General features: G+C 40.6%; 10 protein-coding genes across 10 annotated transcripts; 1 reads left to right on the forward strand and 9 right to left on the reverse strand.

The window, feature by feature from the left end:
- Positions 1-2,496: 2,496 nt before the first annotated feature.
- On the reverse strand, positions 2,497-12,635 carry LOC119732626 (C-type mannose receptor 2-like). The gene is made up of 3 exons (XM_038206239.1): positions 12,135-12,635; positions 9,823-10,104; positions 2,497-3,027 (listed from the first exon to the last, which is right to left on the reverse strand). The coding sequence occupies exons 1-3, from the start codon at positions 12,633-12,635 to the stop codon at positions 2,497-2,499; spliced, it is 1,314 nt and encodes a 437-aa protein (XP_038062167.1).
- A 2,784-nt stretch (positions 12,636-15,419) lies between these two features.
- On the reverse strand, positions 15,420-15,926 carry LOC119732631 (alpha-N-acetylgalactosamine-specific lectin-like). Its single transcript, XM_038206253.1, has one exon. It carries the CDS (start codon positions 15,924-15,926, stop codon positions 15,420-15,422), a length of 507 nt encoding a protein of 168 aa, XP_038062181.1.
- A 1,385-nt stretch (positions 15,927-17,311) lies between these two features.
- Positions 17,312-17,818, reverse strand: LOC119732639 (alpha-N-acetylgalactosamine-specific lectin-like). Its single transcript, XM_038206265.1, has one exon. The coding sequence runs from the start codon at positions 17,816-17,818 to the stop codon at positions 17,312-17,314; it is 507 nt and encodes a 168-aa protein (XP_038062193.1).
- A 1,369-nt stretch (positions 17,819-19,187) lies between these two features.
- LOC119732648 (alpha-N-acetylgalactosamine-specific lectin-like) lies at positions 19,188-19,694 on the reverse strand. Its single transcript, XM_038206274.1, has one exon. It carries the CDS (start codon positions 19,692-19,694, stop codon positions 19,188-19,190), a length of 507 nt encoding a protein of 168 aa, XP_038062202.1.
- Positions 19,695-21,060: 1,366 nt separating this feature from the next.
- On the reverse strand, positions 21,061-21,588 carry LOC119732657 (alpha-N-acetylgalactosamine-specific lectin-like). The gene has a single exon (XM_038206287.1). It carries the CDS (start codon positions 21,586-21,588, stop codon positions 21,061-21,063), a length of 528 nt encoding a protein of 175 aa, XP_038062215.1.
- Positions 21,589-22,982: 1,394 nt separating this feature from the next.
- LOC119732663 (alpha-N-acetylgalactosamine-specific lectin-like) lies at positions 22,983-23,504 on the reverse strand. Its single transcript, XM_038206298.1, has one exon. It carries the CDS (start codon positions 23,502-23,504, stop codon positions 22,983-22,985), a length of 522 nt encoding a protein of 173 aa, XP_038062226.1.
- Positions 23,505-25,507: 2,003 nt separating this feature from the next.
- Positions 25,508-26,288, reverse strand: LOC119728041 (alpha-N-acetylgalactosamine-specific lectin-like). Its single transcript, XM_038200120.1, has one exon. It carries the CDS (start codon positions 26,038-26,040, stop codon positions 25,525-25,527), a length of 516 nt encoding a protein of 171 aa, XP_038056048.1. The 5' UTR covers positions 26,041-26,288; the 3' UTR covers positions 25,508-25,524.
- Positions 26,289-32,963: 6,675 nt separating this feature from the next.
- LOC119722227 (alpha-N-acetylgalactosamine-specific lectin-like) lies at positions 32,964-33,507 on the reverse strand. Its single transcript, XM_038192301.1, has one exon. It carries the CDS (start codon positions 33,505-33,507, stop codon positions 32,992-32,994), a length of 516 nt encoding a protein of 171 aa, XP_038048229.1. The 3' UTR covers positions 32,964-32,991.
- A 285-nt stretch (positions 33,508-33,792) lies between these two features.
- Positions 33,793-45,385, forward strand: LOC119732672 (zinc finger CCHC domain-containing protein 8-like). The gene is made up of 9 exons (XM_038206309.1): positions 33,793-33,802; positions 36,040-36,244; positions 37,613-37,678; positions 38,525-38,591; positions 39,546-39,694; positions 40,419-40,561; positions 41,489-41,607; positions 43,344-43,530; positions 44,387-45,385. The coding sequence occupies exons 1-9, from the start codon at positions 33,793-33,795 to the stop codon at positions 45,202-45,204; spliced, it is 1,764 nt and encodes a 587-aa protein (XP_038062237.1). The 3' UTR covers positions 45,205-45,385.
- Positions 45,386-48,948: 3,563 nt separating this feature from the next.
- LOC119728046 (argininosuccinate lyase-like) lies at positions 48,949-63,888 on the reverse strand. Its single transcript, XM_038200127.1, has 14 exons — positions 63,697-63,888; positions 61,675-61,869; positions 60,909-61,052; positions 59,915-60,012; positions 58,682-58,721; positions 57,632-57,669; positions 56,903-56,980; positions 56,192-56,244; positions 54,620-54,797; positions 53,673-53,757; positions 52,684-52,786; positions 51,179-51,300; positions 49,947-50,053; positions 48,949-49,154 (listed from the first exon to the last, which is right to left on the reverse strand). Exons 1-14 carry the CDS (start codon positions 63,703-63,705, stop codon positions 49,013-49,015), a joined length of 1,392 nt encoding a protein of 463 aa, XP_038056055.1. The 5' UTR covers positions 63,706-63,888; the 3' UTR covers positions 48,949-49,012.
- Between the last annotated feature and the right edge of the window lie 6,229 nt (positions 63,889-70,117).

Below are 70,117 nucleotides of genomic sequence, written 5' to 3' on the forward strand. Positions count from 1 at the left end.
GCAGAATATGCGACAAACTCCTTTGCTTTGTCCGTGACTACAAACAGTTTACGTGAAAAAAACAAACATCCATGATTAGTTTTTGAGAAAGATTTCCCGAGGGAAGGAAATCAGTCAGTCTGTGAGTAGTACCTCCAGGGGTGTGAAATCTCAGCTTTATAGCTGATTTCAGCTTTTTTTGTTTTGGATTTCAGCTATTTTCCCTCACTTGCTGTGTACAAAAGTATAGGAGATTTCCAAAGTTCAGTTTTTTTTACACCTTTTTCAGCTGTTTCCAGCTATTTTCAGCTATTTTTGTCAGAGGTCACTCACACCCCTGACCTCCAAGTAATTACCGGTGTTTACGAAACAATACAGACTTCCAATACCGAGAGTTCGCTTTGTCATTTGCTAGAATCCCCCCCCCCCAAGGTTTTGCTTCAGCTTGAGATTATCTCCTATCAAATATGTGCTTTATTCATCTCCCACCCCAATTTTCTCCACGTATACAATTGTCTTAAAATTACCACAGCTCTGGAAGAACTTTAAAGTAATTGATGCCGCTTTACGTTTTTCATTTCCTTTCTCCATGTGGAAAACAACGGAGATGAGATTGGTTGTGAACTTTTTTTAGCACGTATGAGAAACCACAACTCTGGGGACTCTCTTGAGAATCGTGTTACGGAGCTTGTCAGAAAGGCGTCACCCAAGATGCTGATTGGAATTTAAATTCCGAGCGTCCTTATACGAATAAAGATGTGAGGTGTGCAGCTTGTGTGCTGTATACATGTACTTTAGCTTAAGGCCCAAACAAAAACGAATTGCTGTGTTGTCCTCACATGAAAAATATCAAGAGGTTGGAATTTGAGATCCTAGAATATTATTTTCTCGGAATATATGACATTCACTGAGCTAAAACTTCATCAGGTTAGTTGTTAAGCACCCTTCTTTAGATTGTGAGCACTTTTGTTGCTTCAAACGAAAAAAAGAAACGGGAACAGATTTTTGGTCATGATTGAGTGGTCGGGCACAACCCGACCACTGTCTGGATTTGTTACGATTAATCTTTTTTTTTTTTTTTTCCGGACAATACTTCTCCGCGGGTTTTCTCCTAAATGGTATACTGTATACTATGAACTTGTAACTTTCAATATATATTGACCCCGATCCGAAGTGGTGCATGTTACTCTGACGTCATGATTACGTCATCAGGTGTCAAATTACAAGTGATTTTATCTGAAAAAGTGCGCAATTACTTTCACCTATTACTCTTGAACTAAATAATCAATGATGTTTGTATTCTGTAATCAGATAGACCATTCATTGCTTAACATTTTTTTGTCGTGTACGTGAACTCGCTTGACCTTTACTTCCAAGTCTACCGGAAGGTCAAAGTTAGGTAAATTGAATGAAGAAAGTAGCCTGGTATGATCATAAAACCTTGTGTGAACTTGTACCATGTTACGAAGATGTTATAAATTTTGTTACATCATCATGACGTCATCAGGTATCAAATAACAAGCGATTTAAGGGTAAATTTTGACAAACTAGTTTGCGTTATTATATCTTTTGAACTAACTAGAGTATCGTGGTCGTTTTTTTCGTGAGGTTGTAGACTATGCCGTGAGAAACATTTTGTGTTCCCAGACACAAAACCGCTAGACCTTTACTTCCAGTGTTACCGGAAGTGCAATAAAAAGTGAATATAACTCAAAAAGCGGAAGCATTTTACTACAAACATATATATTATGAAAGTGTTTAGTAAGGAATGCCAGACACAAAAAAACAGTGTGATGACGTCATCATCTGAAAGGCCGCCCCCTAGCGGCACATAAAATAGTGTGTCTTTTCTTTAAGTTTAAAACTATCTGTTCAAATTTTACCAAATCGCCCCTTGATATTCTTTGATTTGCATCGCATCGCATCGCATTCTTTGATTAACCACAGACAACTTGGCAAGGTTTCAAATTGATGACGTCATCAGAGCGGAAGTTACTTCTATGAGAATTTTCCAACGATCATATTTTAAATTTAATTCTATCATTTGATCCATGTCGTATATCTTAGCCCACATAACGATACCATTACAATGTTCACCTTTTGCTTCCAAATATTGTGACGTCATCAAACCTGAAGTTTGGTGTTATGAATACATCATGATGAACATCCACTCTGAACTAAATCAGTATTCACTTCCCGTGTTTGACTTATGATGTTATCATGCCAGAATAACTTGTATGTGTACATAAAATGTTCTAACTGAAATTTATCACACTGTTAAAGACACATTTTTTAAACAAAACAATTGATTGTCCAGGAAAGGATTGAATTTCCTGATCCTTTGTTCTTACATAAACATATTCATAACCTAACTGGCCAGTGTTTCATAAACTAGTCATCTACCCGACCACTCTGCGTTTGTAACAACAAGCGCGAATCTCTGGTTAATTTTGTGCCTGATTAATTTTGCGTCTGTTAAACTCACCTCCGGTAACGCCATATATCTTAACTGTTTGTCTACATGTTGCATCTTGACCCAGCTTCTTGATTTTGTATGTAGCTTGGCGTCTTGCACACTGAGCGCATAGCTTGACTGCAGTAGTATTCTTTCCATTGTTTATCCAGAAACATAAGGATGCAGTCTTGATTTCCATAAGCACCACCAATAGGAAAACCAGGACGCCAATTCTGGTACGAAACGGGGCTGCCATCCAACCAAGAATAATTGCCCTCAACTTCCAAGTCATTGTATCCGAACCATGTGTCAATTTTAGGATAATCAGGGAAAACCGAAAGAACATATTGACCCACAAAATCATTCTCTTCCTGATTGAGTATGGATGCAAGGTGAGATGGTCTCCCTTGCTTGGAGTAACTCTGGCAGTGTTTCTCAGCATCATTGTAGTTTTTTGTCTCTGTCACCAAAAGATAACAGCTGTCTTGAAATGCAAGCCAGGGTGGATCACACTGTATTTTCCTCATGAATTGATCAGAGCATGCATCGACATGCTTCACAAGTTGCAGCGATATGCAAATCAGAAGTAACAACTCAGACATGATGATATCGGAATTGGGATTTGATAATGATCAAACTTGGCCAAGCTTTCACTTTTGAACAGATCTATCTCAAATGCGCTGTACAATCAGACTGGTGTTTCTACAGACATGAGCAGTACTTGTTCTTCAACAACATAAACCATGTAAAAACGTATGAATACTGTTTGGAGTTGCCAATACGATCACTTTCACTGGAGCAGTCCAGTAATGTCATCCCATGATTGGCTGTTCAATAAAATCACTGCTTTTCACTAAGGTACCTGTATAATTGTTTTGCCCCTCCTCTTTAATTACCATTGATCCGTCTCCATTGATTATTACCAAGGAAACTAAGTGGCGTCTTGCTTGGGCTAAAAAAGAATTGATCTGCGTCCGGTTTCCCTACTGGTACCTACCCTATTCTGACAGCCCTTACCCTAATTTTTTTTTTATGGGGAAAAAGGAGGGGAAAAACACCCAAAACCATCAATTGCTACCTTTTACCCTCGACTACATGCAGACACCTCCATATAACCGTAAACCAAAAAAAATGCCCCCCCCCAAAAAAAATCCCCTACCTACCTACCCTATTTGCGAATGCCATGTAATTGGAAGCAGAACTCTTTGTTTCGGCCTTATTGTGAACCAAAAGTGATACCAAACAGCACCCTCTCCCTTTACACGAACCTTGGCGCTAAATGTTTAAGAATTGATTTTTCCTTTGCATGTCTGGAGTACCAATTAGTGGTATAAGTGTGGCTGCTTGGCATGTTTTAACTATTCGATTTCCCCTTGGAACTGTTTAGCAACTGACTTTGACTGAACTGACTCTAAATGGCAGTGAGACCTTCCTTTTTTTCTTAGCAAATCAATATATTGAAAAAAGAAATGGACTTTCTCAAACACAGAGTGCCGATGCTGTCTTGACTTGATTTATCCAGCCTTCGGCACATATACAGGGTGAGTAAGAAAAGGGGGACCCAAACCTCAAAAAAATGTGTCATTATTTAGAAATATGTAGCACCAAAAACAATAATGACTAGAAAGCCAATTTCAAAAACTACTTTTAGATGAACAAATTACCGAAATTGCTCAATCCGTTCAAAGTATATCACGATTTAAACACAATGACCCTAAAACCTCTTTCACCAAAAAAATGTGATTTCAAGAATCGTCATCACAATTGTCTTCAAACATCATCAGTGATAAAACCGCAGTTTAAAAGTTAAAAATATTCAACAAAATCCTTTTGAAGGCCCGTCTTTTGGGAAAAAAAATGGATTTTATAAATCATATTTTTTGCCTAATATTTCATACATGTACATGTACCTGGAAATGCAATTATTGAGTTGGTTGGCCTGCTATTTAAAAATGGAGATGATTGACAGACTGGCTTGCTTTGTGTGCCAGGGACGTAAACAGCATAGAAATGAACTGGATTGATGATGTTGATAATGCAAACAGGACTCAGGAAACAGTTATTTATTTTGACCTGCCCTTCAAAGCAGACTCCATATTAAAAATTTGCAGTGCGGCGACCAGACAATGCTTGTGGAATATTGAGAATATTGGTTTGAAAATACACTTAGGTCTGCAGAGAAAAAAACAAACGGGCCATTAAAAATGCACATTATGCCTTTAGCCAGAAAATTGAAACTTGGATATTTTGAGATATTTTACCCAATAAACATGTATGCCAGTCCATCCAGTGGTTAGTCCTTCCTCGGTTAGAAGTAGCGAAAAGTATCAAGTCTGTATTCATGAACTACATGTATGCATTTTGCTTTATTTTTATGCCCCGCGGCGAAGCCGAAGGGGCATACTGTTTCCGCCTTGTCCTTCCGTGGGTGGGTGGGTGGGTGTGTTCCTGCATGGCATTACGCCTGAGGACAGACAACAAAAGGAGCACAAAGGGGCCATTGATCCTCGAAGGAAGGTGCCTATTGTCCTCGAACGCAGGTTTGTGTGCTTAATCTATGGGAGAGTGTTATATTACAGGGACAAAGGAAAACACAAAGCCAATCCTCGGAAGCATAGCAAAAAACGACTGTGAGTCTGTCTTACATACGCAGTGTGGACTTCCGAACAAAAGACGTCCACATAATGTAGGTAGCACCGACGTTGTGTGGACTTACCCCACGTCCACACAGTGTTTCCCCATTTCTGGAAAACAGGTTTAGAGGCATTTTTGGGTTAGGTTTATCTGTAGCAGAATGAAGAGAAACACTAAAGGGAATCATAGAAAAAAAATTGGGTTGAAAGAGTTTTCACAGTTTTAGAAAAATGAGTTTTTTCACTGGTTTTTCTTAACTACACGAAAGCAATGGAAAGTCCACACTAGTCATGTGAAACATGTGTGGGTGGGTGGGTGAGTTTGTCTTACATACGCAGTGTGGACTTCCGAACAAAAGACGTCCACATAATGTAGGTAGCACCGACGTTGTGTGGACTTACCCCACGTCCACACAGTGTTTCCCCATTTCTGGAAAACAGGTTTAGAGGCATTTTTGGGTTAGGTTTATCTGTAGCAGAATGAAGAGAAACACTAAAGGGAATCATAGAAAAAAAATTGGGTTGAAAGAGTTTTCACAGTTTGAGAAAAATGAGTTTTTTCACTGGTTTTTCTTAACTACACGAAAGCAATGGAAAGTCCACACTAGTCATGTGAAACATGTGTGGGTGGGTGGGTGAGTTTGTCTTACATACGCAGTGTGGACTTCCGAACAAAAGACGTCCACATAATGTAGGTAGCACCGACGTTGTGTGGACTTACCCCACGTCCACACAGTGTTTCCCCATTTCTGGAAAACAGGTTTAGAGGCATTTTTGGGTTAGGTTTATCTGTAGCAGAATGAAGAGAAACACTAAAGGGAATCATAGAAAAAAAATTGGGTTGAAAGAGTTTTCACAGTTTGAGAAAAATGAGTTTTTTCACTGGTTTTTCTTAACTACACGAAAGCAATGGAAAGTCCACACTAGTCATGTGAAACAAGTAGGTGTGTGTGGGTGTGTGTGTCCGGACAAATCTTGTCAGCGCGATAACTTGAGAAATACTTTACATATGAACTTCAAATTTGGTTTGTGGATTGTCCTTGGTAATCCTAAGAAGCCTTTTGCATTTGGGGCCGAAAGGTCAAGGGTCAAGGTCACAGTGGCTGAAACAATAGAAATTTTGTCAGCGCGATAACTTGAGAAATACTTTACATATGAATTTCAAATTTGGTTTGTGGATTGTCGTTGGCAATTCTAAGAAGCCTTTTGCATTTGGGGCCAAAAGGTCAAGGGTCAAGGTCACAGTGGCTGAAACAATAGAAATTTTGTCAGCGCGATAACTTGAGAAATACTTTACATATGAATTTCAAATTTGGTTTGTGGATTGTCTTTGGTAATCCTAAGAAGCTTTTGCATTTGGGGCCGAAAGGTCAAGGGTCAAAGTCACAGTGGCTGAAACAATAGAAATTTTGTCAGCGCGATAACTTGAGAAATACTTTACATATGAACTTCAAATTTGGTTTGTGGATTGTCCTTGGCAATTCTAAGAAGCCTTTTGCATTTGGGGCCAAAAGGTCAAGGGTCAAGGTCACAGTGGCTGAAACAATAGAAATTTTGTCAGCGCGATAACTTGAGAAATACTTTACATATGAACTTCAAATTTGGTTTGTGGATTGTCCTTGGTAATCCTAAGAAGCTTTTTGCATTTGGGGCCAAAAGGTCAAGGGTCAAGGTCACAGTGGCTGAAACAATAGAAATTTTGTCAGCGCAATAACTTGAGAAATACTTTACATATGAACTTCAAATTTGGTTTGTGGATTGTCCTTGGCAATTCTAAGAAGCCTTTTGCATTTGGGGCCAAAAGGTCGAGGGTCAAGGTCACAGTGGCTGAAACAATAGAAATTTTGTCAGCGCGATAACTTGAGAAATACTTTACATATGAATTTCAAATTTGGTTTGTGGATTGTCCTTGGCAATCCTAAGAAGCCTATCGCATTGGGGGTCAAAAGGTCAAGGGTCAAGGTCACAGTGGCTAAAACAATAGAAATCTTGTATTTATTCTGAGATCATAGGGATTAGGGATTAATTCATATAAAACCTACAGAAGACACTAATGCTGTCAATGAACGTTCCATTTGACCAAGGTACATGTAAGTTGATGTTAGAGTGGTGTTATGTCATGGAAACAGTCACGGTTGCGGGGCATTTGTGTTTGTAAACACACCTGACTTGTTTTTTTATAATTTCTTAATCTTGATTGAACCAAGCAGTACACATACATGTACAGTAAATCAAGATTGCCTCAATAACCAACTCAAGTAGACAAAAGAGATCTCTTGTTTTAATACTTCAGCTTTGTATTGTGTTTGTTCAAGTCACGTCAGGTAATCATAAATACATGTAAACATAACATGCAACACCTTCCCCTGCATGTTGCATCTTGATCCAGCATGGCTAGATTTGTTCCTACAAAGCTTGGCATCTTGCACACTGAGCAAAAAACTTGATTGTGATAGAATTCTGAAGGAAAACAAGCTCTCAGTGGACTGTTTAGCTACTTTGAAATTTCAACTGCAATTTTCCAGTCTAATTCATAATTATTCAATGATTATTTTATTTACAGCTTTAGACACATTGCCTTGGTATTATAATCTTGTTTATGAAATGTTTATGGCATTATACTGGCTAAAAAAGGGACTATTCTTATTTTGCGATGACCACTAGACACGTCGTAACTTGCAACGTGTTTTAAGCTGTTGTCAAGGAACTTACGACACGTTCAACACATCGCAACTTTCGTGAAATGGATGATACTACGCGTCACGAGTTGCGACGTGTTACGTGTTGTAACTCGAGTTGCGACGCGTTGCAGCGCTTCGTGAAATCGGGTGCAGTCCATCCAACCAAAAATTGGCACCCTCAACCTCAAAATCGTATCCAATCATGCGTTGACAGCAGGATAATCAGGAATTTCAAACAGTACATATTGACGCATGAAATTATTCTCTTCCTGGCTGAGTAGATGGTCTCCCTTGCTTTGAGAAGCTCTGGTAGTGTTTTTCAGCAGCATTTTAGTTCTTATTTATTATGTGATAATGAACAATCTAATGAAATGTTGTTATTTATCATAAACTGATCCTACACGACAAGGATGAACGACTGTTCTGAGCTCTAGTACAAAATGCACAGAACAGACTTGCCTTACTTGGTTGGACGTGTGATAATGGGCCTTAATACCCGTTGAGATGTTAATTGCGAATGTTCCAGGTGTGCCATTTTGTCGGTTTTTGCATGACATCAAAACGTAAATATTCATAAAACTTGCCATCAAAACGTAAATATTCATAAAACTTGAAGCAAAACCACTCCTTATGTAAGATATACTTGCAGTTTTTGTCGTCATAGATGAAGTGCATGTAAACCCGGGAAATAAACGTCAATCGTGACATCTTTTCCGAGGAGAACACCGTTTACCCAAATCTCTTTTTTAATTAGGCTTTCATTAAAAAGTTTTAGAGAGATGTTGTCTCGATCCGATAAAAAAAATACAACATTTCATAGTTCATTTGAAAGCTACAGATATTGTGCTTGGCATTAACATGTAGTTATCACTTATCAGAATTCAATAATAAAGGCCAATAACATATAGGATCATGAATATTCAAAAATTAGCTGGCTTGACTGACTTCGACACCGGCAGATCGGGCGCAGAGAGGGATCTTTGTTGACAAGTGTTCGTGATATTCCCACCTGTACAGATTGTTATCACGCGTCTAACCAGGAGTTTGGCTAAGTCGTTAATCCTTGTGTGTAGGATCTTTGGTTAACATGGAACTGCAAGCTCGTTGAAGTCTTTGATTTTCAAATCTGATACCCAAGTTACACTTTTATGTGCTGGCAAAGTGGTGTTGGAATGTTGGTGTGTTAATTTCATACTGGAAGTTGCCATGATTGATTGCCAGCATTAATAAAGTGGAAAAGATTGGCAGCCATGTTAGCTTAATTTGCAGGGGATATATCAAATATAATATATTGTATTGTTTGTGTTGCCAGATCCCCCTTAAAGAGCACTCAAGCCAGTGCTGTATTCATGATTTGAAATTGAAGGCCTGTTTAAAGGTCGGGGGAAATGATAATTGGACCTGCCTTTCAAGGCAGACCGCATATTAAAAATATCGGGTTTGGCAGCCATACATCATTTTGCTCATACCGAGGGTGTTTCCAGGGTATGAAAATATGTCTGCAGAGAAAAATGCCACATTACAATGTTCATGTAGGACATTTACCAGAAAAATTGAAACTTCACTATTTTGATGTTATTCCATCCTTGTTTGGAAGCAGATATGTGCAACTACATGTATTCCATGTGTGCATAACAATTTCTTATCATATTTTTTCATTTACATACATTTCCTTTTATTTCTGATTCCTAATAGAAATAAAAAAAGGGAATAAAATATTTCCTATAGATATATTCCAACTGAAGCAAACATAAAGATTTGTGGATCGTCATTTTTTTGTTTTAAAAATTAGCTTCGTTTTATGTCAGTTAAACTCACCTTTAGTAATCATGAATGCCATATTCCTCTACATGTTGCATATTGAATCAGTTGCTGGATTTGTTGCAGCAAAACATGGCATCTTGCACACTGATCGCATGACTTTATCGCACGCGCAATAATATTCCTTCCATTCTTTATCCATCCAAATATGGATGCAGTCCTGATTCCCAAAGGCATCGCCAACAGGAAAACCAGGACGCCAATTCTGGTACGAAATGGGGCTGCCATCCAACCAAGAATAAGTACCCTCTACCTCCAGGTCGTTGTATCCGATCCACGTGTTGATTCCAGGATAATCAGGGAGTACAGACAGTACATATTGACCCACAAAATCATTCTCTTCCTGACTGAGTATGGATGCAAGGTGAGATGGTCTCCCTTGCTTGGAGTAACTCTGGCAGTGTTTCTCAGCATCAGTGTAGTTTTTTGTTTCGGTCACCAAAAGATAACAGCTGCCTTTGAATGCCAACCAGGGTGGCTCACACTGCATTTTCCTGGGGACTTGATAAGAGCAATTGTCGACAAATTTTGGGAACTGCAAGATTGTGCAGAACAGGAACAACCGGAGGGACATGGCGTGCAAATAGTCTGTAAAAGTGGTCTTTCACTTCTGTGTGCAATTCAAGAAGTCTTTGTGTATATTCCAATCAGGCACTTAACACCAAGGTTCTGCATTCATTGGCAATAACGTGATGATGATCAATCCAGCAAAACAATAAACTTGATTAAAACACTCTCATTCAGCGTAGTCCCAGAAGTCGTTATCAAAAGCATTCAAGGATGTCACGGTGGAATTCTCCCTAAGATCCCCTCAATGTGGCTTGAAGACCCACATTACCACACAAAAAAAATGTGTACAGCAAGTCAGTTACCATCCAAATGCAAACACATCTCACTGTCGTATCTGATACACCTGTACGGTAATTACTGGCAGAGTGGAGTCGGTTCGTTAATTTCATTCCTGAGGTTGTCATTATTGATTTACTTGGCCTGCTTTTGAAGTGATTGGCAGGGCTGGCTGGTACGTGTAGCAATTAACCATTGAACTACCCAGCAAAAACAAATTATACATATTCTATTGTTGCCGGATCAGCTGCAATACAGGGTCAGGGTCGGGATTCACTGAGTTTGACAGCACCATATACCCCTTTCTTATTGTGTTCATTTAGTTTCCTACATGAGCCTTTTAACTTAGAAAGTAATAATCGATTCGGCCTAGACTTGAAATGACTTGCACGTGTGCAGCTGCTTTGTTGTTTATTATTTAAAATGTCCTTGGAAAGTCAGAACCCTTCAGCATACAATTGACTGTGAAAAAAAATATCGGCTTTTTCAGGCAGGCATTGTGATATCCCTCCATGCTTTATGCTTCCACTGTCTGTTTCTAGGGAGACAAATCGCTTGACTTTGCTGCGTTTGACGTAATAGCAAGACATCTGACTCTTTCGTCTGCTGGCAATTATTTTGTTATTTTTATCTTAAGTACACATGGGTTTTAATATTGATTTGGCCTTGAGTTTTAATTTTTTGCGTGCATGTAGTGTTTAGCTGTGGATTGTAATTGAATGGTGCTCTACCCTCCACTGAAAGCTGGGTTGCAAGCATGTATACATACTGTCAGTTAACTGGTACCCGGTACGTGTGTGTTTTTGATGAAAAGCTGATCAAATTCATGTGCAAGGTGTAGTGGTAACGGTTTCAAGTCTGTAACATTGATTTGCTCACCCGTTATTTGCAGATTACCCAATTTTGATTCCTTAGACTAGATGTATTCATTGCGTGCATCAAGTATTACCATCCAGTACAATGTGAATAAAACATATTCCTCATGTACTGAATGCACATGTACAATAGTGCAAAATTGTATTGAAATTGGAGGATTCAGGACTGTTAGGGCTAATCCTCCAATTTCAATACAATTTTGCACACCCCCTAGGGAGTTAGGGTTCAAACATTTTCCTTATTTTTCATAAGAAGAATTTTTGCATCGGGGTGATGTAAATCAAATTAGGTTTTGCCCTTCACCGACGTATAAACACTGTATACTCAGTGTGTTACCTTCCGAGTGAAAGTTGGGGAAAAAAACACTGTGAGACTTTCCTTATTACAGTAAATGTTCAAAGAATTTGAGCACATTTGTACAACCTCAAGTACATGTAAATCCCAAATTCAATTCCACCGTTCCCCTTTTTTTTATCAAACCTTTTTTTTTTTACATGTATAAACAACTTTTGTTTACAAACTCAGCGGGACCTATATATAGCCTGAAATGTTTGTAAAGTTTTTTTGGTAAAGTGGCGTGCCCGCCCCATTTTTTTTTATCATAATATGCAGTCGGGACAAGTGAACCTAATCATTACTTCCTTAGTGTTTAATGTTGTAATTTTCCACTTGTGTCAGATTTTACATCACTCTCAGCTCAGATTATTCCAACACATTTGATGCTGACTAACCAAGTGCTAAAAAAATATGAATTGAAATCTTCAATATCAAAGAAACTTTGAAATCAGTGTGACCTACCCAAACTGAAGGCATCGCCAGCGTCTTTAAGGTCGATCAGAGTTATTGGTAGTCATATTGGGGCATCTTGCAAACAAAAGCCATTCCATTCCAGCAAAAGTATTCCTTCCACTCAAGTCCTCCAAATGTATGGATGCAATCCTGATCTCCATGGGCATCGCCAACAGGAAATCCAGGCTTCCAGTTCTCGTATCCGTGAGGACTTCCGTCCAACCAGGTGTAAATTCCTTCCACGGCCAAGTCGTTGTATCCGATCCACGTGTCACGGCCACCTGTCAAGGTGCTGATGAATTGGCTTTCGGCCTCGCTAAGTATGGATGCCAGGTGAGCGGCTCTGCCTTGCGTGGAGTAACTCTTGCAGTGTTGCTCCGCAGCATTGTAGCTTTGCGCCATTGCAACATACAGGTAGCAGTTGTGTTGAAATGCTTGCCATGGTGGTTCACAGTCGTACAGATTGACCCTTGCAATATGTCGACATATGCAGGTGAGCGGTGTGGGTTGGGACAGAAGTAAGGCTACCAGCATTGACCAAGTACCGGTAGGCATCTTACCTCTAGAATCAATCTCGAAAAAAGCCCCCACAAATTATTTTTTAAACGGACACACCTTCAGGCAGAAGCTGTTACTTTCTTCAAGTTGAGGGGCCACAGAAGGGACTTATTTTGCCTCCATCATTGAAGCTTAATTTTGCCAAGCTGCTCAAATTTAAATGAAGCCAGACAAATATCAGTACTTTTTTATGATTTGAAGCTAGAACCACATGCAACCTTTAGGCTGGTACACTTCAATTGCATTTATCTCCGTGATGTTGAAGAAGGAGCGATTTTGTTGCAGTATTCGCCTCTTGCATCATCTGTTGTCTGATAGTCGCACGATGGATGCTGTTTTCATTGGATACAGCCAATTTATTATTATTATTTTTTTTACATGTACACGTATGGAGACGAATAGAGCGGACTGCTGAGATGTGTATTGTTATAGCAGTAATTACACAGGCCATTAATGAAAGTAGGCCAACTTGTGAACAATGGGCTCTACCATTTTAACTGGAGTGTGTAGGTTCATTGTTGCTTGAAAAGGGAGGGATGTAATGCTGTAGCTCAGTTGTGTGCTAAAGTAAGTCTTAAAAAGGTCCATTTTACCCCTCTGTCTTTTGCCTGTCCCTACAGGCAAATGCCTAATGGCTCAAATGACTGCACGATTTGACCTTCATTTTTTCATACATTGTGTATGAAACCCAGAAGAAAACCTTTATGCATATTTTACTTCACCGTTTTTCTCATTAAGAGCAACAAATTGTGACTGTGATGAGTTGGCCCAGAAACGGCCTGAGAGCGAAGATGCAGCTACGATATTGCAATAATAATTCAATTACATGTAGGTCTGCAGGTAGTTTAATTTCTTCTTGTGAAGCAAAGATACAGCTACGATATAGCAATACATCAATTAAGTCTTCAGATAATTTAATTTCTTCTCATGATATTACACCTAGCGTATGCCCATTGGCATTGTGGCCATTACTTTCAAGAAAAAAATGTGGTTGGCACCATCAGTGCACAGTGATTTTGTGCTTTAGTTTTAATACTGTAGAGACGTGGTCTCCTGAAAAACAAGCCCAATTTTCTGAAGTGAGGAAGGATATTTTATTTTTACCACATTTGATACTGATTCTGTGCACAATTATTAATTCTCATCTTGTTCGAAGCTAGTAGACGACTAAGTTTCCCAGCCAAAGAATAGAAAAAAACCCCACATCTTCTTTCACTTATGACATATCATATCCACGATATGACCTCATTGTTAAGCAGACATGCAACTTTTTCTTGGATCTGTTTATTTTATAATTGTCTTTTCTTCTCATGAATGCCATGACACATTTAAGGATACTGTACAGTCTTGTGTGGTATGGAATTTCCTTTTTTTTTCTGTACTTTTACAATCAGAATATTTTTTTCACAGTTTTTACAGCAAAAATACACCACAATGTAGCCTGTGATGCACTTGCATGCTGTAGGCTGGTCTGAGTATCACCCATTCTCCACTGAGCCCTAACTCCAGTTGAACGTCCGATACAAACATATATGCGACGCCGCGCACAAGCCAATCGGAGTCGTCTTTACCAGTTTATGATGTCATTTCATTCCCAAATCAGGCATAAAACTGTGATTGGTCGATTCAGTTGCAGTGTTTTTGAAAAGCAACAATGGCATACTGATCCAGACATGACTGTGATGGCCAGCTCTATTATTGCCGGCATATCGCGTAACATATTTGTCAAAGAACGTGTGACCTTGGACTTTTTTGCTAAATTGGCAGGTTTTATTTATAGATAACTATGACGAGACCCGATATAAAAAAGCGCCCGCTGATTGGTCAAAATCTAGAGGTAAAGAGGCAGTTGTCTTGCATAATTAATCAGCAAATCGGTTCACATATGATAGACCCTTGCTTTGCAACCTGGATCTTTACTTAGACTAGCTATAGGCTGCATATAAAAAAAAAATTTGTGTGAATTTGATCTTACTTCAGTGAGCCTCTGTTTAAAGTTAACAGCATCTGCCATTGTAATCAACTTGTGCAGAGCTAGAGTCGTCTGCTAGAAAGAATTGACTCCTAAACAAGCGAGTCATGATTGATTGATTCTTTTCAATTCGAGCAAAGGGGGCCCGCGTTGCACCGAAAGGCATTAGAAGTGACAAACAATTAAACTCGCTCCCAGTCGCCCAACACATTCAGTTTCGCGCATTGGTGCACACTTACAAATCACGCTGCACCAGGTTATCTCCCTTCTTGATTTTACAATCCAGAACTGTTCCTACTCCCTTTGTTCTTCTGCTGGAATGTCCCTTGTCATCCAAAGGTCATGTAAACAGGCTCAAGATTATCGCACTCTGCACCAGTTTATCTCCCCTCTAGTCCAGAACTGTTCTCACTCCCTGCGTTCTTCTGCTGGAGTGTCCCTTGTCATCCACAAGTCGGGTAAACAGGCTGGTGACAGGGCCTTCTCCATTGCCGCACCCGGGTTATGGAATAGCCTACCCACCCCATCAGAATTTCAAGCAGTGTTTTGTCCTCCAAAAAGGCTCTCAATTAGACCCATCTTTTCTCCAAATCATAGCTGGCTGTCCTCTTTTCTTGTATCCTTTGGCAATTTGGCGCCTTGTAACCTTTAGCAATTTAGTGCTCTTTAAATCCAGTTATAATTGTTATTATTATAATGTAACCTCGTAATATCTGCCTTAATATTTTTTTGCCGCGAGATGGGATATTTTGGTAGTCCTGATTGTGTGTATTGAACTTACCTTTGGCTAAGTCAGCTACCGGGTCCTCTTAGACAGAGGCATGTCTTGGCATCTTACAGACAAAGTTCATCATTCCATTGCAGTAGAATTCCTTCCATTGAGGACCTCCAAACATGTGTATACAGTCCTGATTTCCGTAGGCATCACCGACAGGAAAACCAGGCTTCCAATTGGTGTAGCCTGCGGGACTTCCATCCAACCAGGTGTAGACTCCTTCCACTGCCAAGTCATTGTATCCAATCCAGGTGTCCCTGCTGTCAATCAGGGTAACAATGAACTGGTTCTCGTCATCACTGAGTATGGATGCCAAGTGAGTGGGTCGCCATTGCTTGGAGTAACTCTGGCAGTGTTGCTCAGCATTGGTGTAGTTCTTACCCTCGGCAACCCTCAAGTAGCAGTTGTCTTTGAATGCTTGCCACGGCGGTTCGCAGTCGTACACGGTGTATCTGGCGATTCTTCGGCATCGACCATCCGTGAGTGACTTCTGGTTAAGGATGGCAAACAAGACCAACAGGACCTGCCAAACTTTTTTCATCTTTCAAGAATCCCCAACAGTTTCACAACTCTTTTGAAGCCATACGTTTGGATATATCTGTCTGCAAACGTGGTGAATGTAATAATCCAATCAGGTGTTACCCTCTAAGCAGGTGCAGTTGGCGTATTTTGGATTTACCTATGAAGTTCACGTCAGGAAATGCTCTGCAGAACAGCTAAAATGAAGATCAGTAATGTAGTTCCTTAAACATGATTATTACAGACTTGCTCAGCATAATGCCACTAGGTTCTAACAAGATTGCCCAACGATGCTACATGTACGTGTAGTTTTGGACGCTTATACCAAAGACTCAAAGCAATGAAGCAGGTTTAGCAGAAGGAATCGACCGGTATTATGGATCAGTTACATACTCAATGAAGCACCCTCCTAGTATTTTGCACATAGCCAAGTCATTAATCCGCATGAGGAGTCAGTCTGGTAATTAAACTAGTACCTGATATTGCCATTATTGATTTGGTCTGCTCGCTTTGAGAAATGGAAATGATTGGCAGACTGGCTGACTTTGTTTGCCAGGGGAGTATGCTGGAAAAAAGAAGGGCTGTATAGAGCAAACAAGCCTGTGCCGTACTCAGGATGTGACATTTATGTCGTTTATTATTCTCAGGAAAATTAATTTGGGCATGCAGTTCAAGAAAAAGACTGCTTATTGAAAATATGAGGTGCAGCAGCCATTCAATGCTTCAGGATGATTGATTATGAAAATATGTCTGCAGAGAAACACATGCTATTAGAAATATACGTGTTGGCCGTCACCAAGGACATTGACACCTGGATATTTTGAGATGTCAGTAAATTGTACCGGTACAGTGGTAAGTCCACTGTACACGGTTAGTTCCCGGTTCCAAATTCATTTGGGGAATACACTGCACTGTAGAGTTGGTGCCGGTTTTGTTCAAGCATAATTATCTTGTACAATGTACATACATGTACCGGTACATGTACCGGTACACTGTGCGCAAATCTTGATTGCAGTAGAATTCCTTGGTTCCCCTCCCCCTTGCCATATCTATGGCGCGACAAAGGGTGAATGACCAAAGACCCAATAGCATCTGCTGATTGGCCAAAATTTAGAGGTCAAGAGATGGTTATTTTGGATAATTAATCAGCAGATCTGCTTACATATCGTAGACCATGGCTCTTCTCCACGGAACATACATGTACATGTAGTACATAGATTAGGACCAAGCGTGGGTACATTTGAAATCTACTCTCGATGTATAAACAAACTGAATTCGTCCTCAGGCATGAGTCTACTGTTTTGTCGCACTGAAACTGGAAGAACATGATGAGGGGATATTTTTGCAGTCCTGATTGTGTGTATTGAACTTACCTTTGGCTAAGTCAGCTATCGGGAGTCTGTCCTCTTAGACAGAGGTATGTCTTGGCATCTTACAGACAAAGTTCATCATTCCATTGCAGTAGAATTCCTTCCATTGAGGCCCTCCAAACATGTGTATGCAGTCCTGATTTCCATAGGCATCACCGACAGGAAAACCAGGCTTCCAATTGGTGTAGCCTGCGGGACTTCCATCCAACCAGGTGTAGACTCCTTCCACTGCCAAGTCATTGTATCCGATCCAGGTGTCGCTGCTATCAATCAGGGTAGCAATGAACTGGTTCTCATCATCACTGAGTATGGATGCCAAGCGAGTGGGTCTCCATTGCTTGGAGTAACTCTGGCAGTGTTGCTCAGCATCGGTGTAGTTCGTACCCTCGGCAACCCTCAAGTAGCAGTTGTCTTTGAATGCTTGCCACGGCGGTTCGCAGTCGTACACGGTGTATCTGGCGATTCTTCGACATCGACCATCCGTGAGTGACTTCTGGTTAAGGATGGCAAACAAGACCAACAGGACCTGCCAAACTTTTCTCATCTTTCAAGAATCCCCAACAGTTTCACAACTCTTTTGAAGCCATACGTTTGGATATATCTGTCTGCAAACGTGGTGAATGTAATAATCCAAACAGATGTTGCCTTCTAAGCAGGTGCAGTTCCGTTTATCAATGAAGTTCATGTCAGGAAATGCTCTGCAGAACAGCTAATATGAAGATCAGTAATGCAGTTCCTTAAACATGATTAACGCAGACTTGCTCAGCATAATGCCACAGGCTCTAACAAGATTGCCCAACGATGCTACATGTACGTGTAGTTTTGGACGCTATACCAAAGACTCGAAGCAATGAAACAGGTTTTGCAGAAGGAATCGACCGGTATTATGGATCAGTTTCATACTCTATGAAGCACCCTCCTAATATGTTGCACATAGCCAAGTCATTAATCCGCATGAGGAGTCGGTCTGGTAATTAAAATAGTATATTACCTGATATTGCCATTATTGATTTGGTCTGCTCGCTTTGAGAAATGGAAATGATTGGCAGACTGGCTGACATTGTTTGCCAGGGGAGTATGCAAGAAAAAAGAAGGGCTGTATTGATGGTGTGGGTATAGAGCAAACAAGCCTTTGTTGTACTAAGGATGTGACATTTATGTCTCAGGAAAATTAATTTGGGCATGCAGTTCAAGAAAAAGACTGCTTATTGAAAATATGAGGTGCAGCAGCCATTCAATGCTTCTGGACGATTGATTATGAAAATATGTCTTCAGAGAAACACATGCTATTGGAAATGTACGTGTTGGCCTTCACCAGAACATTAACAACTGGATATTTTGAGATGTCAGTTAATACATGTACCGATACAGTGGTTAGTCCACTGTACACAGTTAGTTCCTGGTTCCAAATTCATTTTGGGAATACACTGCACTGTGGAGTTGGTGCTGGTTTTGTTCAACCATAATTCTCTTGTACATCATGTACCGGTACATGTACACTGTGCGCAAATCTTGACTGTAGTAAAATTCCTCGGTTCCCCCCCCCCCCCCTGCCATATTTATGGCGCGACAAAGGGTGAATGACCGAAGACCCAATAGCATCTGCTGATTGGCCAAAATTTAGAGGTCAAGAGACTGTTATTTTGGATAATTAATCAGCAGATCTGCTTACATATCATAGACCATGGCTCTTCTCCACGGTACATACATGTAGTACATAGATTAGGACCAAGCGTGGGTACATTTGAAATCTATACTCTCGATGTATAAACAAACTGAATTCGTCCTGGCGTGAGTGTAGTGTTTTGTCGCACTGAAACTGGAAGAACATGATGAGGGGATATTTTTGCAGTCCTGATTGTGTGTATTGAACTTACCTTTGGCTAATAGTCAGCTATCCGGAGTCTGTCCTCTTAGACAGAGGTATGTCTTGGCATCTTACAGACAAAGTTCATCTTCCCATCGCAGTAGAATTCCTTCCATTGAGGCCCTTCAAACATGTGTATACAGTCCTGATTTCCATAGGCATCACCGACAGGAAAACCAGGCTTCCAATTGGTGTAGCCTGCGGGACTTCCATCCAACCAGGTGTAGACTCCTTCCACTGCCAAGTCATTGTATCCAATCCAGGTGTCCCTGCTGTCAATCAGGGTAACAATGAACTGGTTCTCGTCATCACTGAGTATGGATGCCAAGTGAGTGGGTCTCCATTGCTTGGAGTAACTCTGGCAGTGTTGCTCAGCATTGGAGTAGTTCTTACCCTCAGCAACCCTCAAGTAGCAGTTGTCTTTGAATGCTTGCCACAGCGGTTCGCAGTCGTACACGGTGTATCTGGCGATTCTTCGGCATCGACCATCCGTGAGTGACTTCTGGTTAAGGATGGCAAACAAGACCAACAGGACCTGCCAAACTTTTCTCATCTTTCAAGAATCCCCAACAGTTTCACAACTCTTTTGAAGCCATACGTTTGGATATATCTGTCTGCAAACGTGGTGAATGTAATAATCCAATCAGGTGTTACCCTCTAAGCAGGTGCAGTTGGCGTATTTTGGATTTACCTATGAAGTTCACGTCAGGAAATGCTCTGCAGAACAGCTAAAATGAAGATCAGTAATGTAGTTCCTTAAACATGATTATTACAGACTTGCTCAGCATAATGCCACTAGGCTCTAACAAGATTGCCCAACGATGCTACGTGTAGTTTTGGACGCTTATACCAAAGACTCAAAGCAATGAAGCAGGTTTAGCAGAAGGAATCGACCGGTATTATGGATCAGTTACATACTCAATGAAGCACCCTCCTAGTATGCTGCACATATTAGCCAAGTCATTAGTCTGCATGAGGAGTCAGTCTGGTAATTAAAACAGTACCTGATATTGCCATTATTGATTTGGTCTGCTCGCTTTGAGAAATGGAAATGATTGTCAGACTGGCTGACTTTGTTTGCCAGGGGAGTATGCTGGAAAAAAGAAGGGCTGTATTGATGGTGTGGGTATACATGTAGAGCAAACAAGCCTGTGTCGTACTCAGGATGTGACATTTATGTCGTATTATCCTCAGGAAAATTAATTTGGGCATGCAGTTCAAGAAAAAGACTGCTTACTGAAAATATGAGGTACAGCAGCCATTCAATACTTCTGAGCGATTGAATATGAAAATATGTCTGCAGAGAAACACATGCTATTGGAAATGTGTGTGTTGGCCGTCACCAAGAACATTGACACCTGGATATTTTGAGATGTCAGTAAATTGTACCGGTACAGTGGTTAGTCCACTGTACACGGTTAGTTCCGGGTTCCAAATTCGTTTGGGGAATACACTGCCCTGTAGAGTTGGTGCTGGTTTTGTTCAAGCGTAATTATCTTGTACATGTACCATTACTGGTACATGTACTGGTACACTGTGCGCAAATCTTGACTGCAGTAAAATTCCTTGGTTCCCCCCCCCCCCCCTGCCATATCTATAGTGCGACAAAGGGTGAATGACCAAAGACCCAATAACATCTGCTGATTGGTCAAAATTTAGAGGTCAAGAGATGGTTATTTTGGATAATTAATCAGCAAATCTGCTCACATATCATAGACCATGGCTCTTCTAACACAGTCCATTACATAGATTAGGACCAAGCGTGGGTACATTTGAAATCTACTCTCGATGTAATAAACAAACTGAATTCGTCCTGGCATGAGTCTAGTGTTTTGTCGCACTGAAACTGGAAGAACATGATGAGGGGATATTTTTGCAGTCCTGATTGTGTGTATTGAACTTACCTTTGGCTAAGTCAGCTATCGGGAGTCTGTCCTCTTAGACAGAGGCACATGTCTTGGCATCTTACAGACAAAGTTCATCTTCCCATCGCAGTAGAATTCCTTCCATTGAGGCCCTTCAAACATGTGTATACAGTCCTGATTTCCATAGGCATCACCGACAGGAAAACCAGGCTTCCAATTGGTGTAGCCTGCGGGACTTCCATCCAACCAGGTGTAGACTCCTTCCACTGCCAAGTCATTGTATCCGATCCAGGTGTCGCTGCTGTCAATCAGGGTAGCAATGAACTGGTTCTCGTCATCACTGAGTATGGATGCCAAGTGAGTGGGTCTCCATTGCTTGGAGTAACTCTGGCAGTGTTGCTTAGCATCGGAGTAGTTTTTACCCTCGGCAACCCTCAAGTAGCAGTTGTCTTTGAATGCTTGCCACGCCGGTTCGCAGTCGTACACGGTGTATCTGGCGATTCTTCGACATGGACCATCCGCGAGTGACTTCTGGTTAAGGATGGCAAACAAGACCAACAGGACCTGCCAAACGTTTCTCATCTTTTAAGAATCCACAACAATTTCACAACTCTCTTGATGTCATACGTTTGGATATCTGTCTGCAAATGTGTTAAATATAATAATCCAAACATATGTTGCCTACTAATTGGTGCAGTTGTCATATAATGCGTTTATCTACAAAAATGTATGAAGTTCATGTCAGGAAATGCTCTGCAGAACAGCTTAAATGAAGATCAGTAATGCAGTTCCTTAAACATGATTAACGCAGACTTGCTCAGCATAATGCCACAGGCTCCAACAAGATTGCCCAACGATGCTACATGTACGTGTAGTTTTGGACGCTTATATACCGAAGACTCACAGCAATGAAAAATGTTTTGCAGAAGGAATCGACCTGTATTACGGATGGTTACATACATGTACATGTACTCAATGAAGCACCCTCCTAGTCTGTTGCACATACATTAGTCTGCCTGACGGAGTCAGTCTGGTAATAGAACTAGTACCTGAAATTGCCATTATTGATTTGGTTTGCTCGCTTTGAGAAATGGAAATGATTGGCAGACTGGCTGACTTTGTTTGCCAGGGGAGTATGCTGGAAAAAAGAAGGGCTGTATTGATGGTGTGGGTATAGAGCAAACAAGCCAGTGCCGTACTCAGGATGTGACATTTATGCCGTTAATTATTCTCAGGAAAATTAATTTGGGCATGCAGTTCAAGAAAAAAACTGCTTATTGAAAATATGAGGTGCAGCAGCCATTCAAGGCTTCTGGACGATTGAATATGAAAATATGTCTGCAGAGAAACACATGCTATTGGAAATGTGTGTGTTGGCCGTCACCAAGAACATTGACAACTGGATATTTTGAGATGTCAGTAAATTGTACCGGTACAGTGGTAAGTCCACTGTACACAGTTAGTTCCGGGTTCCAAATTCATTCGGGGAATACACTGCCCTGTAGAGTTGGTGCCGGTTTTGTTCAAGCATAATTATCTTGTACAATGTACATACATGTACCGGTACATGTACCGGTACACTGTGCGCAAATTTTGATTGCAGTAGAATTCCTTGGTTCCCCTCCCCCTTGCCATATCTATGGCGCGACAAAGGGTGAATGACCAAAGACCCAATAGCATCTGCTGATTGGCCAAAATTTAGAGGTCAAGAGATGGTTATTTTGGATAATTAATCAGCAGATCTGCTTACATATCGTAGACCATGGCTCTTCTCAACGGAACATACATGTACATGTAGTACATAGATTAGGACCAAGCGTGGGTACATTTGAAATCTACTCTCGATGTATAAACAAACTGAATTCGTCCTCAGGCATGAGTCTACTGTTTTGTCGCACTGAAACTGGAAGAACATGATGAGGGGATATTTTTGCAGTCCTGATTGTGTGTATTGAACTTACCTTTGGCTAAGTCAGCTATCGGGAGTCTGTCCTCTTAGACAGAGGTATGTCTTGGCATCTTACAAAGTTCATCTTCCCATCGCAGTAGAATTCCTTCCATTGAGGCCCTTCAAACATGTGTATACAGTCCTGATTTCCATAGGCATCACCGACAGGAAAACCAGGCTTCCAATTGGTGTAGCTTACGGGACTTCCATCCAACCAGGTGTAGACTCCTTCCACTGCCAAGTCATTGTATCCAATCCAGGTGTCGCTGCTGTCAATCAGGGTAGCAATGAACTGGTTCTCGTCATCACTGAGTATGGATGCCAAGTAAGTGGGTCTCCATTGCTTGGAGTAACTCTGGCAGTGTTGCTCAGCATTGGTGTAGTTCTTACCCTCGGCAACCCTCAAGTAGCAGTTGTCTTTGAATGCTTGCCACGCTGGTTCGCAGTCGTACACGGTGTATCTGGCGATTCTTCGACATGGACCATCCGCGAGTGACTTCCGGTTAAGGATGGCAAACAAGACCATCAGGACCTGCCAAAATTTTCTCATCTTTTAAGAATCCACAACAATTTCACAACTATCTTGATGTCATACGTTTGGATATCTGTCTGCAAATGTGGTAAATATAATAATCCAAACATACGTTGCCTACTAATTGGTGCAGTTGTCATATAATGCGTTTATCTACAAAAATGTATGAAGTTCATGTCAGGAAATGCTCTGCAGAATAGCTTAAATGAAGATCAGTAATGCAGTTCCTTAAACATGATTAACGCAGACTTGCTCAGCATAATGCCACAGGCTCCAACAAGATTGCCCAACGATGCTACATGTACGTGTAGTTTTGGACGCTTATATACCGAAGACTCACAGCAATGAAAAATGTTTTGCAGAAGGAATCGACCTGTATTATGGATGGTTACATACATGTACATGTACTCAATGAAGCACCCTCCTAGTCTGTTGCACATACATTAGTCTGCATGACGGAGTCAGTCTGGTAATAGAACTAGTACCTGAAATTGCCATTATTGATTTGGTTTGCTCGCTTTGAGAAATGGAAATGATTGGCAGACTGCCTGACTTTGTTTGCCAGGGGAGTATGCTGGAAAATAGAAGGGCTGTATAGAGCAAACAAGCCTGTGCCATACTCAGGATGTGACATTTATGTCTCAGGAAAATTAATTTGGGCATGCAGTTCAAGAAAAAGACTGCTTACTGAAAATATGAGGTACAGCAGCCATTCAATACTTCTGAACGATTGAAAATGAAAATATGCCTGCAGAGAAACACATGCTATTGGAAATGTACGTATATGTTGGCCGTCACCAAGAACATTGACAACTGGATATGTTGAGATGTCAGTAAATACATGTACCTGTACAGTGGTTAGTCCACTGTACACGGTTAGTTCCCGGTTCCAAATTCATTCGGGGATTACACTGCACCGTGGAGTTGGTGCTGGTTTTGTTCAAGCATAATTATCTTGTACACGGGGTACATGTACATTTTTGTGTGTACACTGAGTGCAAATTTTGACTGTAGTAAAATTCCTCGGTCCCCCCCCCCCCCTGTCATATTTATGGCGCGACAAAGGGTGAATGACCAAAGACCCAATAGCATCTGCTGATTGGTCAAAATTTGGAGGTAAAGAGACGGTTCTTTTGGATAATTACATGTATCAACAAATCTGCTCACATGTCAAAGACTAGGGCCCTTCTAACACAGTCCATTACATATATTAGGACCAAGCGTGGGTACATTTGAAATCTACTCTCGATGTATAAACAAACTGAATTCATCCTGGCATGAGTCTCTGTTTTGACGCGCTGAAACTGGAAGAAAGTCTGGTTTTTGGAAGTTTTCCTGTCACAACTTCCAACTACGTAAGACCGAGGTATGTGTACATGAGGAATGATACATTTTTTTCTGGCGAGGGTATTTGTACCAGACTTTTCTTCACTGTGGTCTTTGCTTGAAACAAAAAAAATCAACTTGTTTTTGTTTGACTAGAATCAGTGAAGAACTTTGTTATCCGTTGACCATTTAAAGAAATTTGACAGATTTGAGAGCGAAGTATAGAATTCGAAAGTGCAAGGCTGTTTTTTGTGGGGAAAATGGGAACAATTCCCAAAGTACAATTTGCTATACTATTCCAAAATATCTTGATAACTTTTTGGCTTTCTGGAGAGAGTTTTGGGGAAAAAGCTGAGAAGACTCAAAAGATATACATGTACCAGAGCAGTACACTACAGTATGTGACCGAACGTTAACAAAACTGATGAGTTGAATTTGCCTGACCTTCTTTTGAGTTCATTAAACAAAATTTTGCACACTGTATATCAATAATACCTGTCAAATATGGTTCAGAACAAACTATGTGAACATCAAAGTGAAGGGCTCTTTCTTGGGCACGTGGACAAGGAATTGGTGAAATGTTCATAGGATTCATCAGGTCAGACATGGTGGAAATATTTTACAAAGTATAATTTTGATTTTAAAATATGGAATGCGACAAGTTTACCTTTAAAGATAACATACATGTACATACCAAAGTAGTCAAGGTGGTTTAGGCCAAAGCATATCTGGGCATCTTACAGACGGATTTCAGTGTATTCCCGCAGAAGTAATCCTTCCATTGAGGCCCTCCAAACAATTGCATGCAGTCCTGATTCCCATAGCGATCACCCACAGGACAGCCAGGCTTCCAGTTGGTGTAATCAACGGGACTTCCATCCAACCAGGTGTAGACTCCTTCCGCGGCCTTGTCGTTGAATCCAATCCAGGCGCTCGCCCCTCCAGTCAAGTTGTTGATGAACTGGTTCTCTTCGTCACTGAGTACGGACGCCAGGTGGGCCAGTCTGCCCGGCTGGGAGTTGGTCTGGCAGTGTTGCTCGGCAGAGTTGTAGTTCTTTGTCACAGCCACGTACCAGTAGCAGTTGTATCCAAACATTTGCCACGGCGGTTGGCAGTCATAGAATGTGTACCTGGGGAGTCGTCGGCATCGGCCCTCAGTGAATAAATTGTGGTCTGTGATGACCACAATTACAAGCAGGAGAATCTGCCAACGCTTGCCTCTCTGCATTTTTTTTTCAGATCTCCACGACTGAATTTCTAGACGCTTTGGTGTACCGGTATGTGTCACCCAAATTATTTTCACTGCTTTACCCCTGAATTACAAATACTGTCTGATGGACTAGTGTACGGTAGTAGTCGGTTAGCGTTCACCTTGAGGCAAATATTGCAACACACAGTTCAACAGGTATGACTGGTAATTGATTAAGCATTTCCATTAGGCTAGTTCAGTCAAGCAGCTGAGCTGAATGCGGCAGCACGTATTGAAACTTTGTGGCTGTTCATAATTCCAAACTATATTTATATACGTGTCTTTTTCTCTCTTAAGATTGGCACTTGCGCAATGCATTACCCAACAAAATTGCCATCAAATGAATTATTTCAGAGTAGCAAATGCACCTTACTTGTACCGTTAAGTGGGTTGCTAAAAGTTTAATTTGATCTTTCAGTAGTATGGTAACACACAAATTTAATGGTTATCAAATTTGCCATGTGCCTGAACTTTAAGTATGAGGGGAAAGCACGCATGGAATGTGGTACCACATCAGTACTAACTTTCATAAAAAAAATTCACTCAACATGTTACACATTTACTGCAGATATTGTTAGATTTCATATTACTGTAATTGCGTATAACCCCAGGTCGTCCTTGGGAGTCCATTAGTTGCGGTCTCATTGGTTTCAGTAATATACCAGCAATACTGGTACATTATAAATGATATTGGCACTTATGATATTGGCCTATATATTAGATATGGGGTCGCATGGGATTGGCACTTAGGCCTATAAATTAGATATGGGCTCCGTGCGCCAACGAAAGAGATTGCCCTTTTACCTAGCAACGACGTCCCATGGGCGGGACATTCAGCTGGTTGACGCGCACTGTTCCTTGTGTGTGACGCACGTACATGTACATGTACACCAGGGGATTTGCACTATGTACACTCAATTCAATTCAATTCAATTCAACATGGTTTATTAACAAATCACGAATAGCAGCCACAGCTGAATTGCACGTGATTTACATTTAAAAAAAAGTACATTTTTAAAGGTAAATGGCCTGCCGTGTTTGTATATAATAAAAACATGACATTAAATACTAATATTTGAAAAAGTTTAAACATTGTAGTTCAGTCGGAAAAGGGGGGTATAGTGCACCCTCGGAAATCAATTTCTAATCAACATTTCTAGGTCAGAAAAAATGCGTAGAAAACGATTTGCTATGTTAAAGGGAATATACAACATTTGCAAACATCGAAAAATAAAACTACAAAGTTTTTGCGAAATACCTTAATAGGATGTTGGTAAATGACAGTCTAAAGCATCCTGTAAAATTATGGCACCTGGTATACTGTTATTTCAAGAAAAGTGGTATTTTTGTATCAATTTCCAACGCTGATCGGCCGATCAGCGTTGGAAACAACTGGCTTTTTTTCAAATACTGGCCCCAATTGACCATTGCACTTGTTTGCAATCGATTACAAACCTATGAACGGGTACGAGCCAGCTAGACTGGTTCCCTGACCTTACAATTCCCCAATGTATGTAAACTGCTCTGTTTCTTCTTATATGGAGTCAGGGAACCAGACTACAGGAAAATGATCGTTTTTCTAGGTTTTTATAGCATTTTCGAACCCATAACCTCCAAAAAGTCAGTGTAACTATATTTGCTTTATATTTCCAACCCCCCAATTCCATCCATTTCTGAAAATTACAGCAAAAGCAAATGCTGTATATTCTCTTTAAACATTTCAAAAAATGTCCCACGTATTGTTTTAATGCAAATTAGTGCCGCCATTACCGAAAAATCTATTTGTAACTATATCTCAGCCAATATTGTAGATAACTGAACGAACTAGGTGTCTAAACCCATGTTTTCAAGGTCAGAGATCACAATAAAACTATTCTGGAAGTGACCACATGTGTCTGTGGCATAGGAATATGCAAATTAGTGCCGCAAATACCGGAAAGTCATGTTTTTAACACATAACTACACCAGCAAGGTGTCTAAACCCATGTTTTGAGGGTCAGGTATCATTAGAAGACCATTCACAAAGTAACTATGTGTGTCCTTGGCAGGTAAATATGTAAATTCTAAAGTGTCGATTTATCAGAAATTTGATTTTTAGCCAATATCTCGGCCAATATTGCAGCTAATGTTGACAGAAGGGTTTTGATAAGCAATAATGATCAAAGTTTATTTTAAGCCATCATTTTCAAAATAAACTGTAATATTGGCTGAAATTGAATATAATTTGGCTGAAAATCAAATATCTGATAAACCGGCAATTTAAATTTACATATTTTCATGCCAACAACACACATAGTTACTTCATGAATGGTCTTCTAATGATACCTGACCCTCAAAACATGGGTTTAGTCACCTTACTTGTGTAGTTAAGTGCAATATTGGCTGAGATATTGGCTAAAAATCAAATATCTGATAAACCGACACTTTATAATTTACATATTTTCATGCCAAAGACACATATAGTTACTTCGTGAATGGTCTTCTAATGATACTTGACCCTCAAAACATGGGTTTAGACACCTTACTGGTGTAGTTATGTGCTATATTGGCCGAGATATATGCCAAAAATATGATTTTCCGGTATTAGTGGCACTAATTTGCATATTCCTATGCCACAGACGCATGTGGTCACTTCCAGAATAGTTTTATTGTGATCTCTGACCTTGAAAACATGGGTTTAGACACCTGGTTCGTTCAGTTATCTGCAATATTGGCAGAGATATAATTAAAAATAGATTTTTCGGTAATGGCGGCACTAATTTGCATAAAAACAATACGTGGGACATTTTTTGAATTTTTTAACATAGCAAATCGTTTTCTACGCATTTTTTCTGACCTAGAAACGTTGATTAGAAATTGATTTCCGAGGGTGCACGATACCCCCCTTTTCCGACTAAACTATTGTGCATACAAATCTGACTAAGGAAGATTGTCTATTTAAAGAAATACATATTATTGTACAGATTGTATTGCAGTCAATTTATCTTACTGAGAAAAGGAAGCATTTTAAATTACATTAAAACTCATGAAAGACGCAGTGGTATGGCCGTGCGTCGCGGCAAAATTGCAGTCAGGCAAGATGGTGTCAGTCGGTCACCCCCAACTGTACTTTCTTTGCCGGTGAGAGGTACTTGTGAACAGAGCAGATAGGGTTGCATGGGTGGCTATAGTGCGTAAAGCATTTGCCTTTCACCAATGTGGCCCTGGTTTCTTCCTGGCCAGGACCACGTGAGTGGAGTTGTGCATAGGTTCTCTTCTGTGCCACAATTTTTTTTTCCAGGCCCTCCGGTTTTCGTCCCTCCGAAAAAAATCAAACACTTTTGATCTCTGGCTGTGCTCCATGGTCATATAATTATGGCTGGCTGCCAAAGGCGCTCTACATGCCTGCGGCTCGACCACATTGTAGCCGTGCCCTTCTCAGTTGCGAGTAAAGGATGACTAGCCTTCCATATTTTCATTTTTAATATTATTATTGTTATTATACCTGTTAATTGTACCTTTGGGAGACATTTTGTCGTCATTAATTTAATCTTAGGGAGACACCTGGCATTAGGGAGACATTTCAATGTCTCCAAAATGTCACAGTTTAGAGGCAAAATTTTACTGTCACAAAGGGCTGTAAACTCATGCATCACTTTTTTGTAGAGGAATTGCAAATATTGATAATGACAAGGAAGAATTGGAGCATGCAGGTAAGCATCTTGGACGTCCAGGGAAGCAGCCCATGCTGGTATTGGAATTGAGTCCAGAACTGCTCGTAAGGAGTCCAAGCAAATCTTTTTGGATGAGCGAATCCGTTTCAAGATTTAAGATTGGTCGCCATGTTCCTGTTCCTTTCTTTGGTAAAGGGGAAAAAAGTTGATTGCAAACCTGGTGATTCTTCCCGTGGATCAACTATTCGAACCGCATTCTTTGAAAGAAGAGACTTGATCTCTACCTCAAGAGCAATGCCTTTGGTTTGATCGGATGGAATCTGTGTTTTGTGAACCATTGCGTCCAGTAAGGAGGGGTTCTTTTGTATCTTGTCTATTTTCAGCACACGGTGATTGGAGACGTCTTTTGACCAGGACCCTATAAAGTTTTTGAAGGCGGCCCCCAAGGATCCAGCTATGGGGCCTGCCATAATGGTAGGAAGTCATTTCGCCGTCCACCACAAAAACGGGAGGCCATGAAGTTCAGCTTGGTGGATTGATTTTGGTAGTACCACTTGGTTGGTTGGGGTGGTTGGCATATCTTGGGTCCTTCCCCGATAAGTCTGTGTGGGGAGTTCTGGGAGAACTTGGAAGGTCGCCATTGATTTTCCTGTCTTCTTTGAGTCTGACCCTGACTTAGAACAGGCTTGCGCAGGTTGATTTTATCAGTGGCCCCAATGAGCGTAGTTGCTGCCTTCATCAACTTCTGAACCTCTGGTTCAGTCGGCAATTAGTCCTTCTGTGGAACATGATCCTGTCCCGTCTGCAGTCAGCTTATCTTTGGCGGAGTCAGGAAAGGTAGGGATGGACAAGTAGTTTACAAAATCTTTCGCAGAAAAGGGAAAATACTAACTTGCATGCTTGTCAAACAATTTCCATTTTTAAGTCTCATCCACAGATTGGATGTGCTCTGGTACAATATTGATCCAAGGGTAAGGTAAGAAAGGGTGTAGCGCATCCATTTAGTGGCCCCGATGCCGTCTGGCGCTCAAAGGATTGCTGAGGTGGAGGCTCTGGTAAGCCAAGAACACGGATGATGGACCAGACGCAGTTGTGTTTCCAAGGGAGATGCTTATCAACATCATCTTCATCAGATGAACCCGTCTCTGGAACATGCCTCAGCTTAACCAGTGAAATTCCTGCCACCACGTGGAGGCGATGTGGATCTAACATCTCCTGTTGTCGAATCGCCATCCGAATCAGAAAATATCACAGATGGGTGAATGGAATAGTTGGCAGTGAGGCAGGAGGGTGACTCACTTTATGAGGGATATCTTGTTTGTCATGCCGAGCCCGACCCGGGTCATTGGATACAGTTGATTGTATATGATTCTACCCTGTACATAGGGCACTATTCGGACCAAGTTAGTCCGCAAGTGGGCCAACAATGGTCATGACCATGGATGCCTCTCGGTCAGGCTGGGGAGCCATGTTAAATCCTCGTCAAATAGCGGGAATATGGCTCCAACATTAACAAGCTTAATTGGCACATCAGTGTCCTTGAGATGCAGGCAACTATTAGTGCACTTAAACATTTCGCACCAAGTATTCAGAAATCAGGTGGTCTTTATCAAATGCGACAACACCACAGTTGTACTTCAATTACAAGGGAGGCACTCGGTAGGGACAACTTTGCCTTCTCACATGGGAACTACTCCACTGGTGCCTGAAATTCAACATTTCATGGATAGCCACACATATTTCAGGCAAAGACAACATTGTCACCGATGCAGTGTCCAACGGAATGGACACTGCAACCTAAGGTAGTGCAACAGATATTTGCACACATCAACCAACCACATATAGATATGTTGCTGCTTTATAAGCGGAAAATCACAAATTTCCAATCTTTTGCACCGGATACCGCGATCCACAAGCGTGGCACACGTGAATCTGAGAGGAAGACATTATCAGTATAGAAGGAAATGCATCTTTCAGACCTTTCATTCGATTTTCAGACTTTTTTAAGATGGGCAATCTCATCCCTGTAGTTGCTCTACGGTTTAAGTAGAGTGCAGTGGACTTTCCCCCACAGTTGTGTGGGGGGAGTGAATACTTACCCGTAGAGCATCCCTCCCTCCTCCCAACTGACGGCTCCTAACAGATCCTTACCTGCTCCATACAGATCCTTACTTGCTGGCTCTCGAGTAAAGAGAAAGAACATGGCGGGTACACAAAGGGGCATGGTGGATAGTGGATAGGCTTTTGTGTGAACTCTTTTAGCGAATGATTGTGCCCTCTAGGGAAATATGCATCAGTAGTGGTTCTATGGGTAAGTATTCGCTATTATATAACCGACATACAGATCCTTGTCATTTGATTGGTGGATCACGTGGCATTCGTTGTTGTTCCCATTCATGCCGCGGCTCAAAAAGTACTATCCGCCCATGGGGAATGGGAAATACATGTACTGGTACTATTCAACAGTTAGGATCATGACGCAGTATTTGTGTTTAAATGCATGCTGGTGTGTGCGTTCAGCGTTGCGCGTAGCGCGTATTGTTCCAAAGAGCCAGCGCTACAGCGTTGGGTTCAAACATTTTCGTGAAGGAGTGGTTTGGAAGAGAGAAATACATTTTCTTCCAGTTTTGTATTGAAAAAAAGTTCAAATATATCAAATGACAAGGATCTATATGTCAGTTATATAAAACAAATATTGAGTGACTTTAAGTTGTGAAATGGGAGGAATATTATCGCTCGGTAAAATCTGGACTTTCCCAGTTCACTCGGCTTCGACTCGTGAAATGGAAAAGTCCAGATTTTACCCTGCGATAATCTTCCTCCCATTCAACGCTGAGCTACTCAATATTTGTATACTAGACTCCCTCCACAGAACTGGGGGGGGGGGGGGGGATGTCGCTTTGTCATATATATCAAAATGAAGAGCTCTGTCCAAGCATACTGGAAGCGAATTAGTGGAATGTCCTTAAGACTCGTTTTGTGGGATAAGGTCACATATCGTGGAAATATTTTTTAAAAATATGAAAAAGGAAAACTGCTGCAAACTGCTTACTGACTGGATGGACCTGAAATATATAAATTTTAAAATTAATGTGGCCTGATGTTGCGAACTTAGCAAGTTCTTCTTCAGAGGCTAAAACAGAAATGTTTTAGCCTCTGAAGAAGAACTTGCTAAGTTCGCAACGTCAGGCCACATTAATTTTAAGATAATTAAAAATATGGAATGTGACAAACTTACCTTGATGATGACGTAGTAATATTAAGGCAGTCAAGGCAGTTAGGCCAAAGCATACCTGGGCATCTTGCAGATGGAATTCACATCCTCCGAGCAGAAGTATTCCTTCCATTCTGCGTCTTCCAACGTATGGATGCAGTCCTGATCCCCATGGGCATCGCCGACAGGAAAACCGGCCCTCCAGTTGGTGTAGTCAACGGGACTTCCATCCAACCAGGTGTAGACTCCTTCCACGGCCAAGTCGTTGAATCCAATCCAGGCGTTCCCGCCTCCAGTCAAGTCCTTGATGAACTGGGCCTCTTCGTCACTGAGTACGGACGCCAGGTGGGCAGGTCTGCCCGGCTGGGAGTTGGTCTGGCAGTGTTGCTCGGCAGAGTCATAACTCTTTGGCGCAGCCACATACCAGTAGCAGTTGTCTCCAAACATTTGCCACGGTGGTTGGCAGTCGTAGAATGTGTACCTGGGGAGTCGTCGGCATCGGCCGTCAGCGAATAAATTGTGGTCTGTGATGACCACAATTACAAGCAGGAGAATCTGCCAACTCTTTCCTGTCTGCATTTTTTTGAGAACTCCACGACTGAATTTCAAGACTGCTTGTTGTAAATGTAAACGTGGTCACAAAAATTATTTTCACTGCTTTACCCCTGAATCTGAAGACTGTCTGATGGACGAGATGGTAGTTAATTAGCATTCACCTTGAGGTAATTAGTCAAATTGCACACACTGTTCAACAGGTGTGACTTTTAGTTGATGAAGCTTTTCATTAGGCCAGTGCAGTTGAGCAGCTGAAAGTGGCAGCATGTATTGAAACTACATGTAGAGACTGTTCATAATTTTAACAACATGTATACTTGTACGTGTTTCTTTTTTAAGACTGATACTCGCGCACTGCTGCTACCGGTACATGTACCTAATCAAACAAAGAAATTGCTGTCAATAAATTCTTTCAGTGTATTTAGCAAAGTGTGCATTTGAAAGTTTAATGCAGTCTTTAAATAATTTAAAAATTAATGGCAATGGTCATTAATGTATTAAAGTGCAAGTCCATTAAAATGCGAGTCCTTCGGTTCCGTGGAATGGGTTTCAGTATGGCAGTATAGGGTCGCTGTTCCCGCTTAGACAATATTTGTACGTGTTTCTTTTTTAAGACTGGTACTCGCGCACTGCTGCTACATATGTACCTAATCAAACAAAGAAATTGCTGTCAATAAATTCTTTCAGTGCATTTAGCAAAATGTGCTTTTGAAAGTTTAATCTGGTCTTTAAATAATTTGGTCTATAACATGGTCTATAATGTATTAAAGTGCAAGTCCATTAAAATGCAAGTCCTTCGGTTCCGTGGAATGGGCTTCAGTATGGCAGTATAGGGTCGCTGTTCCTGCTTAGACAACATTTGTACGTGTTTCTTTTTTAAGACTGGTACTCGCGCACTGCTGCTACAGTACATGTACCTCATCAACAAAGAAAATGCTGTCAATAAATTCTTTCAGTGTATTTAGCAAAGTGTACTTTTGAAAGTTTAATGCGATCTTTAAATAATTAAAAAATTAATGGCAATGGTCATGAATGTATTAAAGTGCAAGTCCATTAAAATGCGAGTCCTTCGGTTCCGTGGAATGGGTTTCAGTATGGCAGTATAGGGTCGCTGTTCCCGCTTAGACAATATTTGTACGTGTTCCTTTTTTAAGACTGGTACTCGCGCACTGCTGCTGTACCTAATCAAACAAAGAAATTGCAGTCAATAAATTCTTTCAGTGTATTTAGCAAAATGTGCTTTTGAAAGTTTAATGCAGTCTTTAAATAATTTTAAAATTAACGGCAATGGTCATGAATGTATTAAAGTGCAAGTCCATTAAAATGCAAGTCCTTCGGTTCCGTGGAATGGGTTTCAGTGTGGCAGTATAGGTTCACTATTCCCGCTTAGACAATACGTGTTATTGCATAGCGTGCAGCTACCGTAATTAGCAGCCGACCATCGATCATCGGACACTATTGTCGAAGACCAAGGCTTACATGTACCAAGGTCATCCTATGCTACTTCTGTACCGAACTCAATAATTAAAATTTTTCTAATTCGGCACGTTGATGGAACGGTGTTTAGAACCATTGATTCAGCGAATTGAGTTCGTCACGGCATTATCCTTTGACTCGTCAGGGTTTTCCGTGCTTGTATGCTAACAAAACTTACCCATTGAAATCTATAGGAACAGTTGACCCACCCACCTCATATCTGTATATAATGCAAGTGAAAACTAATAAAGAAAAATGGCACTTGAAATGCATTTTGTTGGATTGGGTCACATATAGACCCCTCTCAAAGGACGCCATCTTGGTAGGAAAATAACAAAGTTTTGCGTATTCAACGCCATCAGGTGCATGTGCACGCAGTGTGCAAAATGTTCTAAACATGCGTGCATGTTTATACTTGATATTTCTTTGAAATAATAATAATAATAATAATAATAATAATTTGGGAGGCTAATCATCCTTACTCGCAGCTGGTATGCTGAATTGCAAAGGACGCGGCTACAACGATGGCACAGCCGATGCGTGTCACGAAAATTTGACTCCTAAAATGCAAATGTGTGGGGTGCTGTGGGCCAATGGTTACGGTTTTTTTTACTCGTGTGCCGTGGTACATGGGTTTGAATCCTGACCGTGGGAACATGGTGCTTGTGTTCTTGAGCAAGGCACTTTACCATTATTGCTTCGTCCTTCGGATGGGACGTAAAGCCGTAGGTCCCGTGTGTTGTGTAATGCACGTTAAAGAACCCAGTAACACTTATCGCTGAGAGAAGGGGTTTGCCCCGGTGTTTCTGGCAGTGGCTGCAATATGCGCCGCAGCACCTTGTATACCCTTATGAGGTGCTACATAATGGGTCTCATATTTCTCATATATACATATTCTTTATTTACCTTTCTGTAATAAAATAGACATAATTTCCAGCGCCTTGAGTACCTAATTGTTGGTAGATAGTGCGCTATATAAGACTTCGCTATTATTATTATTATTATTAATGCACGTTACAAACTTTAGGCAGTGACGTCATTTGAGAGAGGTCTATTAAATTTACATCGTCCAATGCAAAGTTTCCATTGGTTTCTCCACCCTGTTCTTTTTTTTTCCTCAGAGATCATCCAAAATTTTGCGGAAGGACTTGATAGGCAGCATGTCTGAGGAATCTTTCACGGTGACCGGCAATGTGCAATACTACCAGAGGTTCTGCCTCGACAACCTGGGTAGGCCGTTGGTGGATGGCAACCCACAGCTCACTGCAGGATGGGACGTACCATCGTATCCTTTCCAAGGTTCACACTTTTGCTGAGACATGTCCACAATTGTTTCCAATGTAACTTTCAAAGTACAAAATGTACAAAAAAACGGTAAAATCTGGAACCAGGTTTATTATGCTTGTTGCAGTCTGTATGTGCCGGTACTCATACTCCAGTACTGTACCTGTAATTGACTTATCGCGTTAGAATCGCGTTAGGACGCGTCAACGCAGCTTGTGAAATATTGTCCAATTACATGATATACAAATGGACGCGGAACGTGCAAAATCTGAGACAAACAAAACGTAGTGTACAAAAACGCCATAGGGTTGTCTAAGGGGCGTGGCTTACTCGCAAACGGCGATAGGTCAATTGCACTCATGCAGTTGTAATCGACTACTTCATAATACATACACATGTACATGTAGATTACTACTGTTCTAATGCACCTCTTCTGTTACTGTAGTTGTAGTCTTTAAAGGGAATATACAACATTTGCAAACATCGAGAAAAAAAAATACCAAGTTTTTAGGAAATACCTTACTAGAATGTTGGTAAATGACAGTCTAAAGCATCCTGTAAAATTATGGCACCAGGTGTGAAGTCATTTTCAAGAAAAATGTATATTTGTATACATTTCCAACGGTGGTCAGCCGACCACCGTTTGAAAAACCTAACTATTTTTCAACTACTGCTCCAAATTTACCTTTTTTTTTTCAGTCCAAATTTTGTTTGCTATTTGTTACATGTTCATTAACGGGTGCAGAACAGCTAGACTGGTTCCCTTACCTTACAATTTTCTGGCATCTATAAATTGATCCATTTTATCTTTAGTTGGGTCAGGGAACCAGAATACTTGAACATTTTTGTTTTTCTTGGTTTTTCCATCATTTTCGAGCACAAAATTTCAAACATATCAGTGTAACAATATTTGATCTATTATACTAACCCCTCAAATAGTTCATTTCTGAAAATTACAGCAAAAGCCAATGATGTACATTCCCTTTAAGAAAGAACTCAACTGCAAGACAGTGTGGTATACTACGGTACTAATCAAGTTTTATCACCTTCCTGGATTCTAATAAAAAGTACAGTTGTGTAAAGATTTAGCACTGTATATTTATCATTCTGTTGTGATGTTTTTCTTTTACATTCATAATTGCAACAATTGAAACATACTGGAGGGGGGTGGGGGCAAAAGAATAGCCAAACTATTGTTTGGGTCATTTCACTGTACGCGTTCAATGTAGGGCATTGCCTTCCGTTTCGTATCTGTTATGTTCACGAACAAAAAATTACTTGCTTTTGAGATTGAATGAGAAAGTTGTGTGCAGACAAAATTTGGGCAATATTTGCATCAATCAGTTCCATTTTCCTCAAAATCTTGCAGTTATCCTGTGATATTCCACGAGGCGCTTCCAATTGATGAGACTGAGAAACCAAATCAGAATCGAGCGTAAGTATTATTAGATGGACCAGTTTTAATCCTCCACTACATTTCTGTAAATATTTGTTGTACCACTGAAGAATGTGCCATATGAATTACATTTTCTGTGTATCTTCAGTGACGTGCATTGCATACTAAGTTTCAAGAATATTTCTAATAATAATGTTGGATTTATGTGTCTTCAAGTGTTTTGTATTTAATGAATGGGATGTTTGGGGTAACACCATGTGAACGGTATCTCTTAGTGAGTTGTGTGGTTTTGAGAAGAACCACTTGGTTTAGCTTGACGTTTGTAACAGCTTGCTCTGCTTTGTAATTAATTCTCTGGGTTTAGCCATGTTAGCGGGCAATAAGTTCAGGGTTTTTTGTCCTCTAGAAGTTTTAGATCAGTGAAATATATTATTCAAATCCTCATAGGTATGCGGTTATTATAGAGAGGCAATCGAAGTAAAGTGCCTTGCCCGAGAACACAAGTACCATGATCCCTGTTAAAAGTGTGGTATTCTTGACACTGAGTTTGACTCCATAATCAATATTTTTTACCACGGCTGCTTGCTGACTCAATACTTTAAAAAGAAGTTTGTTTACTACAAAGCAAAACGTACCAAGCAAATTGTACAGGTTTTGTTACATCGAAAGACAATGCAATGCAATGACATAAAATGATTTAGACATTATGGTGTCTACATGTAAATATCTAATCCAGCACACCATGTTCAGCATCATTTCTCAACAGGGCTATTTGTAAACATTTCCCCATTTATTAAAAACAAAAGTAACTTTGTTTTGAACTCGGCTGTAATATGAAGATGATAAACAATGCCTCTGTTTGGTGTTTTTTTTTGCCATATGAAGAAAACGCAGTAAAGCAACCTGCTGGAACTGTGGCAAAGAAGACCATTCGCTACGGGATTGCCCCTACGTAAGTTGTCACAGAATAGTACAGATATTTCATCTCTCTACATGCAGTCACTTTTGTTCAAAACCTTCATTGTGCTTTAACTTACAATGTGCCGTTGCTGTGATGTCATTCCAGGAAGACTGTTCGGTTTAGGGCTTTCCCGTTCAAATTGTGAATCCAAATTTGCTCATTGAAAACATTTGTGAGAAAGGGTTGCTCATTGGCTTACTGCAATGCACTTACACAACAACGAATCACCAAAGAAAAGAAAATATACGACAGCAAAATATCCAAAATTCTAGCAACTTTTTGTGCTGAAATAGCTGTAACATTGAGGTCTGTGCTCAGAATGACATCACAGTTTTACTCATGAACATGAAATTAGCATAAAAACCGAAAAGGCCCCAAAACACCATTTAAAATAGCACAGCAAAAATTGAAAATAAAATTAAAGGGGACACAAAAGGTCCATTTTCAAGGATTGCATGAAAAAAATTACATTGCATGGGCCCTTTATTAGTAGAAGCGATGTTGTGAAAAGGCTCAACCAGTAAACAAAGTCATGCTTCTTGTCATGATCGTGAAAATGCTACTCTTGATATGCCTCCTAATAAGGTGGAGAATAGTCTTGTTTCCTCCGCCAAGGAGGTAATGTTTGTTGTTTGGTTGGTTGGTTGGTTTGTCTGTTTAACAAGATAACTCAAAAAGTTGTGGACGGATTTGCATGAAACCTTTTATAGGGGTGGTCCTTGGTACAAGTACAAATGGATTAGATTTTGGAAGTTATCCGGATCTGGGTCTGGATCCAGGACATTTTTAAGGATTCTTCACCATTTATGCAAGTATTTCTCTTTGGTGTACTGACAATATGGCGGGGAATTGTATAGCCTTGGCGGAGGTTTGTGCACTCTCTGAGTGCTTTCTAGTTTTTCTAATGTTTTGTATTTTTGTTTTTTTGTTGGATCATTGACTCAGCCGAGAGATCCTGTCAAGATCAGCATGGCCAGGAAAGAGTTTATGGATAAGGGCCCTGTGAACCTCTCGCTGCAACAGCGATACCATCACGATGGTGAGGAGGGAGGTCGGGACCATCGATTCAACCATTTCAAACCGGGTCAGATCAGGTGAGGCACTCCCTACTCAGTTTAGGCCATCAGCCTCGGTCCAAAATTTTCGCCGCCGGTATCAAATGAGGGGAATAATCATCATAGCGATTTTTGGCAAGGTATACTCCTCCAGAGTTGGAAAATATGTGATAGCATTGCAGCGGTGGCAGCTTTTTGGGTGGTGTCACCCTGTTTTAAAAAAATGTCCATCAAAATCCTTGTAACCACTCTAGGGGCGGTATACCTTGCGCATGCGCACTATAATCATTTATGCCCTGATTTGATACTGACCAAACCCCCAGGCTGAGGGCCTAGTGGACTAAACCAAGGGGTGGGGCAGTGGGGAGGAGGGTTTAACTAGTAAAACAGTAGAATGTCAATACAGGGTGAGTAAAAAAAACCGAAACCCAAATGTCGGGACCATTGTTTTAGTGAAGTTCTGCATGTAGCACTTTCAAAATCTCGGATATGAAAGCCCAATTCATAAGCTTTCTTTTAGTACAAGAATCATTCAAATCACTCATGTACTCAAGTTACGGAAGTTTAACACAAACGCGGTTTTAAAGTTTGTCCACAGATCACAAAAAAGGTAAGTGTTCTGTCAGCACAACGAAAAATCAATCACATAGGGATGGGTGTGAATTGTTTTGATGATTTGCAGAACTTTTTTTTCACTTTGTGTTTGAACAATCGTGAGTGAGATTATTTCCATTTGTCTCCTCCCACCCCCTCCACTACAAAGCGACAATCTTCGAGAAGCCTTGGGCCTGGACCAGGACAGCATTCCTCCTTACATCTACCAGATGCGGGGGCTAGGTTACCCACCTGGCTACCTCAAACATGCCGAGGTGCTGAAGTCAGGACTAACGGTGTATGACATGAAAGGTAAGAGTGGACTGTTTTATCTAGAAAAATCTGAGCCTTATTCCACAGAGTTGCTGAGCAGAATATATACATGTAGATCTCTCTCAAAGATGGCCATCTCTTCTGCAACTGCGTAGTTTACGCAATCAAGCACGCATTGCGCTTTGTTGAAAATGTTCCAAACATGCACGCTTGTTGCTCGAAATGTGTTCGAAATACGACACAGCCGATATGCATTATGCAAGTTGACGCTCAAAATGCCGATACGCGTGGCTGGTCTGTAGGAAATGATGTCATTTGAGAGACCTATTGCTTGTCAATGTTTTGTGCAAGCGCAAATCCGCTGGGAACCAATCGCATGCTGTGTACATTGCCTGAAACTCGTAAGCTGTTTTTAATAGAGCAAATATTTGCTGAACTTAGCAAAATTCTGTGCTAAGCAGCACCTCCAACTTGTTCCCTGCAGCATCTCTTAAGGTTTTCTTGTACATGTTGTAGGAAGATTTTTAAGTCTGTAAAAAGCTTAAGCCAGCCTCAGGTCGACCTGCGATTTGCTTGCACCACAACAGAACTGTCGGCATCAAGCAGAAAAGTAATGCTCAGGTCACAAAATTGAGAAATCGTTAAAATTCTCGTGGAACAAGCGTCATCTCGACACCAATTATCACAACTAAACTCTTCATCGCAAAAGAGATTTTTCTCATGGTGTCACCGCAAACTTTCACTGAGGTTTCTTCGCTGAGCTCTTAAAGTACAAAAAAAATGTCTGAATTGTAATGTCCGTGATGCTGGAGTTGCCCAGATTTGAAAGGTTTCCCGACGGACGAAGTATTGTTGTATTTGTTTTAAATCGTTGTTGTTCCATTCATGGTAGAATGTAGTTTTGTAAAAATATCAAAACGAATTGCAAGTCGAAAATGTGTTTTCAATTTATTTTTCATTCTAAAGATGGAGATGAACCTGGACAGATCGAATCGGATGAGACTAACGCCCGGCCGACTTACGATCCTTCCAAGCTGATCGAATACCCAGGATTCAATGTAGCACTACCAGAAGGCGTCAGAGATGTATGTACAACTAGGACCAGACCATGTACCATATGGTTTGAATGGGCCCAAGTAAACATTTTGAATGGCCCATGTGATATAATTTTTGCAATCCTTAAAATACACCTTTGTGTCCCGTTTCCTTTGAAAGTTCGGCTTTGTGTTGTCATTTGTAGGAATTTTTCTAGGAATTTGTTTTTGCTGGACTCAAGGGAAGGCCTATTGCTGACTACAGATCCTGTACACAAGGATAAACAACTTCCCCAAATTTTTGGTTATAGGCGTGATATGTCTCTTGCGTGCTGTGCGTGTGCGTGTGCAAGACTTTGCGCACGTCTACAGTCTATCAGTGGTCAAATTTCTTACAGGATGCCAACTGTCGGCGATCATGGCGCGCGCGCATTGTTCTACATGTTCTATTTGTTCTATGCGTAGACGTGGCATATCACGCCCTTTGACAAACCGTTCCGTACGTTTTGTACACAAGCTCAGATGAGTCGTTTATCCTTGTGTAGAGGATCTGTGCTCTGACTGACTGACTTCGTCATTGAGTTTAAGCAATTTCCTAAGTTGAAGGGTCCATCAGATGAATTTTTCATAGGAACACAGTTTGTGCGACTTTCTACTCCTCTTAAATGCATGAAAACTCTTTGTCGTCCTTTTCGGTTAATTTTATTGAAAAGTGCCCTTCTTTAAACATTTAAAATATTCCATGCTTTCCTGGACAAGTGAGGGCGCTGTTGCTGTGATATCATTTCAGGGAGACACTGTTCAGTTTGTGGGTTTTCTGTACAAATTGTGAACCCAAAATTTGCTCATTGAAAACATTTGTGGGAAGAGATTGCATTGGCTTAATACTGCCATGTACTGACACAACAAATTACCAAAGAAAAGAAAATTCACGACAGCAGAATATCAAAAAAAGTGACAAATTTTGGTGCTGAAATAGCTGTAACATTTGAGGTTTCTGCCTGAAATGACATCACAGTTTTGTTCATGAATATGGAAAAATGCTTTAAAACCAAAAAAGGCACCAAAATACCCTTCAAAATAGCAAAACAAATATTAAAAAAAAAGCTTAAATCGGAAACAAAGGTGCATTTAAGGATTGCATTAAATAAAGACTTTCAGGTCCACCTCAGCTAGGCAAGCAGGGCGAGTTCATTTGTATGCAAAGTGAAATGTTGTCTGTTCAGAGGATGCCTAAAATCAGAGATGAGTATTTTTTTTTTTCATTAAAAATACAAAACATACAAATCAAAAAATTTGATAGGCGGAAAAAAATTCCATGTTTTGAAGAGCACGGGTTATGGGCCTTATTCACGAGTCGGCCATATTGAATTGAAAGTTAGGTAAAATCTTATTTTGGGAACTTGCGAAGCGAAATGAAAGCAAGTTGATTTATATTAAATTCCAGTCTGCTTCAATGAATAATGAAAAATTTGGAATAAAACATTCCCTAATGTTTAAAGCCAGATTAAAAAAAAAAAATGACAGTAAAATAAGGCTGCATTGTGCCTGCAATAAATAGTCTGGCGCCATCCCATTCAACAGTTAAAAATTAATGAAATACATTCAGGGAACTCGTCAAAAATGGCCAACACGTGAGTAAGGCCCATATCTTTAATCCTGTTGATTTTTTGCTTTTTTAAATATTCCATTTTATATTGCAACCCACCAAGTTTAAATCACAGAGATGACGAGTTCTTAATTCTGTCTGCATGTTTCGCCCCCCCCCCCCCCTCTCCCCCTCCCAGCCCCACGGTGTGCCCCCGATGCACCCTGCCCACAGCAAAGACGCCTATCAAATGTTCATGACTCCGCCCAGGGCGGAGTCATCTGACAACGGGCGCAAGAGAAGAGGCAAGGACTTTGGGGAAGACCCCAGCAAGAAGCGACCGCGATCGGACAGAGAGGACATTGACATGGACTTGGAAACACCAGGTACTTTATTAATTAACCTCAAGAAGGTCCTGGGTGTTGGAACCCGAAAAATGTGCAAAGGCTGATATTTATGAAGTAAGACAGGCTAGTACAGACTTCGCGGTCAGTAAATATGAAAAGTGTGAGCTTTTCATAAGATGGGATTTTTGCGTTGGGGTGATGTAAACAAATTAGGTTTAGCCCTTCACCGACGTTTAAACACTGTATACTCGGTGTGTTACCTCCCGAGTGAAAGTTGGAAAAAAATCACTCAGGTGGGACTTCAACCCACGATCTCCTGTTTTCAAGTGCAGATGTCTTACCACTCGACCGCCGAGCTAATCGTGTTCCTGTAGTTTGGTTCCCTGACCCCAAGATGAAACAGAGCAATTTATAGACATCAGGGAATTGTAAGGTCAGGGAACCAGTCTAGCTGGCTTGTACCCGTTCATAGGTGTGTAATCGATTGCAAACAAAATTGGGGCAGTATTTGAAAAATGCCAGTTTTTTTTCCAACGCTGGTCAGCCAGTGTTGGAAATTGATACAAAAATACCACTTTTGTTCAAAACGACAGCACACAAGGTGCCATGATTTTACAGGATGCTTTAGACAGTAAGGTATTTCATAATAAGTTAAAGACTAACATAAAGTACCGACCACGTCTGTGTCAAATTACCGGTTTTCATTTGCATTTGCAATTGTTTCCAGTGATGATCTTTCCGGTTGCTAATATCGTGTGGAACAATTCGAGTTACGACTACGGCTACTCTGAAACGGAGGTATTTTTGCATGGAAGGGTTATTCCTTGACACCTGATACCCCTTCTGAAGAATAGTGTTTTTCTATTTTGACCGAGATATATTTTCTCAATATCAGATGCCAGGAATGGTGATTCCCTCGAAGGTACTTCAGCCTTCAAGCCCCCGTTACCCCCCACTCCAATACCTGAGACTCCGCCCCCTTTGCCAACCTCCACTCCCCCAGCCACACCCGGCAACACGCCAAGGTTGACATCTGCGGACACACCTAGCGAGTTTCCCTCTGTCGACAGCCCAAGCCAGTCCTCGTCCACGCCGCGCTCAATGTCGCCCTCTATAGACGACCTGCAGCTCATGCAGAGCCGGCTGCGCGAGGCCCTGATGCAGGCGGCGGCCGAAGACGGAAGCAGCGTGCCGTCCGACACCGACGCCAGCGACCGGTTTGTGGTGGACGGGGAGGAGTTCATCGTGGAGTCGGTGTCAGATGACGATGTCGAAGAGACTCCAGAAGGAGCTTCTCAAGTAAATGATGATGTCCCCAATGTGTTGAAAATCACGGAGGAAAGTGAGCCAAGAACACTTGAAGATGACGAACAAGGTCACCTACCGGTACCAACTGAGAAAGAAATCAACATAAAGACATCTGACGACGCCGCAGATGAAGCAGTGAATGCAAGCGCAGAACAGCAGACTTCTGACGCAGCAGGAAGCAGCGAGGATCTGGAGCCAGGAGAAACGGCCGACGGCGGTTTGGAGCCGGGAGAGATAGCCGACAGCAGCCTGGACGCGACCCCCAACCGCTCAGGGGTGCCACATATCAGCAAGTTTGCCGTGGGGATCTCTCCCCACGAGAACGAGAACATGTCTGAAGGGACGGGGATGCTGAGGCGAATCATGAGCATCTTCAAGAGGAAAAAAGACAAGCCTTCAAGCTGAGACGGACCTGTGCGTGGGATGTTGTGAACAGTAGAGATCCTCTCCAAAAGACTTGATCATGAAACCGTTTTTTTAAAGGTACAGTCCATCATTTGTAATTTGTGCATTTTGTTTGTTTGAAATAACAAAGGTGCTCAAAATCTAATGAAGGGTGCTGAACAACTAACCTGATGAACTTTCAGCTCAGCTTCAGCTGTATATTTCGAGAAAAACAACATTCTTGAATCTTGATTTCAAATCAAAAGTTGCTGAATCATGTTTGAATTCGGGCGATTCACAATGCATAGCGCCACCAAGAGTTTGCCATGGAGAGTCCATTTTTCAAATTTAAGAACGACAAAACATGGCCCATTTGAATGAGCGTCAGTAGACAACTTGAGCTAATTTGTTATGGACTTGGGCATTGCGTTCTGCCACCTTACAAAAAACATCATTAAAGAAAAGAAAAGGGCAAGCATATACTGGAATCATATGCTTACAAAACTGCTGACCGGAAAAACTAACAGTTTCAAATGTCCCGCCCTGCGAATTTGTTGACCATTTTCCATGGTGCACTGGGAAAAATGAACTCTCCGTGGCAAATTCTTGGTGGCGCACTGCATTGTGAATCGCTCGAATTGGGCCTGAATTCAGTGTCCGAGGAAAGTTCTCACCGAGCCGATTGCAGCTTATCGCTTTGCACTGATCTGACAAATTATAGCAACCGTGCGCGTGTGTGCATCATGTCAACACCTGCGCGTGCTTTGCCGACTACAAAAAATGAACTACTAAAGGAAATTTCCAAGACGCATCATTGGAAAGGCCTTCTTTAGTTGATTTCTTCAAAATGACAGCATGCCAGAAAGAATAATTTCACAGGGAGTTTAGTCCCCTTACTATCTTTCAACCAAGTATGCTTTTCAACAATAATTACATCAGTTACTTTTTGGATAGCTGCAGATGATGGACTGTAGCTTTAAGGACCTGTCTCAAAAAATAAAACCCAAAGGCACAAGGCAAGCCCAAGAAAGAGCAATTATCAAATTGCTAATAGTCCTTCAGTTGCAATCATGTGTACCTTTATTTGTCTCTGTGTACTTCTGTCATGGAGAGCTGATGTATTTCAATTGGATTGTTTTGGTGACATCAGCATGTTTGAGTGGTATTTGTTTATAAACACAACTTTTTTTTAACTGTCTTTAAGCAAAAGGTTTTATTCTGTGGACCAAACTTTGGCTCTGCCATGTGATGTTATTTTCACACCGTTGACAAAATTCATCATTTTTTTCATAGTGAAATTTGTATAGAGACAGATGCCAATTCTTGTTTTTGTGCCCTTTTTAAAGCATTTTCCAACTATTTTTTATTATTTTCTTGTTCCAACCATATTTAATTGTTCCAACCATGCCAAGAAAAAGAAAGGGTCTAAAATGACCCCCCCCCCCAATTTTTTTAGTGCTGTATCTCAAACTGTTTTTTCAAACTTGTAACATTATCTTGACTGTGTATATTTGTAGACTTTTTTAGGACTATTCAGAAAGCTGGAGCAATGAATTTTGAAGAAAGGATTAATCCAAATTTTGTTAGTCCGTGTCATTTTATTCATGTTACTTCCCTAATAATTGAAAGCATGCTAAGGCCATGTCCAAGACCAACAGCCTTTGCTTGCACTGAAAAGACCATAATTCCACTACGTGAATACTCGGAACAAATACATAATTTTTTAACAGTCTGCTTTATAAGAATACTCATAATTACAACTTGGAAGCATATTTCTGATATTTCTTCCCTGATTATTTTTAGGGCCCCGTCTCGGTTCAAATTCCGGGACGAGTTCCGGTAGAATCATTCACTTTGTCCCAGAAGAAGCTCTGCATTTGTCCTGGACATGTTCCGGGGAAATTTTCATTAGCAACTGCTAGACTCACCAATACTGAGAACTTCATTGCAAGAAGATTGCGGGGAGTGGTTCAGAATCCTGCAACTTATACCCGAAACTTGACCAGAACTCATCCCGGATATGAATTGAGACGGGCCCTAAAAGAACTTGACAAATATAATTTCCACCCTCTGAACTTGAAATGGCAAACAAGTTCCGTCATGGAGAAACAAAGACATCGCCAAATAACTCATTAATAATACATTTCATAAATCACTGTTATCCCTGCTATAACATTAACAAGGTGTTGCAACACAGGCCTAGAGTGGGGAGGGGCATGCCCCCATTATTTCCCCCCCCCCCTTTAGTTACACTATTCCAGTCCTGTGTTCACGACCAAAATACACAAGCACCTCGTACTTAATAACCTTATAATCAATTAAAAATACATATACCTATAACTTCATACATATAACTTCACTTTAAGAAGTACCTTTGTACCATATATACCGGTAATCATGTTTAATTAAAACAATTGACCACAACCACACAATGAACAAAACCCTTTGTAAAAGGGATTTTCACATGATAGGAGTCGCACACATATTTCACATTACCACAACCACACAATGAACAAAACCCTTACTAAAAGGGAAATTACCATATTGTGATCTATACTCACAAAGACCTCTGTCTAATCAGTCTAGCAACAGACTTTTAAACAAAAATACTTTCTAGCTTCTTTTCCTTTATCACACCAGCCAGCTTAGAATGTCTTTTCTCCAAAAAAATAGAATACAAGTGACCACAAATTTGTATCCTTGTGGAGACTCACACACAATAGGGAACAAAACATTGTAAAGGTCTCCACAGGGTAATTTCTATAGATGAATAGGTCTCCACAAGGTTTTCACGAAATAGATATATGGATTTTACTCAAAAACTAGGAATTTCCCAGGTGAGTTGATCTGTCGCAAATGGAAGAGTTTTAGAAAAGGGATATTAAGTCCGAATTTCAGCCAAGGAAATTAATTCTGGTTAAAATAAGAGCATTTTGAAACTTCACTTTCAAACTCGAAAACTTTACTACGTGAGAACAAAGAAATGTCCCCACAAGAATACAAATTTCAGTATAGGTGTTTACAAATGTGTTTACCATGAAATGATATTACAGGTGCAGTTGGAATGATTGTTAAAGAATAGATGACGAGCACTCACACAACTATACCTTGAAACTTTGCTGCTTATGTGTGATTATTGCATGAAGGAATTTCAGGGTACAAATTTTTTATCCTTAAAAACTGCGCCGTCGAAGCGCTTGTTAAATATTTCAGATATGTAAGACGTGAATTTCAAGTGACCTTTGAAATAAGGCAAAGTAAACAATCTAAAAGGATGTGAAATTTTGGCAAAATCCATACAGATGTGTACCTGTAAACACAAAAACATTTTGGACAAAATTAACATCCACGTTCAATTATGAGTTGTCATAATCCGATCGTAATTTTATCCTTCTTGGATTTCACATATAAGTCTTGAATAACAGGTATTCTTGCGTCACTTCATCTTTGGGGGGAACAACACAGAGCTGTAAATGAATTATAAAAAGAGGTCAGTTAGCTTCTAAAAATTCTGACTTGACTTCAAATGGACTGCCTGTCAAATTTAAGCGCAGTACATGAACATTTGTAATGTATCATGGTCACAGTCAGGAAGGCTACTTTAAAGTTCTTTAAAATTTCAGTTAAAATTTCACCTTTTTACTTGGGAAATACTGTTTTTTTGAAAGCACCTTCAGTTTAAATTCATGCAATTCTGACACCCGCTATAATAAGTTGGCTATATTTTTTTAAATGAAAAGGGTACTTTTTTAAAATCTTAACACCAATCCTTTGTGCTACCCTGCCCTATTGTCCAAGAACATGGAATCTTATTGGCTGATTATTGGCTCTAAGCCAGTGAAGCCAACCACTCCTCCAATTGCTGCACTTGTTTCATAACAGCTTGCTTGCTAGTGCCTCCCGTGCTGGTGTACTGCTCCACGCTGTTCTCATAGTTCCACACGGCGCTGATGTCTTCTTCAAAAGCGGGACTGAAATGAGCATTTAAAAAAGAGTGAATTTTTAACAAAAATGAATATTGGTCATTGGGCAGTTGAATCCAAGTCACAAATCCAAGTCCCAAATCTTTCAGTCTGAGTCCAAGTCTGAGTGCCTCGGATCCAATCACCCCAAACCTTGGGCACATCTTGTGTCCAAACGTTGCGAGTAACCTCCACTAGAAACTTCTGAGAGAAAACAGTCAATCTAACTGTAAGCTGGCCAGCCCTCTAATCTATCTTAATCCTTTGTCCAAACGGTGGCTTTATAATCCCTAAAACTTCGTGTAATAAAGCCACATGTGCTGTCACACAGCTGATATTAACAAGTGCAGGGGATTAGCAGCAGTATTTGATAACAGGGGCCAGTTTGTTGACAAAGGGATTAACAAGATAAGAGTGTACTGCTAGAAGTACTGTATTCCTTCCGAGTTTACAGGCCCTAACTTGGAAGCTGCTAGAAGCACTTACACCAGTGATGGCAATCTGTGTTTAACTTGTGTCCAAAACAGTTCACCCTTGACAAATCTCGGGTTGACGCAGGGTTGCATGATGCAGGTTGTAAACATGTAGAATTTCACACTTGAGCATTTTCAATCCTGCTCCAACCCTGGTTCAAAACAGTAGTTACCCGAGCTTGGTTTGCACGAGACAAGTGTGAAATGATGCCGGGTTCAAAAATTTAAAAACTCAACCCGGGGCGGCACTGGGTCCACCCAGGGTTGAGTTCAATCCGGGTTGAGTTCAACCTGGGTTGAGAGGCTTTAGGAAACTGCCCCAACTGACCTGACTGTCTTGAGATCGGCCACAGTGAGCTCAGTCAGTGAACACTGCTTCTTCTCTGCCAGAGCTACCACACCGCCGGACAACCCATGGGCTTCACGGAATGGAATCTGTCATGACATGGGAAATATGAGAAGGGGGAGTGATGAATTCTAAAGACAAAACAGGCCTTAGAAAGTGAGATTTCTAACCATGTGTATCTGCAGCTTTTATAGAGCTATATTAATGTAACACACGCCTTTGCCAGGTCCTTGTTTGTTCCGTCGGCCAAACGCAAACAGAACACAAGCTCACTCAATTTTGTGCAGAATGAAACGCACTGATTTATTAAGCTTCAGCAGCAGCAACTTCTTGCTGTTATAGACAACTTTTATACAATGTATAACATTTACCCACCAAAGCCTGGCACTGGCGTCTGGCCAACCCTTCTTGCCAAGACTGAACAAAGAAACCCACTTGAGAGAATCTGTTTATAGATAGAGCCTACATGTATTTCGTAGGCCTGCTTCCGGAGCTGCAACAATAGGGTTCATACAGAGTTTACAGTTAAGGCGGTGATCCCACGGTGCTCAAGCTGTTCTCCAAAAGAATCCTACGGCTCCTACAACATTCGTTACGTTTAATTTACTAGAGCTCTTACTCCTTATTACCTCGTGTAGGATACGTCTACATGTGTGTCCATAGAAAATATTGACATTAGATGCATGATGTGCTTGAAATGAGCACAGCAAACACAGGCAGCATTGACACACTAAAAATGGTCCATAGAGCATACACTCTTGTTTTACTACACTCTCAAGGACAATGCTTTGTATTTCCCTTTGTCCCTGTTATATAACACTCACACAAACTTACTACAGAGGACCGATTCCAATAAAAGACCCAACACCCGAGGACTGAAAGGATCTGTTGTTCTCCCTTTGTGTGTCGGTCCTCGGGGGTTATGTAGAACACGTATACACATGCTCAACGTGTGTGTCTTTTTCAATGCAGAGCAAAATCAAAACTCTCATTTTATACCAATTGAGCGCTTCAGTTTTGGGCATATCGATTTCAATTATACACCTTTACGGAGATAAAATGCAGATATGCAACCACTGAAGAAAACATAATTCACAAGCTCACGTGATAGGAACTTAACGACTGCCCTGCTTACCAGGGCAGACATCTTACCACTCGCAAACCAAGCTTCTGTTAATGCAGTCTTTACTGATAATTTGTTCTTATGAACTTACACCTTTGCGGACCAAGTAGTAGGCCAGGTCAGTGGCAAGCATGTCAGGGCTGAGTGCTTTCCTCATCGACTCAGTGTTGATGGTCAGTGTGGAAACTACACCTGTTGCAACTTGCAGCACGCCTGCAGGATAATCAGGTCCACATTATGGATGTCAGTTTTTTCATACATCTTACATGGTACAATGACGAACTAACTGATAATCCAAACAATGAAATTAAACTGGAAATTGGCTTCTGAGTAGCAACACAAAGACATTGATCTCATAGGCAACTGCCAACATAGGGATGGATAGCTCAGTGGGTAAAGCACTGGTACGGTATTCCGAAGATCACAGGTTCAAACCCTCTTCTGTTAAAATCTTACTTTAAAAAATATATTTGAAACAGGAAAAAAAAACGTGATGATGGAAATCATATATGATTTGATGTGCCAAATCTTGAACAGGGGAGAAAAAGAAGAGGTCTGAACTTGATAACAAAGGGTGGCATTGACATGAACCTAACTACCACCAGAGACTAAAAAGACTAAAGAGACTAAAAAGACTAAAGAGACTAAACATGCAGCAACATAATTATATACAATGTATACACACAAATTTTTGTCATCCTCAGTGGCTCCTAGTTTCAAATTATGAAATTTTTTTTTTAGATTTTATTCTCATAGAACCCCAGTGAAACTTCGTTTGCTGCACTACTTCAGTCATAAATCCAGCATTAGGCCACAAGTGGTGAATGCAGTACCACAAATTGCATGCGTGTTTTATGAAAAGTAGTATGGACTGTGTGCACAGGTACCCCTTGGAGAGTTGAGGGAGACCACTTGGAGTGACATTCAAACACATTTCTGATGACACTTGATGCTCACTAGAAGATGCTACAAGTATGAGCACGCCAAAATATAATTAGTGTGTAATTCCCCCCATATACAACTAGTGGGAGTATTCCAAACCCTGTTCTCGTGTTGAATGAACACGAGAACAGGGTTCCGAATGACGGGAACCAACACGGGAACGGTGTTCGCGAACAAGATTCTCACTCCCCACTTATTGGGGAGTAGATGAAGAATGTCAAGAACAACGATGGTGGACTTAGGCCCCCACCGGAACTTGCATTGTTATTATTTGTGTATAAAATTAAAAACATTTATTCAGTGCAGGAGCAGTAACGATACAAAAATATAATTGTACATGGTGATAGAGTGGGCTTGTCAGCCATGTCTTTTCCAAGTTTTACAGCTGTTTCTGGATTTAAATTATTTTCGTATTAATTCAATTAAATGCCCCTACTTTTCATTTGACGTTTTGATACGGCGGCTGCCATGTGGAATTTTTGCCCAGCCGCACTCTGCAACTTACGCGTTCGTAATCGGCAATTCAAGAACACTGTTCGCGGGTCACTCAAGAACAGAGTTTCGAATATGCCCAGTATGTTCGCGCATACTGCTGTTCGTGCACAAAGTCCATAGCAAGGATAACAGAATTAATAAAGACATTTGTTATATGACCTGTCAGTGTGTCGTAAGCATCAAACAATGCTTCTTTGTCCTCCTGTAGGTCCTTGTTGTAGGTGCTCGGTAATCCCTTCATTGTCATCAGGAATCCTGCACACTGATCAAATAAATGCATTCAAATCATTGTGGGAATGACAAAATCCGCGTACCCTGGGGAAATGAATTTCTGCGTGTGCAATGGAAAGAATAATTTCAGGTGGCAGATAGAATGTTCCATTCCACGAGATTAAGCCGAGTGCATGGAATGGTTTACAAATAATGAATGTTTGTGAGTGAAATGGTGAGAATATTTTCATAAGTTGAAAGATTGAGAGTTGAATGGAACATTCCATCTTTCAACGAATGAAAATATTCTCACCATTGCAAGAATGCAAAACATTAATTATTTGTTTTTTATAACATCCAAGTAGATCTTTGTCATTTGATTGGAGGATAAAACTTTAAGAACAAACCAAACTCACAAATTGTATCATATCCACTACCTTTTTCAGCTTGTTCAGGACTAGCAAAGGTTTAGAAGTCATAAAAGTCAAATCATTGACTATAATGAAAATTAACATTGTAAGTTCTTAAAAATACTGCCAAAAAAATCTTGGCAACTGCATCAACTTCAAAGGCAGGTTTTGCACTGTAATAACGCATGACGGTCTAAATAGCGCAAAGATCGTATAGCGCCGGGCCGTTGCCTGTCTGTAGCGTGCGCACGGTGTGCAATAGATCAAAAGGGATGGGACGAAAATGCACGGTGAATGGACCAAAAATGCACGGTTATGATGTAGGCCGTGCAATGGTTTGATTAATGAATGCTGCATGACCTACAATCCTCCAATCAAATGACAAGGATTTGATTCTATGTACCTTTAACAAATTTAAAGGAATTTTTTTGTCATAGTTAACAGTTAACTTGGGACTGTATTCTTTGTGGTGACTTGTGTGGGTTTGATTAATGACACTGCGAGGGACTTTGACTTGTCAGCACCCACCTTGCCAAACACTCGTCCACTCTTGCCCCTGATCAATTCCAAACTGTCGGCATTTTTCTTCTGTGGCATCAGGCTGCTGCCAGTGCTAATGAAGACAAACAATCAATCTCCTGGTTTAACAACGCAAGCTATATTTTACCAGCTGCTCAGAGCATATTTGTTTCTGTTCTGAAGCCCGGTTCATACTAGGCGCGAAAGCGAATGCAAAGCGAATTTGACGTCACGAAGCATTCGCTGCGAAGTTCGCGGGACTTGAAATGTGTTAAACTTTTGCGCATTCGCACTGCGAAAACCCGCCCTGACGTCACAAATTCGCGTCCGCGTTCGCTTTCGCGCTGAATATGAACCGGGCTTCAGGCATGCAATTAAAGGCTAAAGCGAATTTTTCATTTGCCATATGCCAAACTGCGAAAACCTTTCCCTTCTGGGTCACTGTTAAATTCCCTGAGTTTTCCCTGATTATTGGTGTTTGTCCCAAACTCCTTGAGTTTCCCTGACTGGAAAAAAATACTGCAAGTAAAACATGCGCGATCCCCTGGCATCCTGGCAGTTTGTATACATGTACAGCCAGTTTAATAAGGACAATTTTCAGTGACGGCCTTGATTGTCCACCCGGCAGGTACCAGTTCTCAGTTGAATGGGGAGTTTGGGTTGAATGGAGAGTTTCGGTGAGACACCAGACAAGCATATGTTAGAGTCATTAGTATCTCTCCAGAGACCTCGTAAATATCCATATTGGAAAGGATTTGTCGGACATCGGCATAATTCTCTCCACAGACTGACTTTTTACAGTGAAATGGCACACATTGACACAGAAGGAATACGCGATCGTAATATCCCCCTGTCTGGCCTGAAAGCCAGGAAAATAAAAAAGAAGGAAAGTCATTTTCAACATTGCCCTGATTTCCAGAGCTGCTGAAAACCCTGATCCTAGCTAAGCGACTAACCTATAAGCATCGGCAATTTGCACAAAGCTATACTCCTTGGTGCTGTAGAGCAGCAGGTCTTCAGCTAGCTTGCTCATGTGCACCATGGTCATGGAGGACCAGAACAGGAACTCTGCAACGTAGTCCCTCCCTGCTGTACCATCAAGGCTGTTACCGGCCACAGCGCCAAAGTTGAGTTCTGGGAAAAAGATAAAAATCAAATCCATCACAAGTCCTCTACAGTCGTCCAGTCATGAACCATTCAACTGTTAACAGAGCCATTCATTTCTTATTGTCATTCCCCGATACTTGTGACTGGACTTATGAATGGACTTGTGATTGACTCAACTACAACATGCTATGAACATCTTGAACTATAATTAGATTGAACAAAGAGATTGACTTGAGCTGGACTTGAACCTGTGACCTCTGGAACATCATACTGATGTTCTACTGAACTATCATGCTCTACGTTGGCAGTGTCCTCATTTGCCAGTGTCATTTGTCAAGGGGTGCTTGCTACTGACTTGTGATGAGTTGTAAATTGACCTTGTGATGCCTTGTGATGGACCTGTAGTTGACTTGTGATAGACTTGTGGTTAACTTGTGATTTACTTGTAATTGACTTGCACATGAATTGTGATTGACTTGTGATTGACCTGTAATTGAGTTGTAATGACTTTTGATTGACTTGTAATTGACTTGCAAATGAGTTGTGATTTAGTCGTATTGACTTGTAACTGACCTGTGACTGACTTGCAAATGAGTTTTGATTTAGTCGTTCTTGACTTGTAATTGACTTGTGATTTGCTTGCAAATGACTTGTGACTGACTTGCAAATGAGTTTTGATTTAGTCGTTCTTGACTTGTGATTTAGTTGTGATGACTTGTGACTAAGTTGCAATTGACTTGTGATAGACTTGTGATTGACTTGTGATAGACTTGTGATAGACTTGTGATTGACTTGTGATAGACTTGTGATTGACTTGTGAATTACTTGTAATTGACTTGCACATGAATTGTGATTGACTTGTGATTGACCTGTAGTTGACCTGTAATTGAGTTGTAATGACTTTTGATTGACTTGTGACTGACTTGCAAATGAGTTGTGATTTAGTCGTATTGACTTGTAATTGACTTGTGATTGGCTTGCAAATGACTTGTGACTGACTTGCAAATGAGTTTTGATTTAGTCGTTCTTGACTTGTGACTAAGTTGCAATTGACTGGTGATTGACTTGATTACAACTCTTACTAAGCGAAATTCTATTGTACTTGAAGGAATCTGTAAAAACTGATGACTTCACTGTCAGGCCAGAGTTGCTTATCCCCGCATCTGAAATCTGTGAAAAGATGGCCGACTTGAGCACAAACGGTTTATGTTCATGAACATGATCTAGCTAGTTCAGTTATCTGCGACTTTGGTCAAGCAAAATCTGTGTGAGGAGAGCCTTACCAGAGGATTACTGTTAGCCCCAGGTAACTATCTGTGGTGTGGTTTGTTTAAACTGTTTTGAAAATTAAAGGGTGTTTGGGTCTTTGTTTAACTAAACATTTATGCAAATTTTCCTGAAAGCTGGGAAATGAATCTTACCTTGAGACAGAAAATCTCTGTCAACATTGAAAGGATTGCCAGCAAGTGCACCACTAAAAAAAAATCAAAAAGTGATAAATGTCTGAATATCAGGGATCACTTTGATGAGTATTAATTGCTATACCTATCGCAATGAAATAAATATAAAATTTAATATTAATGCAATAAAATCTAACTCTAAAGCCACACACATATGGGCAAATTTCAGACTAAAATCAAGATTTTTTTCTATGAAGGGATAAAATTGAATTATAACATAGGGCTTTCAAGCAGAAAGTCCATGCACTATATACACTGAGGAATGTGAAAATAGGCTTTAATTGATATTGACAACCTACAAAGTACGCAGATTCTATGGTTTGAGGAGGGGGGGGGGGGAGAAGGAGGGCACTCTCCCCCCCCCCCCCCCAATAATTTTGTATTATTTCGGCAGCTGGGTCAATGGAAATAAATTCCTGGTTACCTTTGAGCAAGGAGTGTCTGTTGGCAAGTTTACCCACCCATGATGTTGCCCCCCCCCCCCACCACAGACGCATGACACATATGTGCAGATAGAGTGACTATGTGTTAGAACCTCAGAGGCAAAAGAGAATATATGTCAGAGAAGTATGCAGAGTATGCCAGTCCTTAGCAAATAAAGAATTATACAGAAACTTTACGGAATTCTGCAGATTCCCTATTGAAGCTAGCCCTAATAAGGTTGTGTCCTACCAGCCGAGTGGGTTCACGTTGACTCTTGCTGTGAGTTCCTGCAGTCGCTGCATATCTCTCTGAAACATCCAGGCATAGCTGATAAAACCCAGGACAAAAAAACTCGGGACAATAATTCTGAATCTGGGGCTGTAGCATATAAAATGATTATGCTGGTTACATAAACAAAAAGTGTTACATTGAATTGTAAAGGTCTGACTGATACCTAGCTCCAACAATAACCTCTAAATCTGAAATCTCAACCCGTAAAAATAAAGTTAATTTCGTTGTGTCCGTGCAACAAGGCTGTATCTCCTAAAATGGGCCATACGTGAAACGCCAGTTTCAGAATGTCAAAAGGCCGTATCTCACATAAAATACCCCGGATGTACACACAAAATCAATGGACATCGAGATACGACCTTGTTGCATGGAGCGTATTCGCACGAGATACGACTTTGTTGCACAATGGAGTTACGATCTTGTTGCACTGATGCGACGATATTTAAACCTTATCAATTTTCTACTATTTTGGGCACCTTAATAATCTCTCCTGTTACAGTCTTTTTTTTATTTATTTGTACTCAGGATCCATGTCTGGTTATTGCTTGTTGGTGATTTAAAAAAAAAAGAAGAGTACTCCTATGCCAAAATGTTTTTATACTTTCAAACTCAGGAGTTTTTTTGTCAGGAGGGACAAACAGTTTCAGGTGTTTTATTTTTCACTTGAAAAATAGTGCAAATAATTACCTCAAAAGCCAATGACTCCATCTAATGGGCTGAGCTCTCTGCCAAAAAAAAAAAAATATCACCGATTATAATTTTTTGGATATGACATCCCAGTGCATCAACATCTAAAATATCTTGTATTTCACATCCTCAGTAACTGAAACTGACATATTAATATGTAATAATAAAAATGATGTGTTTCTTATAAAATGCACGTATCCACTAGCATTGGGGCTCAAGGCACTACATCATTATTACCCTGCTCATTGGGCCAATGAAACACTCCAAAGACAGTAAGAAAGGGAGTATACAGCTCCATGCTGCCATTTCGGTGCATAGCAGCTAAAATCACAATAACCATCTCGGCCCTCACAGGTACCGATTTACTCCTGGGTGGGGAGAAGCAATGAGTGACAAAGTGCCTTGCCCAAGGGCGCACACGCACCATGACCCCAGGCTGGACTCAAACCGCAGACCATGAGTTCAATGCTCCAGACCATAAGAGTATAACAGCCCCAGTAGACTGACATAGCTTACGTTTATACCTTAATTATTTGCCCACTTTTGTGAGGATACCAGTCTATTATTAAACGTTCAAAACCCATCAATTATGTTATCAAGACAATTAAATACTACCTAATTTATAATGCCGTCCTCTGCATATGCACAGGCCATTACATCGGTCCAAGTATTTATCAATAGTTGACTCCACAGGGGATTAGAAAATGCATGTAAATGAGATATTGAACTACATGTACCATATTGTGTTTCAAGGATTATGACAAAATAAATTACTCGTCATGCATGTGCAAGCTTTATCAATAGCTACCTGTACAATGGTGTTGGGCTGTTTTATGCCAATAAATTGCAAAAATTTAAATTTTATAACGAAGTTGATTTGTCATTTTTACCCATTGGAAAAACAAAACAGCTAAGCTATAAAAACAGAAAATGTTAATGAAGCTAGACAGAATAGACTGAGGATAACGGTATTTTATCTAAAATGTAATTAAAATAATTCAGGAAAAATCCTAAATCAGGGGTATTACAAAACCAACAAAATGTTTATACCTGCAAGTGTGTGTAGCCTGGCATAAGAACATCAACTTCCCTGCAAAAATATCGAGAGAATGAGAATCAATGAAAGGATTTTAACATTAACCATACCCCATGGCATTGTTTGCTTCGGCAATTCCTGAATCCTCCAAAACCTGTCTCTGTGCAGTACACCAATGGCACATTCTTTTTACTTGAAAGAATATTTCAATCAACTAAAACACATAGGGAAGCTGACAAAATGCACACCATGGGTGTCGCGAGGGGAGGGGGGGTTAAGGGGGGGGGGTTAGGGGGGGCGCTCCCCCCCCCCCCCCCCCCCCGGAAAAACACCAAAAAATAGCAAAGAAAGAAAGAAATAAGAAAGAAAAAGAGGCGCAAAGTCGTATTGCTGTTAATTTAATGGGTTGGGGGAGGGGGCGGTCAAATGTCCCTGCCCAACCTCGAAAAATTATAAATCGAGAATATGCTGGAAAGAACAGGGATTTCGGGGGGGGGGGGGGGGGGGGGGGGGAGAAATGTGCTTTGCCCCCCTCTAGAAAAAATCATGGTGACGCCCATGGTTCACACATACATGAAGTTGAACAAAGCAATTGACTGGAGCGGGGTTTGAACCTGCGACCTCCAGATTACTACACCAGCACTCTCCTAATTGAGTTATCCATGCAGCCCTGTGTTGGCGGTTTCCTAAATTTTCAACGTTTTTGTTCAGGGTGCTAGTCAGAAGCCATAAACCCGGTAGCTGATGATAAATGCGGTAGCTAAGGTCAGAAACATGCCTGTCAGCTCCTACAATCCATCGGCCCAACAAAGTTTCTGTCTGCCACGTAAACGGCTGCCTTCAACCTTTCCTTGAACAATAATCCTCTCCAGACTATCGCCTTCTCTTCTTAAAACATGGCCAAAACACTGCAGTTTGTTTTTGTCAATCCTTTGGCACAGGGTTGTCGTATCATCCCCAATCAAGTTTCTGACATCATACCTCTGGCGTCCAATGTAACAGGGGCCTGGATGACATGTGATGGGCTTGACTACCGCACTATTTAGAACTTAAACACTGAAATGATCGCCATTCTGTATATTTACTAAAGTGATAAAGTTCAGTGTCTGCAGTCTGGAAAATTTAAAGAAAAAACCTGTGAACAAGAAAGTCAGTTTACCAGACATTCAAACTTGACTCAAACAAAGGACAAAGGTCACTTGCAAATTGCTTATATGAAACAGCAGTAAATGTAGTAGATAACTTACGTCTTGGCCCTGTTGACAATGACAGTGATAAGGTCTAGAAGATGCTGACGCAACGGGACAATCTCATCTCGCAGCCAGATGCGCATGTCAGTGGCACACTACAGAGAGGATGGGTCAGACAGAGATGCATTTAGCCATGGCACCGCTGAACATGAACACTAAAATCTACTGAAAATCTTAATTTATCAAAAAAGGTATATTGCCATAATGAGAAGGGACACCAATGCTGAAAATGTGCGAAGGTTTAAGAAAAGTGCTATGCCACCATTCTTTTTGTTTTGCAGTTTTGGTGGCATGCTTTTTTATTGCTGTGTCAACTTTAGACAAAAAAAAATGAAAATCTGCTGAAAAGTGTACATTTTAAGTAAACAAAATGATTGAATGCCTATACAGGTGTTTATTAACATATACCTGATTTTCTGCAATGAATTAACTTGGTGCTAATCTCTTTTGGAACAACGGGTCAACAACCGTGAGACTATTCATAAGATGGAATTTTTGCGTCGGGTGATGTAAATCAATATAAGGTTTTGCCCTTCACCGACGTATAAACACTGAATACTCAGTATGTTACCTCCCGAGTGAAAGTTGGAAATAATCACTCGGGTGGGACTCAAATTTCTAGTGCAGACATCTTACCACTCGACCACCAAGCTTGTGGGATCAGTTGGCCGGTGAATCTGATGTACATGTAGCAGCGGTGAAGGGCAAAACCTAATACTGATGAACCGTGAGACTTCTGACTTTATTTTTATTGGGGGGAGGGGGGCTTTAAGGTAAAATCTTTTGACTTGAGTTTAGACCCTACATTTGGGTAATTTTAACTCAGTATGCGTCAATTTTCATAAACATTATCCTGTTATATCACAGCAAAAATTGGGTGTCATTTCAATTCGCTTTAACATTATAGCCCTCTACATGATCCTGAAGCAAGACAGAGAGAGCGTCAAAGCTCCAGATGAAACCAAGGTTTGGTGAATGGCCAGGGGTCTACCTGGTCATTCCTACTGCGTCCTGTGTGCAGCTTCCCTGCCGTGGGGCCTATCAGCTCCTTAAGGCGACGCTCGTTGGCTGTGTGGATATCCTCGTCCACTCCTGGAATGATCTTAAAAGTTCCCGACTGCCATTCTTCTGCTACCTACCATGTCAAATTGCAAAACAAAAAAATGCAGATAATTATTTGGGAGAATACTTAGCAGGCACCCCCGTTTGATTTCGCGACAGCTTGCTGACCGGGAAACCAAACAAATCCCGGTTAGGCCAAAAAAAAAAATAAGTCGGTCTTTGGTCAGCGCGCGCGTCGATTTTAATCATGCGCGTCGATCTTTTTTTTTTCCAAAAACTTCCGCGGTAGCTCCAACAGCGCCCTCTATTTCCGCACCTCCTCAATTTTTTTTACCAAAGAGCACCAAGGAATGGGAAATTGCACCAAGGCAAATGATCGAAAGCACCAAGGCAAATGATGGAGGACACCAATGTACACGAGGACACCAAAAAAACAAAATAGTACCCCACCTCGTCTGTACAATCCAAGCTTGAAGAAAAAAAAAAAAAAAAAAAAAAAAAAAAAGCCGCGTGGCCGCGTCAATTCCGGAACTTTGGTCTGACCAGAGAATATTTTTTTTTTGGCCTTATCTTCCATCAACAAAAGTCTGTCAGCAAGTTTGTTGTCATGCCTCTCCCCCCCCCCCCATCAAATTGGTCTAGCGACGCCCCTGCCATCACTGCACCAACCGGAATTCAGATACTCTCATGGTTACCTTCCCCAGTCCTTCATATATAGCTTTCATTTCTTCCATTGTGACGAGACCCACTTTCTCTATGGCCCTGACGTAGGCTTGGCTGCCCTCAATGTCAGCTTTCCACATGCGTTGGTCAAAGCCGATGGAGGCGTTGAATTTCTCCATGACAGGGTCGGTTGAGCCAGTGAAACGGCCACCCCATAGCTTACCAGCCTGCAAAAGTTATGTAACATAAATACAAACACCACTATTATTTTATCATTAATTATATTTATAAAAAGGACATTCAGGCTAGTCTATGATATGAGCAGATTTGACGATTAAATTATGCAAAACATGACTGCGTCTTGACCAAGATTCTTAACATGCAGCGGGCGCCTTCTATATCAGGTCTTCGGTAACCCGTTTTGAAAGCCTCGTCCGGTTTTATTAGATCTCTATGCCCGTTGCTGTATCACAAAAACATGGCATCCAAATTGACCAATCAACCTCTTAGTCCAGATTTCGGAATGAAACGATGTCATATATCGATTCCGATTGGCTGGCACGCAGGGTCGCATAAATTTGCATGCTTGGAGATAGCAGATGTTGGACCGGAGACAGAGGGCTCCGTTGGACAGCAGGTGATACTCAGACTTGTACATTCAGGCAGGATAGTCCACAAAACTTTCATTTTCCAGTTCCTTTGGGTTCCAGTGGGTTCCTTTTGGTTCTAGTGGGTTCCAGTGGGTTCTTTGGGTTCCAGTTGGTTCCTTTTGGTTCTAGTGGGTTCCAGTGGGTTCCTTTTGGTTCTAGTGGGTTCCAGTGGGTTCTTTGGGTTCCAGTGGGTTCCTTTTGGTTCCTTTGGGTTCCAGTGGGTTCTTTGGGTTCCAGTGGGTTCCTTTAGGTTCCTACTCAATTGCATATTTAATACATGTAGTTTTCTTTACTTGTTGTTTTTAATCAAATTGTTCTGTTTATTTAAGTACATTTCATTTTCTTCTTCGTAATCCGTGGGTTTTGGGGATTTTTTTTTAAAGGGAAATAAAGTCCGAGAACCATTCGGGTGAATAGTCTGCTTTCAACAACCAAAGATCCTGACCGTAGGTCAGGGAACCAGCAGACCAGATGGTTTCGTAATGATAGCAGTTGAAAATGGAAACGGCTGCCGTAACAGAGGGAGGCCAATCAAGACATTAGTGAGGTTGATGATGGATGATGCAGGGGTTGAGACGACGGATGAGCTCGCTAGCTGCATGAACAGTCGTGATGTGTGGCGTGTGCATCATCGCGCTCGTCTCAAGCATCCACTTGGGTCGACAGAGTGAGTGAGTGAGTGAGTGCCGTAACGATAGCCATTGCGTTGCGTATAATCACAAGGGCTAACCAATTACATGCTTGTGAATGTAAATTCTTCACATTATACAAACCGCCCCTTGCCTCATTCCAATCCCATATTCAAATTTTCAGCATTTTCAGTCCGACACGACAGCCGGTCATGAGCGAACAATCAACATGATCAACAGTAGTACTGCCGTGAACGTGGCGTTGTATTTACTACAGGCCACGAAGGCCTACATGAACTTCAATCATGAAAAAGCAAATATTTACTATTTTAAATTCGAAGTGGCTATCGTTACGGCACTCGTTGTTTAGCGCCCTCTACGATATTTTTTTGATACGCACGCAGGTATATAATTTATTGTTTCCCCACGTGTTGTCGAGCAGTGCGCTAGCTCAGCCGATAGAGGGTAGGATTTTGCACCGCGAGGTTGCGGGTTCGAATCTCAGTTTTGCACTCGAATTTTTTTCCTTTTCTAACCTGAGGCTTTGGAGGATTTTTTTTAAAAGGGAAATAAAGTCCGAATTTCATAAAGTTCAAATTCACTTTTTTCCTTCTAATTTTATATTTTCTTGTCATGTTTTTTTATAAAAGTTGCCAGGTTGCAGTCTACCGTAACGATAGAAAATGGGAAATGCGTTACGGCTGCCGTAACAATAGCCACTGCGTTTTAAATTTAAAGTAACGTAAAACTAAAGGCACTTCTGACGTAGGCCTACCTTTTCCATGACAGAATAAACAGTTCCCTGAATACCAGCTGTTCCAAAGTGGAGAGAGGACGATGTAAAATGTGCAATCTAGGTAAAATCTGTCGCTGTTAGCAAAATGATTCACACAGATGACAGAAAATGGCAGACGACGCGACAAATTTTAATATCGTCTGCTCTCACTACCGCCCTCTGCCGTTCAGAGTCCACTACACTCGATTCTCCCCCCCCCCCCCCCCCCTTTATGCATGGTTCCTTGCGAAATGTCAAACTTGAATTAAACGTTAAACGAGTTGCGAGTCAGTGAAATGAAGTCTGGGTGTCTGTCGTATCGCCATGTGTGATATTACACGTTTATATTTTCTCGAACTGTCGAAGGACGTTTGCGCACAAGTGAATGACGTTGTCAATTTTCAGTCGACGAGGCAAGAAGGAAACAGCGTGAAAAAAACCACAAGGATGTCGGGTAAAGTCAAGCAAAGAAGTTCAGCAAATCCCACGGATTCTGCTAGTGTCTCAGTGAACGAGAGGATCTTGAAAGAGTGCCATACACTGTACACGGACCCAGAACAAGGTGGGTGAAATTCTATATATTTTTTCTCCTTTTTGTTCTTCTTTCTCCTGATGGTAGGGTTTTATGTGTTAATTGCAAGTATTCTGTGCATGTTAAATTTCTCCCTTTTTAAATACATGTTCCTCCCACATTGCCATTTTTATAGCTTTGTCCCCCTCCAGATGGTGGAATTTTCCCTTTTTACCTTGCCAGCCCCTTTCAGGGTTTCCCCCCGTTCCTACGCCTGAGTCCTAGGTCCCCCCCCCCCTTCTTCCTTTTTACTACTGTACTGCTACATTGGTGTAGGCCTATGTATGTACATGTATGTATGTGTGCTGAATTTGTCCATGTCTGACGTTTTCTGTATGATAATGAACAAAATGAAGATGTTTTTATTTATAAATAAATGTAATTTCTTAATGTTCTTATTGTATCACTGATGTGAATAACAATAAAGGTATTTCAATATATATAAAACATTCGGCGGCCGGCCCGGCGGTGATCTGAAGGTCGCATGGATTGGTACAAATTCATTTGTTTTTATGGCTACAGAAGTACAACAACTGAACATCATCATTTATCAATGTATAATTAAAAATATAAATAGGTACATGTAGAATCATCAATTTTCAAAGTTGATTTGATAGTTGTACTTGTAGAATTTACTTTATTTTATTCTTAACATGCTTAAAGTTAAAGAGCTTTCAAAACACAATTGAACAAATGGTCTCCTAACGTCATACTCATAGGGCAAGCAGTTCTGACATTATTGCAATTTTAAAGTTGCTTTTTTTGCCTTAATATTATGCTCAATTTGGCTGAAATAAATGTGACCTCGTCAGTTGATTACGTGTACGACGAATGGGAAATTTACACACAAATAACATGAATAACGTAACAGCATTGCTGTTTTGGGGGAATCCACAACATTTGGCAATGTGATTTAATAATAACAAACCAAACTTTCTAAGGTCAACTACACCCTGCAATTCTCTTTTATTGATGTTTGGAGCTAAGCGAAAGTATACCTGTAGCTGTAGGTCTACATGATAGCCTACTGCATGTCAAACCTTTTCAAAAAAGACGGTCACAAAAAATTAGGTCATTTTTGGCATGAAAATAGTGCCACCAATGTCCGTGGCGGTGGTTCAACCTAGGCCTACTGAGTTAGCGAGTAACTCCAGCTCCAATGGGAAAAAATGTTGCAACTTGACGCCACTTTCAGTGGTTGTGTACAAAGTCTATAGAGAGTCAAGAACACTTTCTAAGTATTTCCTAACAACATTGGAAATGTTTCTCAGTTCCAGATTCATGTCTTATATCGTCATTTTTGCAATGACCAACCTGACCTTCATTGAGACGATATATACAGGCCTATGAAGAAAAAAGTGACGTCAAGTTGCAATATTTTTTCCTTCCATGCTTATCAGGAATTCGACATACATTTGTAGAGTTGGAGCTGCTACATTACAGAAACTAGATTGTACGAGTCCCTAAAAACAGGACCCTGCATCGTCATGATTGTATCCCAGTGCATCACAAAAAAGGTCCATTTTCCCTCTAATTTCACGAAGCTAATGATCGACTTGAAACAGAACAAAAGTGACTAAAATATGAGAAATATTGATGATTATGGTGGCTTCTCCAGAAAAACTGTGTACCACGGCTGTCGTGCGTGCATGTTGTGTACGTGTGACGTCGTCCTTGTGTACAAGCGTCACGTGATCATAATTGCTGCTTTCCAAACCCGGCTTCGGTCCGTCTCTGCTCCATTCAATGATAGTTGATTTGATTGTTAATGCTTTATCCACTGAAATCCCACACAACACCAACACTTCTATTTTGATGGACTTGGTACTCATGGCTTGCCTACTTAAATCCCCAAAATGGAGGGATGGATTTTGATGGAGTTGGGAAGGTTAGGATTAAGTAAGGCCAAAAAAATATATACTTCTGCTTCTGATTACAAATATCATTTGAAAATAGGGTAGGTAGGGAATTTTTTTTCCCCGGCATTTTTGTGTGTGTGTACGATCATATGGAGGTGTCTGCATGTAGTAAAGGGTAAAACTAAGGTAGTAATTGGTGTGTTGTTTTGTTTTTTCCCCCAAAAAATTAGGGTAGGGGCTGTCAAAATAGGGTAGGTACATGTAATGTACCGGTAGTGTAACTGGAAGCAGAACTGTTATTTTTTTGTTGGCCTAATCTGCAGTGTGCATGGACCTTTTAAGTATCATGTTTGAAAATGTATGAGTTATGCCTTATCATCATAAAATTTCATAGTTACTTGATTTCCTTTTCTGCATGGACTTTTGAGTATCATGTTTGAAAATGTACATGTACACAATAGAGTGATGCCTTATTAATCCTAGACAAAGCATTGACAGTTCTCTGTACCTATCCAAACAGAAATGTTACCGGTATGCTATTATACATGTAAGGAAATATAAAATTAAAAAAAAAGTAAATTTATTCCAGGCAATATGTACACATGCAGTTGGTATTTTTTTTAAAGGGGGGAAACATAAGAAAACGCTTGAATTGGAAATGAAATTTTTCATTGTTAAATAGATCTACCGGTATGAGCGAATGCCGAAAAATTTGAACTTGATTTATTTGTTCATTTCTACTATACCTGTAATTAGTCAAGAAAATTGGATTTCATACTACATGTAAGCCAAATTTTTGTAAAGACGATACATAATACTGCAAATGTACATTCACCTACGGTGCATGTACGGTACCCAAAAACTTATTCATGAAACTAAAGCTAAGGGCAGTTTACATGTACTGTAGTTTGACTTCAATTCAGTGCAATTCTTTGCTTTTTAAAAACAATTTACAATGTCCATGCCATTTCCTTATTCAAATACCCTAGGGCATGTAGGGTGCTGTTGCTACGTGTGAGGCCATGGCTTCAAAAATTCTGCTGTGCCCACATTGAGCAAAGAGCGCCCTCTGTTGAAACTGTTCAATCTGATGCAAAGTATCATTTTATCTCAGTCACTGTAAAACTGTTTGTTGCGTAATGTGGCACGAACAAACATAGCCTACACAATGAAACAAAAATGAAAAATAAATATTCAGAAAGAAAGATTTAAGAAATGGGTTGTTTAAAGATGTATTCCCGTGCTATTTTTCAGTTTCATCCCCCCAAAAATTGATTCCGTTTCTAAATTGTTATTTTCCTACAGGGTGAGTAAAAAAAACCAAAACCCAAATGTCGGGACTTTTGTTTTAATGAAGTTCTGCATGTAACACTTTCAAAATCTGGGATATGAAAGCCCGATTCATAAGCGTTCTTTTAGTACAAGAATCATTCAAATCACTCATATACTTTTCAAGTTACGGAATTTTAAACACAACCACCGTTTTAAAGTTCTGTCCACGGATCACAAAAAGGTTCTTTCACCAAAACGAACACAAATCACACAGGGATATGTGTGAGTTGTCTTCGTTTTGCTGAAAGAACATACACTTTTTTGATCCGTGGACAGAACTTTTAAACGGTGGTTGTGTTTAAAATTCCGTAACTTAAAAAGCACATGAGTGATTTGAATGATTCTTGTACTAAAAGATAGCTTATGAATTGGGCTTTCATATCCTAGATTTTGAAAGTGCTAGGCCTACATGCAGAACTTCACTATAACAATAGTCCAGACATTTGGGTTTCGCTTTTTTTGACTCACCCTTTGAGGCAGTTGGAGGATTTTGCAGGATTGAGGTTGCATCCTAGCCAAAAATGCCTCTAACTTACGGCAAGTTTCAGTTGACATGCCTTTCAAACCACATATTTTTGTTCTTTTGGTAGCGAAATCTTGTATTTCCTCTAAACTATTCCAATGGATAGAAATGAGTTGGATTAAAAAAGAAATTAATTAATAACTTGGCTTGTATCCGTTTGTACTGTACTTCTAAAAAAGAAAAAAAGTAACATTTTGTGGTCAACAAATTATTCCATGTGTGCATTACTTTAAAAGTGTACTTGAATCTACAGATTAGCTTGTTCACAATTATAATCTTGGATTGTCTTGTGAAGATTGAAATCCTAGAACAATTTAATGGTAAGTCCAGCATCAAACATTTATACAGAATACATGTTTCTTAAGAGGCTGATTTGAGAAGCTCATGCATTAAATATTAGCCAGACAAGGCTGTTCTTTTGAAGGATGTACATATTGTAGATGCACAATGCATGATAAACAAACTCAAAATCTGCTAATATTAATGCTGTGACATTTTATTTTGTTGTGTGAATAAATTGGTGCGATAATTTACAGAAGTTGTTTAAAAGTTTACCGTTACAAAGTTGGCGCTGCCGTACCTTTGGTCCAATGAAATGACAGTTGTTCTTGGTAAAAATATTAAAAGCTTGCAGGCATTGTGCCAATTATTCAAGTCAAACATGAAAGTAAATGGCAGTCACTCATGACATTAGGGCCTACATTTACATACGCTCTACATGTAGTCATAATGAAAGTTGAAAGCCAAATTCATCACCCAAACAAAAACAAACTTTTGCTTCTGATTTGATCTCCGTGTAATACATTATCTGAAACTGACCTTTTCATTTTCAGCATATATCCATAACAATTTACATTTACATGTATTCACCCTGGCTTCATAAATATATACATTTACAAAACAACTGCCGTTAACCATAACAGTCCTTAATCCCCCAATTTATGATTTTGCACACACCATTGGGGGTTAGGGTTAAATTGTATGATCTTTAGGCACCTTGGGAGGGGGGGGGGTTGAAAACAAAAAGAAATATACATGTACCTTTAAAATATTCTGGAATAAACATGAGGAGTCGTGTGGGGTACTTCAGTTGCTGTCTCCAAGCTCAGAGATGGAGTGGGAAGGGGCCTGCGTGCCATAGAGTCTCGGAATGATTAAAGTATTCCCTAGGTCGGAGTTGGTTAATTGTGGAGTATTCCTCCCTCCAACTAAATGTCCCTTCAGCTGGCTCGCCCGCCTTGCTGGTCGAGGTGCGATGTTCTAAAAATGTCCGGCTTGACTAGGGGCAGGGCCCTTGTTGAATTTATAGTAGGGTCGAGTGCTGGATGATTTTAATTACAGCTTTCTGGCATTACATTTGTACACCTGTGTAGATTTAGTTTGGAGCTAAATGTATCTAGGGGCAATTCCACCGTCACTCACGTTACATTTATATGCCATGAGGCTACTTTGATCTCTCACTGCTTCAAAAGTATTTGATCAAGCTGAATCAAACCAGCCATGAATACAACAACCTTGGGGTAAGGGGTACTCAAAAACGGAAAGAAAAATTCAATCCATTCATTCACTTTTTGAAAACAAGTGTTTTGTTGGTCGTCACTCACGTTACAAAAAAACGACATGGAAAATTGTCTTGCAATTTTGTTGATTACAGTCTCCTCAATTTGCCGTCTGCAACATTATTTCACCTTTCATTCAACCTATGGCTAGATATAAAAACCCCTTTTGAATCAAATACATGTAAACTATATTTTAGATGCAAGGGACATTAGATTACCGGGAGGTAACGTCTGTCACTCACGTTATTTCCTCTTCATGGTTTCTAACACGGCATAAAGTCTGAGTTTGATGAACTGCAACATAATGAAACTTTTTTCTTATAATATGTGATGAATTTTTTTTTCTGCCTTAACCCTGCTATGCCCAGTGCAGTTGGCAGAGAATTATCAGACCTTTCAAAACATTTTAAATTTACCTGACTAAAAGGGTTTTGAAAGGTGAAATAGTGCTGGAACTTTGAAACTTTCGAAAGGTTTCGGAAGGTGAAGCAACTCTGTGGGCAAATTCAGTAAGTTGCCTTTCAATACCTTTCGAAAGGAATTGAAAGGTGTGGTAGTGCAGTAACAATAAATTCTG

The sequence above is a fragment of the Patiria miniata genome, unplaced genomic scaffold (genome assembly GCF_015706575.1).
Source record: "Patiria miniata isolate m_02_andy unplaced genomic scaffold, ASM1570657v1 HiC_scaffold_1, whole genome shotgun sequence".
In the NCBI taxonomy this organism is placed as follows: domain Eukaryota; kingdom Metazoa; phylum Echinodermata; class Asteroidea; order Valvatida; family Asterinidae; genus Patiria; species Patiria miniata.

What these genes read in the sequence shown, in the direction of transcription:
- LOC119732657 (XM_038206287.1), bottom strand. Translation starts at nt 21,588, where the DNA reads ATGAGAAACGTTTGGCAGGTCCTGTTGGTCTTGTTTGCCATCCTTAAC.
- LOC119732648 (XM_038206274.1), bottom strand. Translation starts at nt 19,694, where the DNA reads ATGAGAAAAGTTTGGCAGGTCCTGTTGGTCTTGTTTGCCATCCTTAAC.
- LOC119728041 (XM_038200120.1), bottom strand. Translation starts at nt 26,040, where the DNA reads ATGCAGAGAGGCAAGCGTTGGCAGATTCTCCTGCTTGTAATTGTGGTC.
- LOC119732626 (XM_038206239.1), bottom strand. Translation starts at nt 12,635, where the DNA reads ATGCCTACCGGTACTTGGTCAATGCTGGTAGCCTTACTTCTGTCCCAA. An exon ending in TGCCCCAATATGACTACCAA is followed by an intron (nt 10,105 to 12,134) that starts TAACTCTGATCG and finishes ACAATCTTGCAG; the next exon opens with TTCCCAAAATTTGTCGACAA. An exon ending in TCGGATACAACGACCTGGAG is followed by an intron (nt 3,028 to 9,822) that starts GTAGAGGGTACT and finishes ATCATGTCTGAG; the next exon opens with TTGTTACTTCTGATTTGCAT.
- LOC119722227 (XM_038192301.1), bottom strand. Translation starts at nt 33,507, where the DNA reads ATGCAGACAGGAAAGAGTTGGCAGATTCTCCTGCTTGTAATTGTGGTC.
- LOC119732631 (XM_038206253.1), bottom strand. Translation starts at nt 15,926, where the DNA reads ATGAAAAAAGTTTGGCAGGTCCTGTTGGTCTTGTTTGCCATCCTTAAC.
- LOC119732672 (XM_038206309.1), top strand. An exon ending in GCAGGATGGGACGTACCATC is followed by an intron (nt 36,245 to 37,612) that starts GTATCCTTTCCA and finishes AAAATCTTGCAG; the next exon opens with TTATCCTGTGATATTCCACG. An exon ending in TACCAGAAGGCGTCAGAGAT is followed by an intron (nt 41,608 to 43,343) that starts GTATGTACAACT and finishes TCCCCCTCCCAG; the next exon opens with CCCCACGGTGTGCCCCCGAT.
- LOC119728046 (XM_038200127.1), bottom strand. An exon ending in ATTGTCAACAGGGCCAAGAC is followed by an intron (nt 58,722 to 59,914) that starts GTAAGTTATCTA and finishes ATATTTTTGCAG; the next exon opens with GGAAGTTGATGTTCTTATGC. An exon ending in AACGTGAACCCACTCGGCTG is followed by an intron (nt 56,245 to 56,902) that starts GTAGGACACAAC and finishes ATTTTTTTTTAG; the next exon opens with TGGTGCACTTGCTGGCAATC.
- LOC119732639 (XM_038206265.1), bottom strand. Translation starts at nt 17,818, where the DNA reads ATGAGAAAAGTTTGGCAGGTCCTGTTGGTCTTGTTTGCCATCCTTAAC.
- LOC119732663 (XM_038206298.1), bottom strand. Translation starts at nt 23,504, where the DNA reads ATGAGAAAATTTTGGCAGGTCCTGATGGTCTTGTTTGCCATCCTTAAC.